Source organism: Danio rerio, chromosome 14, assembly GCF_052040795.2.
Source record: "Danio rerio strain M-AB ecotype USA chromosome 14, GRCz13ab, whole genome shotgun sequence".
Taxonomy (NCBI): domain Eukaryota; kingdom Metazoa; phylum Chordata; class Actinopteri; order Cypriniformes; family Danionidae; genus Danio; species Danio rerio.
Genome location: NC_141034.1, coordinates 6,753,446 through 6,825,534, shown reverse-complemented (window position 1 = coordinate 6,825,534; position 72,089 = coordinate 6,753,446). Strand labels below are relative to the sequence as shown.

The 72,089-nt window shown below is 38.7% G+C and overlaps 3 protein-coding genes and 2 long non-coding RNA genes across 28 annotated transcripts in view; 3 read left to right on the top strand and 2 right to left on the bottom strand.

Moving 5' to 3' along the window:
- The window catches only part of hdx (highly divergent homeobox), a 19,218-nt gene extending 14,141 nt beyond the window's left edge, over positions 1–5,077 (top strand). For 2 of the 6 annotated variants that reach the window (XR_015506941.1, XR_015506940.1), the window contains exons 6-11: positions 29–186; positions 855–1,047; positions 1,129–1,202; positions 1,289–1,378; positions 4,554–4,676; positions 4,760–5,077. Coding sequence is in view for 4 of the 6 variants with exons in the window: in NM_001202494.1 (NP_001189423.1) it covers positions 40–186; positions 855–1,047; positions 1,129–1,202; positions 1,289–1,378; positions 4,554–4,676; positions 4,760–4,906 (774 nt within the window). In the remaining 2 variants the exon portion in view is untranslated. The remainder of the gene's footprint in view (positions 1–28; positions 187–854; positions 1,048–1,128; positions 1,203–1,288; positions 1,379–4,553; positions 4,677–4,759) is intronic. The other 4 variants (XM_087280924.1, XM_087280923.1, NM_001202494.1 and 1 more) reach the window with 2 other exon arrangements.
- Positions 5,078–19,242: 14,165 nt separating this feature from the next.
- On the top strand, positions 19,243–21,421 carry LOC141377673 (uncharacterized). Of its 2 annotated transcripts, XR_015507139.1 has the most exons (3): positions 19,243–19,334; positions 19,667–19,810; positions 21,180–21,421. It is a non-coding gene; the product is annotated as an uncharacterized LOC141377673 (long non-coding RNA). The 2 variants fall into 2 exon arrangements; XR_015507138.1 differs by lacking the exon at positions 19,243–19,334 and having other exon boundaries at positions 19,645–19,810; positions 21,010–21,421.
- si:ch73-22a13.3 lies at positions 20,914–37,891 on the bottom strand. 6 transcript variants are annotated; one of them, XM_087281122.1, is made up of 9 exons: positions 37,754–37,891; positions 36,855–36,961; positions 31,330–32,188; positions 29,896–29,980; positions 29,530–29,743; positions 24,608–24,812; positions 24,411–24,512; positions 21,525–21,596; positions 20,914–21,298 (listed from the first exon to the last, which is right to left on the bottom strand). In XM_087281122.1, exons 3-9 carry the CDS (start codon positions 32,113–32,115, stop codon positions 21,065–21,067), a joined length of 1,698 nt encoding a protein of 565 aa, XP_087137248.1. In that variant the 5' UTR covers positions 32,116–32,188; positions 36,855–36,961; positions 37,754–37,891; the 3' UTR covers positions 20,914–21,064. The 6 variants fall into 6 exon arrangements, with proteins under 6 accessions (XP_087137248.1, XP_087137244.1, XP_087137249.1 ...); XM_087281118.1 differs by lacking the exon at positions 37,754–37,891 and adding an exon at positions 37,211–37,353 and having other exon boundaries at positions 31,330–32,090; XM_087281123.1 differs by lacking the exon at positions 37,754–37,891 and adding an exon at positions 37,211–37,273.
- Positions 37,892–38,902: 1,011 nt separating this feature from the next.
- bscl2l (BSCL2 lipid droplet biogenesis associated, seipin, like) lies at positions 38,903–55,732 on the bottom strand. Of its 12 annotated transcripts, none has more exons than XM_087280456.1 (9): positions 55,247–55,732; positions 52,867–52,951; positions 52,274–52,417; positions 50,200–50,334; positions 48,617–48,714; positions 45,884–46,013; positions 43,202–43,234; positions 42,024–42,108; positions 38,903–39,662 (listed from the first exon to the last, which is right to left on the bottom strand). In XM_087280456.1, exons 1-9 carry the CDS (start codon positions 55,504–55,506, stop codon positions 39,421–39,423), a joined length of 1,212 nt encoding a protein of 403 aa, XP_087136582.1. In that variant the 5' UTR covers positions 55,507–55,732; the 3' UTR covers positions 38,903–39,420.
- LOC141377674 (uncharacterized) lies at positions 55,235–63,230 on the top strand. Of its 2 annotated transcripts, XR_015507152.1 has the most exons (4): positions 55,235–55,492; positions 55,585–56,175; positions 58,374–58,438; positions 58,791–63,230. It is a non-coding gene; the product is annotated as an uncharacterized LOC141377674 (long non-coding RNA). The 2 variants fall into 2 exon arrangements; XR_015507153.1 differs by lacking the exon at positions 58,374–58,438 and having other exon boundaries at positions 55,259–55,492.
- Positions 63,231–72,089: the final 8,859 nt, after the last annotated feature.

Here is a 72,089-nt window from a genome sequence, read left to right as displayed (position 1 = left end):
TGATGATGGCCTTTAATAAAAGGTGTAGTGTTTATTAAGCTGCAGGACAGGACGCAGTTTAGCGACAGAGACTTGTACACACTGAAGCGCTACTGGGATAACGGCATGACCAGCCTGGGCTCTCTGTGCAAAGAGAAGATCGCAGCCGCAGCTATTCAACTCAATGTGGACACTGAAATCATCAAGGTCAGCTTTTATTATTTCAGTAAAAACACATGTTCAATTCTATTATCTCATCTTCAAATCTGTTAATTTTATATAAATATTATTTAGGCCAGATTTATGACAACATTTACAATCAAATTAATCCTTTCCGGGGCGTAACAGTGGTGCAGTGGGTGGCACAATCTGGCTGGGTCATTTCTGTGAGGAGTTTGCATGTTCTCCCCTTGTTGGCGTGGGTTTCCTTCGGGTGCTCTGGTTTCCCCAAAAGTCCAAAGACATGCACTATAGGTGAATTGAACAAGCTAACTTGGCTGTTGAGTATGAATGTGAATGCAAGAGTGTATGGGTGTTTTACAGTGTTGAGTTGCAGTTGGAAGGGTATTCACTGCGTAAAACATATGATGAATAAGTTGGGGGTTCATTCCACTGTGGCGACCCCTGATTAATAAAGGGACTAAGCTGAAAAGAAAATAAATGAATAAATCTTGTCCTTAGATATCTTATTTGCAGAAATATGTATCTTTATTCATTTATTTTCATTCAGCTAAGTCTCTGATTAGCTGCTGTTGCCACAGCACAGCACATATTACATGGTTTCTCAATAATGAGACATATTTTTTACTTAATTTGGTTTATAAATGCTTAATTTTATGTAGTTTTAAGACCTTTCTAAAATCTCTATTTGACAGACGTGGATTGGTAACCGCAGACGGAAGTACCGTCTCATGGGCATTGAAATTCCACCACCTAAAGGAGGACCAATCATGTTCTCAAATCAGCCAGCGCCGCATTCACCTCACATCCCTGAAGATGACTTTCAGACTGCAGATCTAGGAGAGGCCAGCGAACACAATGACGCAATGTCACTTTGTTTGTCTGACGGTGGGAGGGATTTTCAAGCTGTTGACTAATCAGATTACATTCTTTTTTATAATAAATAATAATAATAGTTTCCTTTTTAAGATGCCAGTGATTTATATCTGAAAGAAAATGACGTTAATGATGAATCGGATGGTTCCACCCCTGCTAAACATGTGGTATGAGCGCATTAACAATTTGCTTCATTGAATGGTTTAATGATAACTCAAATTTAAAGTCACTCAAACATGAAACTTTATTCTAGAAAATTGAAATCGTCGAAGATGAAGATGATGACGACGGTGACATGTTGACCACAGAGATGGAACACATGCAAAACCTCCTAGAGTTCAAGGTAAGCTGAGCTGATTGAAACAGAGGTCAGTTTTTTTGTAAGTCTCTTTAAGGCAAGTCATTTCACTTGGCAGCCATCTTTAAAATGCTTCTTTGGCAGTATGCTCGGGCATTCTGTCTGAAAGGGAAAACATCAAATTCTTCAAAACTGTTTTTCAAGCTTACAATTAAATTACATATTTGGAAGCACCAATAAAATTAAACAACAACTGTCTCATAAGTTTCATTTCTAAACATTCGAATCAAACCAAATCAGCATATTTTCAGGTTGCCCAAGCTAATGTGCATGCACACTCGAAATAAACAAGATCACAACACCAACCTCATTTATGGTTCTACAAATGATCATCCTCTGGATAATGCTTCGCGCTGCTCTTCTGAAGTAATCCACAACTTAGTCTTGATGGTGAATCTCCTCCAGAAATGACAGCGACTCTTTGTTTACAAGTTTGTGGGTGTTTGAGTAGTTGCTGTCATGTGATGTGCGTTTGACAGAATGGACTGTACCTCACATTTGTTACATACGGATTACAAAACCAATTAAAGCTGCAAGCAGAGATGATAGGGACCTCGCACCCGGGCTCACCATCGCCTGGTGCCCTCAGGATGACAGAGAACAGCGAGCAACATTTATTTAAGCCGATATATATAAATAACCTGAGAAAATCCCAGATTTATGCCAAACTTTCTCCTGCCAGCAGGTGGCGCTATAACTGTGACTCAAGATTAGCATGTAGATGCCTTCAGAAAAGGAATCTTATCAACCATGTGAATTTTCAGGCAGATCGGACATTGTTTGGCTAAGTTATAACTTCCTGTTTCATGGCGAAGTTTGCGAGGCTGCCACGGACACGCCCTTTGACGAAAACTCTAGATCTTTGCAATTTAACATCGCCAAGGTCTTTAGATGACAAAACCCAATTTTGGTGTTGATCCTATTAAATCCGTAGGAGGAGTTCGTTAAAATACAATGCCTGGAAATGGCAAAAACGCCATTTTTTTGCCACAGAAAGTTAAAAATATCCAACTTCCTGTTGGGTTTGAGATTCCGCTTCAAGAGACTTTTTTGTAGGTTTTGGCATGTTTGAGGTGTGTGCCAATTTTCGTATGCGTGCGTGATTCGCAGTTCGGGGGCTAGTCCGTCAAAAGTGCATAGGTGGTGCTGTCGAGTCATTTTGCCACGCCCACTTCCGAAACCCTTAACAAACGTAAATTTTCGCCACTTCTGAGGTGTGTGCAAAGTTTCGTGAGTTTTCGGCATGTTTAGCCCCTCAAAATCGCGATTCATTCCGGAGAGGAAGAAGAAGAAGAAAAAGAAGAAACGGAGCAATTCCAATAGGGCCTACGCACTCGGTTCCTAAAAAACTTCTGTTTTCAGGTGTAGTTGGTTCATTTAAAAGAACAGATTTCAAGCTTTATGTGGATATATTTCTTATGCCTGTGAAGCAAGTATTCACTGAGATTCCAATGTGTGTGTTAACCACCAAACTGTCGTAAAACAGTCGTCTGTTACGAGCTCCTTCTTCAGTCTATAGCAGGGATGGGCAAACTTGATCCTCGAGGGCCGGTGTCCCTGCAGAGTTTTGTTCCAACACTAGTCAAACACACCTGAAGAAGCTAATCAGTCTTCAAGATTACTAGAAACCTATAAGCAGGTGTGTTTGATTAGAGTTGGAGCTAAACTGTGTGACCCATCACTGGTCTATAGCGATCGATGATTGGCTCCTTTGCTAGTAGGCAGGGCTTCATTCGTCATATAGACCGTTACACTTGTCCCCATTCAAAACTATACGAGTGACATGTCTTGTGTATTCTAGAGTCTTTGGTTTTAGTCAGGATTGAGTGAGGTTGAAGGTCAAAAACTATAATATGCTTTCATCTGTTCATTTGTGATGTCTGGAAGATATCCGCATAGGGGAAAACTAGTAATTGATAATAGTAAACAGGTTTTGAACCACATACTAAAGTATACTGTGTACAACTCTTTGTTAATGAATGCTACCGAATACTGTAGCATAGTAAACTGATAAACTGTAATAAATAACATCAGTTTAAACTGTGGTGCTGTAATGGTGTAGAATTATAGCGTAGAAAACTGAAGCTTATTGAATAATTTGTTTATTACTACAGTTGTGCCGTACCACAGCAACAATATAAATTGTCGTAGTAATTATATTTAATTCTAGTAATTACCTATAGTATGCTTCCAAACACTAGTATTTACTATAGTACTTTTTCATGTAATCGCTTATACAGTATCTACCACCTCGATGACAGGCAAATATATGTTAGTTCAGTAGAAAACCCGGCCCTCTTCATGATATAAGGATCATGCCAAACGTGTGCTTGTTTTTTATATATCCCCTTTAAAATATGGTATAAATCGCAAAAATACGCACTTTTTGTGTTTCCCATTCAGTTTTTTACTTCCTGTCCTCCATCTGAATTTCGCGTGTCACCAGAACCACGTGATTGAAAACAACCTATAAAGGGGCTCAATGCATGAATCTAATTTTCGTTTTGGGGTTATTGCCTCATTTTTGTGACTTAAAAGTTGTGTTAGAGGGCGTCACGGTGGCGCAGTGGGTAGCACGATTGCTTCACAGACAGAAGAGCACTGGTTTGAGCCCCAGCTGGGTCAGTTGGCATTTCTGTGTGGAGTTTGCATGTTCTCCCCTTGTTCGTGTGGGTTTACTCCGGGTGATCTGGTTTCTTTCACAGTCCAAAGACATAGGTAAATTGGTTAAACAAAATTGGCGGTAGTGTATGTGTGAATGAGTTTGTATGAGTGTATTTTAGTACTAAGTTGTGGCTGAAAGGGCATCCGCTGCTTAAAACATATGCTGGATTAGTTGGCGGTTCATTGCACTGTGGCGACCCCTGATAAATAAGGGACTAAGCCGAAAGAAAATGAATGAATATCCTTAGGCTAATCCAGCTTTTTCTCCTTGCAATGAATAGACCTGTGAAAATCAATCATGACAAACCTTTGATTGGTTTCTGAGTCACCGGCTTGACAGAGGAAGAAAAGTAAAACAAAGACACATTTGAATAAATAAAATATGAAAATGCTTTTTGGTTTAATTTATCCACCGAGATTAAAATGTCCGACAGATTTATTGTCAGATGGAGAATGAGTGAAATTTTGGTTAACTATAATTGATTTGTTCCCACAGAATGAAGAAGTGCAGTTCCTTGAGAATGAGCTGCAGAACCAGAGGCAGAGGTTCTCAAAGCTGAAGAGCTTCACCAATAGCCTGCTGATTGCGGTGAAAAACAAGAACATAAAGAGACAGCAGGTGAGCAAACACAGACGGATGGAGTTTGTCGACTCGCAACAAAAGAAATCTCATTTGATCCGCGCATTTCTGTGTGTTGTCAGGAGCTGTTAGCCAGTCTACCTCAGAAAGGGAATGAGGACTGGGACCTAGGCCTGGAAAACCACAGCGAGTCTGGCGCAGGGACACCCAACATCCTGAAAGAGTCCTCTGTATCAGAGGAGGAGGACTGTGATCAGATGAGACTATAAATGCAGGGCAGCTTCAACCTTTTTCTGTTACTCACACGTGCCACATAGTGCCTGTGAAAACCAACCAATAACTGTTGGACTCTTGAAGAGTCATTTTCTACAGCATATAGCATATCAGACTGCCTTGGCCAGGTCCGGTACTATCAAATAAATGCCACTAAGTCAACACAACCTCTGTGTCTTTTCTTTTTTCTAAAAATTTTTTAAAACATTATTTTGAATGTATTAACACATTATTTTGAAACCCTTTTAGGCTTTGATCCTAATTGTGGCATTTTGGTGACTTTCACTTCAAATTTAAACGAACTACAAATGACATTGGCTGTTTCTCAATTCCAAGAGAACAGACTTGCGTTCTTGTGGAGATCGGTCTTGCCAGGTGTCCTCGGAAGAACGAACTCAGGAGACCACGAGGGCAGAGAACGCGTCCTTTGAGAAATGAGATGCTGCGTTCTTCTTAATGGTCACATGACCTTCAAGTGTTTTAAATGGTAAATTATTTAAACATTACAGCATTCATAAAAACACTGTGCATAAAAACATTATGAATATACTCTGCACAATATAAATAAAACAGATTTTAATACGAATTTCAGCAAACAAATACCCTTAATGTGTTTATTCCTTTATTAAGATGTCCATGTTAATGTTTACTCTCACCGTTTCATTTAGGGAAACTACTGAGGTAAATAAACTATATCTCTGAACTTTAATAATAAGTCTATATAAAATGCTGCGCTTCCCACCTCCAGTCGCAATGACTTCTGTGACTTCCAGAGCGAGTTCGATGCTCAAGTCTGCATCGGTGCGTCCTCGATGTCAAGATCACATCCGGGAAGTTTCACGTGTCTTCCGTACTTGCGGTCTTGGGTATTGGAACTGGACTTTGGTAGCTGATGATGACGTTGCACGAGAACACGAGGACGCAAGACCGCTGAAGAACGCATATTTAGAAACAGCTGTGTCAGCATAGTGGCAGATTTAAAAATAAGACTAACATCCTATGCTAATGATAGAGAGATTGTCACTTATGAGCGGGGCTTTTCCCCTCTAATGATGCGTGCAAAAGGTAGAATGTCTTTATGAATGTCTGTTAACGTATTTTTATGATGTGTGCTTATACAAAAATAAAATTAATAAATTTTTACCATTAGAAGCTGGGTATATTCTAGTGCTGCAACGACGAATCGATTAAAATCGATTACTAAAAGCGTTGGCAACAAATTTCATAATAGATTTGTCATGTTGCATGATGCGGATGCGTTTGATTAAAAAAAAAAAAAAAACTTTAGTTGAGCGCAGAGCAGTTTGAACACACTTTCTGCCTCTGTTGCACACTGATGCCAGCAGAGTTCAGCGCCATATAGACAGGACGGAGCAAAAAAATTGTGGAGGTAACGTTAGAGGAAAGATACATGGCAAGGAAAGAAGTAACAGCAGGGTAAATAAAAAGTGAGGAGTGTAATGTCCCTGGTGCTGGAGTTTACTTTTATCCAGCTTGACAAGCATGTAAAAAATTCGACCTGAGCTTTGGCATGTAGACTGGCGCTGAGCCAGAGAAAGACGTCTTATTATCACAATTATTCAGTGTTTTTAACCACCCAATGCTTATTTTATGTTTTATACATATAAATACACACAATTACTAGTAAACCAATAATACATTTAGAGTTTGTGAAACATACAAGAAAATATATGGAAGTTTAACAATTCATTCAAATATAATTTACCGATGTGTATTATTTATATCAGATTCATGAAGTGAAAGTAACAATAAAGTTTAATCTATTCTTCTCCCAGCTGGCCAGCCACTTCCTTGCATGCATTTTGGAAATAACTGATAAATTTACGTCCTGAATCCTGCGTGTTTTGCTTTTATGAATGAGGCAAACAAGCGGCCGCAGGTAAACATGGCGATGCCCATCTCACGTTATAGATGTCTTAATAATAGATGTTAATAATGTCTTTTAAACAACAAAAAATGTTTGTTGCTAGATCAGATATGGCTGCAGCCGGATGAGAATTAATAAGAATTATTCATATTTTTTATTACATTTCCCATTTATTGTATTTTATTAATGCCTACCCCCACTCCAACCCTAAACCCAACTGTCACAGTGACGTAAAAACAATAGTTGTGCCGAGTATTATTTATGCTATCTAATAAATTATCCAATAAATTGTATTTTTTATCGCCTACCCCCACCCCAACCCTAAACCCAACCGTCACAGTACTATCAAAATGTTAATTATTGTTATACAGTGTCATTAAAAAAAATGCAGCTTTAATTGATACATTGGTACATATTGCACTTCCCGCCGTCCGCGTATCCGATCTAGACTTTACCGTAGAACACCGTAGATTTTTAGATAAAACCTTTGTCCTCTGGTGTCCATATAATTATATCCACTAGTTGTAGGGTCCTGTCTCCATGGTAAACAAACATCGGTTGGTCAATTCACGTGTTATTTCCATTTCGGGCCCGCGAAAAACGTCATGCGACACAAAAATCTACGACAAAAACTTGAAGTATTTACTGATAAAAAGTTACAACGTCGTGGATGGCCTGACGGTAACGGTAAAATTAGATTTTCTGTGAATTATTTCTTTAATTGGGCGATGCAGTGGGTACTGTTGCCTCACAGCAAGAAGGTCGCTGGTTTGAGCCTTGGCTGAGTCAGGTGGCATTTCTGTGTGGAGTTTGCATGTTCTCCCTGCACTTAGGTGGATTTCCTTCGGTTGCTCCGGTTTCCCCCACAGTCCAAAGACATGTAGTACAGGTGAATTGGGTAGGCTAAATTGTCCGTAGGGTATGAGTGTGGATGAGTTTGTGTGGATGTTTCCCAGAGATGGGCTGCGACTGGAAGGGCATCCACTGCCTAAAAACGTGCTGGATAAGTTGCCGGTTCATTCCACTGTGGCGACTCTGGATTTATAAAAGGGACTAAGCCGAAAAGAAAATGAATGAATAAATGTATTACTTTAATTATTATGTGCACTGTCTTGAACATCTTTTTGTATAAATAAATTTAGGTACATTAATCATTTAGAATGACGATCAGTGGCGCAGTAGGTAGTGCTGTCGCCTCACAGCAAGAATTACGCTGGGTCGCTGGTTCGGACCTCGGCTCAGTTGGCGTTTCTGTGTGGAGTTTGCATGTTCTCCCTGCGTTCACGTGGATTTCCTTCGGTTGCTCCGGTTTCCCCCACAGTCCAAAGACATGAGGTACAGGTGAATTGGGTAGGCTAAATTGTCCGTAGTGTATGAGTGTGTGTGTGAATGTGTGTGTGGATGTTTCCCAGAGATGGGTTGCAGCTGGAAGGGCATCCACTGCGCAAAAACGTGCTGGATAAGTTGGCGGTTCATTCCGCTATGGCGACCCCGGATTAATAAAGGGACTAAGCCGAAAAGAAAATGAATGAATGAATCATTTAGAATTAAATAAACTTTTGGGAGAAAAAAGATGGCAAATTGTTGCTGTATGTTTGCAGATTAAATATGTTTATTTGTTGCTGATGTTAAATTATTTGTTTAAGTATTAAATAAAACAACAAGAGCATGAACTGATTTCTGGAGATTTTGATGTTCAGATGTGCTAATTCACCTAACCTAATTATTTTTACAGATATTACTAGGTCAGTTTTTTGCTGTAAAGAAACGAGCGCAGTAAACGAGTCTTTGCCGCCATCTTTTGGTTTGATATCAACTAACAGCCTCTAAAAAGTAAAGTAAAAAAAGCTAACATGATAATTTACAGATTTGTATATAGATTATAGGCATATACATATCTGTGGTGATAAATGACTCAAACCATTGCTAACGTAGCTGTTTATTTTTAAATAGACACACTGAGTCTGAGTGTTCGATCACGTCAGAAATGGAACTTGTCACTTACACAACGGACAACACAGGTGAGTCAGTGCACACCGATAACTTAACACGGTAACTTCAATATATCAAATTATTTCTTTTTCTCAACGTTAGAAAAAAATATTTTAGCGCTTTGAGATTTCAAGGACAACGAGTGGGTGTTCTAATACGTATTTTCTATGCTTTTCTATGCTATCTAACTTCATTTTGCTGAGTCACCTCGATGACAACGGGCAAGAAGGCCTGCACTTATAAGGTAAATCCAATAACCCGAATTAATAACACATAATATGAATGATACATATAAATTCTGTTTCTTTTGTATTGGCGTTATACATTTTCTTAATAATAGCTAATATTTATTTTCTGTTCATTGTTGTGCATCTGTGTTTGAGTCATCTCACCTTAATGGGCAATAGAGTTTAATGCACACCGATAATTCACCAAGGTAAAACAATTTACCCATATTTATGCTACATGCTAAATGTTACATAAATTCTGCATCTACTTAATAACTTTGTGAAGTTTTCTGTCTGAAAAGTCTCTAATACTTATTTTGTCTATTTGTGATTCTGTTTGAGTCACCTCAGAAGTAAGGTCTGTCTACATACAGATACAAATATGGTAAGTTCAGTAGCCCAAATAAATTATTTCTGAATGAAATTGAATGTTACACATTAACTCTGCATCTGAGTACACGGTTAATGTCCTTCTGGAAAATCTCTGATATGTATCTTCTCTGTTCCTTGTTGTGCATTTATGCTGCTGATTGAGCCACCTCATTGACAACAGGCAAAAAAGATCAGGTGCTTAACACGGTAAATTCAATAACTGACACTATTACTACATAATTACTACATAATAACAACTACATATATACATTTAATTGACAGTTCTTTATGTCTTTTGAAGAATTGCTAATATATATTTTCTCTGTTTCTTGTGCATCTATGCTACTGTTTGAGTCACCTCGGTGCAACAGGGAAGAAATATCACTGCACACTGGTGATTTACCAAGGTAAACTGAATAAGCCACATTTATGCTACATAATTGATCTATCTAATCTATTAAATGACTGTGAAGGTTCCCCTTCACAAATAGTCTGTATTAATATCTCTTTTTTTTGTTGTGCATCTATTCCTCTGTTTGAGTCACGTCACTGGCAACGGGCAAGAAAGGTCACTGCACACCAATACATATGGTAAATTCAGTAACATATTTATTACTGCGTAATGTAAATGTTAGTATTTATTATGTATCTGTTTAATAGACATTGTTCATGTCATTTTGGATAATCTCTGATATGTGTATTTTCTCTGTTTCTTGTTGTACATCTATGCCGCTGTTTGAGTCACCTCATTGACAATGGGCAAGAAAGGTCACTGCACACCAATAATTCACTAAGGTAAAAACACATTTATGCTACATAATGTTACAAAACATTTTTGCATCTGTTTAATAAGCATTGTGAATGTTCTGAACAGGCTCTAATACTTCTTTTGTCTATGTTTTTGTGCATCTATACCACTGTTTGAGTCATCTCAGTGACAACGAGCAAGAAAGGTTCTTCACTGCACACTGATTCATTAATAAGGTAAATTCAGTAGCCCAAATTATCACTGCATAAAGTAAATGTCACATATAAATTCTGTGTCTGTTTCTCTGCTTGTCCTGAATAATCTCTAACATGTTTCTTTTCTGTTTCTTCTTGTGCATCTGTGCTGCTGTTTGAGTCACCTCAATGACAATGAGCAGGAAAGATCAGTCACTGCACAGTTATAATTTAATAAGGTAAATGCATTTACTCACATTATTAATAATGAATGATTTGAATGTTAAATCTAAGTTATAAATCTACTTTACTCACATTGTACATGTCCTTGTAAACAATCACTAATATATATTTTCTGTTTCTTGTTTTTGTGTGTCTGTGCACCTCTGTGGCAACGTGCAGGAAAATAACAAGGTAAATTCAACAGCTTACACTATTAGTATTGCTGCATAATCTGAGTGTTTTATATACATCATTTTATTTAACAATTGTACATGTCTTTTAATGAATTGCTAATATTTTCTCTGTTTCTTGCACATCTATGCTACTGTTTGAGTCACCTCGGTGTCAACAGGCAAGAAATATCACTGCACACTGGTGATTTACCAAGGTAAACTGAATAAGCCACATTTATGCTACATAATTGAAATGTTACATTAAAAATAGCAACTATTTAATAACTGTTAAGGTTCTCTTGTCTGAACAGTCTGTATTAATATATCTGTTTGTTATTGTATATCTATTCCACTGTTTCAGTCACCTCAATGACAGGCAAAAACGTCACTGCACACCAATTCATTGAAATGGTAAGGTCAATTGCCCAAATTATCACTGCATAAAGTAAATGTTTCGTATAAATTCTGTTTCTGTTTCTCTGCTTGTCCTGAATAATCTCTAATATGTTTCTTTTCTGTTTCTTCTTGTGCATCTGTGCTGCTGTTTGAGTCACCTCAATGACAATGAGCAGGAAAGATCAGTCACTGCACTGTTATAAATTAATATGGTAAATTCATTTACTAAAATTATTAATAATAAATGATTTAAATGTTAAATCTAAGTTAAAGATCTACTTTACTCACATTGTTCATGTCCTTCTAAACAATCACTAATATTTATTTTCTGTTTCTTGTTTTTTTGTGTCTGTGCTGCGGTTTACATCCCCTCTGTGACAATGGGCAAGATTGAAAGGTCAGCCACTGCATGCTGATAATTTATCAAGGTAAAATTAATAACCCACATTTATTCTTTATAATCTAAAAGTTACATAAAAAATACATCTATTCAACAAACATTCTGAAGGATCATCTGACTGAACACTCTCTAATACTTTGTCTATCTGTTTTTGGGCTTCTGTGATGCTGTTTGAGTCACCTCTGTGGCAACGTGCAGGAAAATAACAAGGTAAATTCAACAGCTTACACTATTAGTATTGCTGCATAATCTGAGTGTTTTATATACATCATTTTATTTAACAATTGTGCATGTCTTTTAATGAATTGCTAATATTTTCTCTGTTTCTTGTGCATCTATGCTACTGTTTGAGTCACCTCGGTGTCAACAGGCAAGAAATATCACTGCACACTGGTGATTTACCAAGGTAAACTGAATAAGCCACATTTATGCTACATAATTGAAATGTTACATTAAAAATAGCATCTATATAATAAATATTATGAAGGTTCTCCTGTCTGAACAGTCTGCATTAATATCTCTGTTTGTTGTTGTGCATCTATTCCACTGTTTGAGTCACCTCAGTGACAACCGGCAAGAAACATCACTGCACACTGATACATATGGTAAATTCAGTAACATTTATTATTGCATAATGTGAATGTTAATATAAATTATGCATCTGTGTAATTGACATTGTTCATGTCCTTCTGGATAATCTCTGATATGTATATTCTTTATTCATTGTGCATATATGCTGCTGTTTGAGTCACCTCAGTGACAACGGGCAAAAAATTCAGGCACTGCACACCATTAAAATAACACGGTAAATTCAAGAACTCACACTATTACTAGATATTCTGAGTGTTTTATTTAAATCTTTTTAATTGACAGTTGTTCATTCCTTTGAAGAATTGATGATATTTTCTCTGTTTCTTGTGCATCTATGCTACTGTTTGAGTGACATCGTTGTCAACCGGCAAGAAATAATACTGCACACATTTGATTTACAAAGGTAAATTAAATAAGCCACATTTATTCTACATAAATTATCTATCTAACCAATTAAATGACTATTCTGAAGGTTCTATTCTCTAAAGTCTCTAATAATATCTCTGTTGTTGTGCATTTATGCCACTGTTTGAGTGTTCTCAGTGACAACGAGCAAGAAAGGTTCTTCACTCCACACTGATTCATTAATAAGGTAAATTCAGTAGCCCAAATTATCACTGCATAAAGTAAATGTCACATATAAATTCTGTTTCTGTTTCTCTGCTTGTCCTGAATAATCTCTAACATGTTTCTTTTCTGTTTCTTCTTGTGCATCTGTGCTGCTGTTTGAGTCACCTCAATGACAATGAGCAGGAAAGATCAGTCACTGCACAGTTATAAATTAATAAGGTAAATTCATTAATCCACATTATTAATAATGAATGATTTAAATGTTAAATCTAAGTTATACCTCTACTTCATTCACATTGTACATGTCCTTCTAAACAATCACTAATATATTTATTTTCTGTTTCTTGTTTTTGTGTGTCTGTGCTGTGGTTTACATCCCCTCTGTGACAATGGGCATTAATGAAAGGTCAGCCACTGCATGCTGATAATTTATCAAGGTAAAATTAATAACCCACATTTATTCTACACAATCTAAAAGTTACATAAAAAATACATCTATTCAATAAACATTGTGAATAATCGACTGACTGAACACTCTCTAATACTTTGTCTATTTGTTTTTGGGCTTCTGTGATGCTGTTTGAGTCACCTCTGTGGCAACGTGCAGGAAAATAACAAGGTAAATTCAACAGCTTACACTATTAGTATTGCTGCATAATCTGAGTGTTTTATATACATCATTTTATTTAACAATTGTACATGTCTTTTAATGAATTGCTAATATTTTCTTTGTTTCTTGTGCATCTATGCTACTGTTTGAGTCACCTCGGTGTCAACAGGCAAGAAATATTACTGCACACTGGTGATTTACCAAGGTAAACTGAATAAGCCACATTTATGCTACATAATTGAAATGTTACATTAAAAATAGCAACTATTTAATAACTATTGTGAAGGTTCTCCTGTCTGAACAGTCTGCATTAATATCTGTTTGTTGTTGTGTATCTATTCCACTGTTTGAGTCACCTCAGTGACAACCGGCAAGAAACATCACTGCACACTGATACATATGGTAAATTCAGTAACATTTATTATTGCGTAATGTGAATGTTAATATAAATTATGCATCTGTGTAATTGACAATGTTCATGTCCTTCTGGATAATCTCTGATATGTATCTTCTTTATTCATTGTGCATATATGCTGCTGTTTAAGTCACCTCAGTGACAACGGGCAAAAAATTCAGGCACTGCACACCATTAAAATAACACGGTAAATTCAAGAACTCACACTATTACTAGATATTCTGAGTGTTTTTTATAAATCTTTTTAATTGACAGTTGTTCATTCCTTTGAAGAATTGATGATATTTTCTCTGTTTCTTGTGCATCTATGCTACTGTTTGAGTGACATCGTTGTCAACCGGCAAGAAATAATACTGCACACATGTGATTTACAAAGGTAAATTAAATAAGCCACATTTATTCTACATAAATTATCTATCTAATCAATTAAATGACTATTCTGAAGGTTCTATTCTCTAAAGTCTTTAATAATATCTCTGTTGTTGTGCATTTATACAACTGTTTGAGTGTTCTCAGTGACAACGGGCAAGAAAGGTTCTTCACTGCACACTGATTCATTAATAAGGTAAATTCAGTAGCCCCAATTATCACTGCATAAAGTAAATGTCACATATAAATTCTGTTCCCGTTTATCTGCTTGTCCTGAATAATCTCTAATATGTTTCTTTTCTGTTTCTTCTTGTGCATCTATGCTGCTGTTTGAGTCACCTCAATGACAATGAGCAGGAAAGATCAGTCACTGCACAGTTATAAATTAATAAGGTAAATGCATTTACTCACATTATTAATAATAAATTATTTAAATGTTAAATCTAAGTTATAGATCTACTTCATTCACATTGTACATGTCCTTCTAAACAATCACTAATATTTATTTTCTGTGTCTTGTTTTTTTGTGTCTGTGCTGCGGTTTACATCCCCTCTGTGACAATGGGCAAGAATGAAAGGTCAGCCACTGCATGCTGATGATTTATCAAGGTAAAATAAATAACCCACATTTATTCTACATAATCTAAAAGTTATATAAAAAATTAATCTATTCAATAAACATTGTGAAGGATCATCTGACTGAACACTCTCTAATACTTTTTCTATTTGTGTTTGGGCTTCTGTGATGCTGTTTGAGTCACCTCTGTGGCAACGTGCAGGAAAATAACAAGGTAAATTCAACAGCTTACATTATTAGTATTGCTGCATAATCTGAGTGTTTTATATACATCATTTTATTTAACAATTGTACATGTCTTTTAATGAATTGCTAATATTTTCTCTGTTTCTTGCGCATCTATACTACCGTTTGAGTCACCTCGGTGTCAACAGGCAAGAAATATCACTGCACACTGGTGATTTACCAAGGTAAACTGAATAAGCCACATTTATGCTACATAATTGAAATGTTACATTAAAAATAGCATCTATTTAATAACTATTGTGAAGGTTCTCCTGTCTAAACAGTCTGTATTAATATCTCTGTTTGTTGTTGTGCATCTATTCCACTGTTTGAGTCACCTCAGTGACAACCGGCAAGAAACATCACTGCACATCGATATATAAGGTAAATTTAGTAACATTTATTACTGCATAAAGTAAATGTTTCATATAAATTCTGTTTCTGTTTATCTGCTTGTCCTGAATAATCTCTAATATGTTTCTTTTCTGTTTCTTCTTGTGCATCTATGCTGCTGTTTGAGTCACCTCAATGACAATGAGCAGGAAAGATCAGTCACTGCACTGTTATAAATTAATATGGTAAATTCATTAATCCACATTATTAATAATAAATGATTTAAATGTTAAATCTAAGTTATACCTCTACTTCATTCACATTGTACATGTCCTTCTAAACAATCACTAATATTTATTTTCTGTTTCTTGTTTTTGTGTGTCTGTGCTGCGGTTTACATCCCCTCTGTGACAATGGGCAAGAATGAAAGGTCAGCCACTGCATGCTGAGGATTTATCAAGGTAAAATTAATAACCCACATTTATTCTTTATAATCTAAAAGTTACATAAACAAATACATCTATTCAACAAACATTGTGAAGGATCATCTGACTGAACACTCTCTAATACTTTGTCTATTTGTTTTTGGGCTTCTGTGATGCTGTTTGAGACACCTCAGTGGCAACGTGCAGGAAAATAACAAGGTAAATTCAACAGCTTACACTGTTAGTATTGCTGCATAATCTGAGTGTTTGATATACATTATTTTATTTAACAATTGTACATGTCTTTTAATGAATTGCTAATATTTTCTTTGTTTCTTGTGCATCTATGCTACTGTTTGAGTCACCTCGGTGTCAACAGGCAAGAAATATCACTGCACACTGGTGATTTACCAAGGTAAACTGAATAAGCCACATTTATTCTACATAATTTAAATGTTACATTAAAAATAGCATCTATTTGATAACTATTGTGAAGGTTCTCCTGTCTGAACAGTCTGCATTAATATCTCTGTTTGTTGTTGTGCATCTATTCCACTGTTTGAGTCACCTCAGTGACAACCGGCAAGAAAGGTCACTGCACACCGATACATATGGTAAATTCAGTAACATTTATTACTGCATAATGTGAATGTTAATATAAATTATGCATCTGTGTAATTGACATTGTTCATGTCCTTCTGTATAATCTCTGATATGTATATTCTTTATTCATTGTGCATTTATGCTGCTGTTTAAGTCACCTCAGTGACAACTGGCAAACAGTTCAGGCACTGCACACCATTAAAATAACACGGTAAATTCAAGAACTCACACTATTACTAGATATTCTGAGTGTTTTATATGAATCTTTTTAATTGACAGTTGTTCATGCCTTTGAAGAATTGATGATATTTTCTCTGTTTCTTGTGCATCTATGCTACTGTTTGAGTGACATCGTTGTCAACTGGCAAGAAATAATACTGCACACATGTGATTTACAAAGGTAAATTAAATAAGCCACATTTATTCTATATAAATTATCTATCTAATCAATTAAATGACTATTCTGAAGGTTCTATTCTCTAAAGTCTCTAATAATATCTCTGTTGTTGTGCATTTATACCACTGTTTGAGTGTTCTCAGTGACAACGGGCAAGAAAGATTCTTCACTGCACACTGATTCCTTAATAAGGTAAATTCAGTAGCCCAAATTATCACTGCATAAAGTAAATGTTTCATATATATTCTGTTCCCGTTTATCTGCTTGTCCTGAATAATCTCTAATATGTTTCTTTTCTGTTTCTTCTTGTGCATCTATGCTGCTGTTTGAGTCACCTCAATGACAATGAGCAGGAAAGATCAGTCACTGCACAGTTATAAATTAATAAGGTAAATTCATTAATCCACATTATTAATAATAAATTATTTAAATGTTAAATCTAAGTTATAGATCTACTTCATTCACATTGTACATGTCCTTCTAAACAATCACTAATATTTATTTTCTGTGTCTTGTTTTTTTGTGTCTGTGCTGCGGTTTACATCCCCTTTGTGACAATGGGCAAGAATGAAAGGTCAGCCACTGCATGCTGATGATTTATCAAGGTAAAATTAATAACCCACATTCATTCTACATAATTTAAAAGTTATATAAAAAATTAATCTATTCAATAAACATTGTGAATAATCGACTGACTGAACACACTCTAATATTTTGTCTATTTGTTTTTGGGCTTCTGTGATGCTGTTTGAGACACCTCTGTGGCAACGTGCAGGAAAATAACAAGGTAAATTCAAAAGCTTACACTATTAGTATTGCTGCATAATCTGAGTGTTTTATATACATCGTTTTATTGAACAATTGTGCAAGCTTTTTAATAAATTGCTAATATTTTCTTTGTTTCTTGTGCATCTATGCTACTTTTTGAGTCACCTCGGTGTCAACAGGCAAGAAATATCACTGCACACTGGTGATTTACCAAGGTAAACTGAAAAAGCCACATTTATGCTACATAGTTGAAATGTTACATTAAAAATAGCATCTATTTAATAACTATTGTGAAGGTTCTCCTGTCTAAACAGTCTGCATTAATATCTTTGTTTGTTGTTGTGCATCTATTTCACAGTTTGAGTCACCTCAGTGACAACCGGCAAGAAACATCACTGCACATCGATATATATGGTAAATTCAGTAACATTTATTACTGCATAAAGTAAATGTTTCATATAAATTCTGTTTCTGTTTATCTGCTTGTCCTGAATAATCTCTAATATGTTTCTTTTCTGTTTCTTCTTGTGCATCTATGCTGCTGTTTGAGTCACCTCAATGACAATGAGCAGGAAAGATCAGTCACTGCACTGTTATAAATTAATAAGGTAAATTCATTAATCCACATTATTAATAATAAATGATTTGAATGTTAAATCTAAGTTAAAGATCTACTTTACTCACATTGAACGTGTCCTTCTAAACAATCGCTAATATTTATTTTCTGTTTCTTGTTTTTTCTGTTTTTGCTGCTGTTTAAATCACGTCTGTGACAATGATCAAGAATGAAAGGTCAGCCACTGCATGCTGATGATTTGTCAAGGTAAAATTAATAACCCACATTTATTTTACATAATCTAAAAGTTATATAAAAAATACATCTATTCAATAAACATTGTGAATAATCGACTGACTGAACACTGTCTAATATTTTGTCTATTTGTGTTTGGGCTTCTGTGATGCTGTTTGAGTCACCTCAGTGGCAACGTGCAGGAAAATAACAAGGTAAATTCAACAGCTTGCACTATTAGTATTGCTGCATAATCTGAGTGTTTTATATACATCGTTTTATTGAACAATTGTGCAAGCTTTTTAATAAATTGCTAATATTTTCTTTGTTTCTTGTGCATCTATGCTACTGTTTGAGTCACCTCGGTGTCAACAGGCAAGAAATATCACTGCACACTGGTGATTTACCAAGGTAAACTGAATAAGCCACATTTATGTTACATAATTGAAATGTTACATTAAAAATAGCATCTATTTAATAACTATTGTGAAGGTTCTGCTGTCTAAACAGTCTGCATTAATATCTCTGTTTGTTGTTGTGCATCTATTTCACTGTTTGAGTCACCTCAGTGACAACCGGCAAGAAAGGTCACTGCACACCGATACATATGGTAAATTCAGTAACATTTATTACTGCATAATGTGAATGTTAATATAAATTATGCATCTGTGTAATTGACATTGTTCATGTCCTTCTGTATAATCTCTGATATGTATCTTCTTCTCTATTCATTGTGCATTTATGCTGCTGTTTGAGTCACCTCAGTGACAACGGGCAAATATGTATAAGCAGGAAAGATCAGTCTAATAATCTCTAATATGTTTCTTTTTTTTAGTTTCTTCTTGTGCATCTATGCTGCTGTTTGAGTCACCTCAATGACAATGAGCAGGAAAGATCAGTCACTGCACTGTTATAAATTAATATGGTAAATTCATTAACTCACATTATTAATAATACATGCTTTGAATGTTAAATCTAAATTATGCATCTACTTCATTCACATGGTACATGTCCTTCTAAACAATCACTAATATTTATTTTCTGTTTCTTGTTTTTGTGTCTGTGCTGCGGTTTACATCCCCTCTGTGAAAATGGGCAAGAATGAAAGGTCAGCCACTGCATGCTGATGATTTATCAAGGTAAAATAAATAACCCACATTTATTCTACATAATCCAATCTGAAAGTTACACAAATCTTTCAATTCATTTAGTAAATATTGTTAAGGATCGTCAGACTAAAAAGTCTCTAACTTACTTTTTCTATTTGTTTTGGGGCTTCTATGATGCTGTTTGAGTGGCAATAGGCAAAAGAATACGGTAAATTTAGTAACCCAAATTAATCTGAACGTAACCATAAAAAACAGATCTGTTTATTTGAAATTGTTAATGTTCTTCTAAATAATATCTTTTATCTTCTCTGTTTTGTGTGCATCTGTGCTGCTGTTTGAGTCACCTCACTGGCATTGAGCAGGGTCTGTGGCGAATCACCCAGTACAGAATCAGCATTGCCATGGACACAGTGCATGCGTGATGATTACTACTGAGAGCGTGCCAATAAGAAACACCTTAAGCTCATCAGTGGGACTGGATAAAAGGAGCTAAAACAGAAAGTAGGGTGAGCAACATCTCTACTTCGTTCATTTAGGAGGAACTGTATCCGCTTGTTAAGTGGTGACGTATTTGTGACGTATGTAATACTGTTTCCGGGTCCAAGCCGCCATTCACTTGAGTGGGGAAGTCATTTGTTTATGATCACTTTTTATTCATATCGCACATTAAAGTTAATTTTATATAAAGTCATAGTGTACACAACAATCTCTGGGCTTGCTGCATAACAAATACCAAAATTTTAACAAATTATAAAACAATGAATCACTTTCTGGCCATTGGATATTAGGCATGGACATATATATTGCGATCGTGACTTTCGAAAGTATTAAATCGCTTTGTAAACGTTTATTATTACCATTTCATGAATCTCCCCATTCAGTTGAATAGAGCGCTTGGACCCGGAAGCCGCTCTGCGTGACGTCACACTTAACAAGCGGATTAAAAATGTATAAAGTTTTTAAGATCTGTACAGTTGTGGACAAAAATAGTATTACAACATTAGTAACTGTTGTTATTAGAAATAGTAGATGTAGTGGCTTAATAGAAAAACAACTGACCTAACTGTTGTCAGATGTGCAGCTTGTGATGAGTAATTGACTAATGAATTGAAAGCGGTATGTTCAAAACAATAGCAGTGTAGGAAAAAAATACATTAAAGCTGTCCTCCTGTTTTTGGAAGTGGGATCTTTTTACAACTCCTCTAGAGTTAAACAGATGAGTTTACTATTTCTAAATCCATTCAGCCGATCTCTGGTTCTAGTGGGAGCACATTTAGCTTAGCATAAATAATCAAAACGGATTAGACCATTAGCATCTTGCTCAAAAAAAAAGTCACTATTTATTCAACTGGACTCTACTTTAGATACATTGTGCACAAAGAATGACAGAAAATGAAAAGTTGCTATTTTCTAGGTCGATATGGTGCAATAATATTATATAGTGCTGTACCTATTTGCCTAGCTGGGGACTATTTTCAGGTGCTATGTAGTGTTATGGCTGTAGCATAAATACAGCAAAGTGAATTTAATACAAAAATGAGCAACAGATCTATTAAAATGGTCAATAACTGGTGAATCCTACAGAAAGAATTCACAAGTAGAACAACAATTGTAGTATATAAACCATTTAATGTAAAATATAAAAAAAAAACAATCATAACAACACAAGTGCTTTATTAATACTGTTAACTGTAACGCTTTATAGCCCTTATAGATGTCCACACAAAGACATCAGTCCAAGAGTTCATGCAAAGGCACTATCAAAGTGTCTGCTCTTGACTTTGCTCTCCTGCTTGTTTGATGGCTTCCCTGACCAGAGAGATAAGGGAGGTCAGTCCGATCAGGTACCCATCCTCTCGGTTTCCTTCCACCCAGGGGACATCATGGCTGAGCTGGACATCCTCTGGGACTGGTATGGTCTTTCCAAAATCGATCATCCATATGTTGGCTTTGTTGTTGCGGTCGTGGACGAAAAGTAAGGAGCTGCCTATGATCTGCGAGAAGTTGAGAAGATGTTTGGATGAAGACAACTGTTAAGTCATATGCCAAACAGGCATAAAACATCTTTGGCTGCAGATTTTATTTATTAAATAAAAATCGCCCATTCTTATAACCAATTGCACATTGCATGGCTTGTGGTTTCAAATCGAACAGCTCTGTATTGTAGAAAAACTGCGTAAAATTCAGATAACGGTGACAAGTTTAACGTTTTACACTAACCTCATGTTTGTTGAAAAAAGAAGACTGCTTTAAAGTTTCATACAGGGCCTGTAATCTGGATTCGTAGGCCTCCTAAAATAAAATAATAGAGAAATCATATAAGATAAGGCCGAGCATTTAAAACATACACATGAATTCACATTCACAACTCACTACTTTCACACTTTTCAGAGAAATAACAATCCCAGGAGGCACCGGACGTCAACATGACATCAGATTGACGTTGTACGCCAACATTGTGGAATGCTGAATTTTGTTTGGAAATGAAAATCGGGTTGACGTCCAAACCCAACGTCAGGCTAATGTCAATGTTTAACGTTAGACATACATTCGATTTCGGTTACTTTCCTATGTAACCTAAAACAACAACAAATCAACGTCAAATGATGTTACAGCTTGATGTTGCGTGGACGTTACGACTATGACATCCATCAGACTTTGGATTTTGGTTGCTATACCTGACGAATAAATGTCAATGGTTCAAGAGTTCACACTTAGCTGATTATAAAGATTGTTTGGCATGCTGTCTTAGGAGACAGCCCTGAGCTCATAAGATCCTCGAGCCCGGGGCTCCCTCTCGTTTGCAAGGCGAGAGGAGAGTCTGAGCTCAGGTACATCTCAAGAACTCCCCTGGTGTAGTAGCTAATGAACAGACAGTGATTGCTCTTAAGAGATAACTACTTACAAGAAGCATGCCTATAGTGCCGATTTAGATTAGTCAATAAACTTGCGTTGCATGTTTTTGGACGGTGGGAGGAAACCGGGGAACACGGAGGAAACCCACGTGAGCATGAGGAGAACGTGTAAACTCTGCTCAGAAACGTTGACTGGCTTGGTAAGGACCAGAACCAGTGACGTTCTTGCTGTGAGGCAACAGTGCTAACCACTGGGCCACCATACCACCTATCTAGGAAAGGAGAAGGGGTAGGGGTGGACGGATGGATTCTTCAAAACAAAGCTGGCTGTGATATGGAACTTGTGGTATTTATAATGGCTTAGGAATCGTCTGATTGGTGAATCATAAATTGGATAATGCGGGACCAGCCGCAAGAAATCATAAGCACGTGATTCCTTAGAAATTAGTTTATAAATAAGCTTCACTTGACATTAGTATGACGTTGCTTTAAGATGTTGGCGCGACGTTGGACTTTGGTCACTTTCCAACACTCTAATTCCATTTCCAACAAAAAAAATAACATCATTTCACGTCGTTGGACGTCAAAATAACATTCTTAGTGACCTAAATCTGACCTAATATTAACGTTTTATGATGTCGCCTGGGATGTGAGCAAACAAAACACAAAACTGTAGGGTTTATCTATTTGGAAGCAATTCAAGACCTTAAACACCATACAAAGTGAGGGAAACAATTTCCCAACCGCATGGTACCAATTTGAACCTGAAGCAGTGACACATTCATTATATAACATTTTATGATAATATATTAAATGACTGATGGTAATATCCAGAGATTTAAACTACTCAAATTTTCCATTTTTAACTGAAAGTTTGGTATAATTTATGTCATGCTTGTAATTCTGAAATGTGACAAGAACCATTTTGTGTTGCATTTACAGTAAGATAATTACTTCTCAACTTGAATTTCCTTCACTCTTGAATTTCTTAAAGTTGCAACTTTGTATCAACTCAATGGCCAGGTGTTTTATTTATTTGGTAAATGATTTTGTTGATGCCAGCTAGAAAGTAAATGGAACATTTTGTCTTTAAAATCCATCTTTTAGGGTGGTTTTACACCCGCCTTATTTAGTTCGATTGAATCGCACTAGAGTTCGTTTCCCCTTTTGGTATGGTTCGTTTGGGCAGGTGAGAATGCAGCAATCGTACTCGAGTGCGCATTAAAAGCAGACCAAATAAGCGTACTGAGACCTGCTTGAAGAGGTGGTCTCGGTACGCTTTCAAATGAACCCTGGAGCGGTTTGTTTGGTGAGAATATGATTTGCACTAAAACAGGTCCAACCGCAAAAAGTACTGCTCGTTTTGGACTAATTCAGCTGCCGTAGGCCGTTGCGCAGTGCACACAGCAGGTGCACCTTACCTACAGCGGTAATGCACCTAAAAGTTGTATGCCAACCGCCAATAAAACTCATGAGAAGAAGAAGAAGATGCGCTGTGCATTATGGGATATGGAGGAAACATATTTGTTGACAGCGCTTTACCAACAGAGAGAGAGGGGAAAACATCACCTGATGGATCATTGGTAATATTTCCGCAAGATGACCATGTTGCAGTTTAGCTAAATGAATTCACGGCTCCTCCTGAAGTGACGAACGATGCATTAAACACTGTTTTCCAGCCGCGGCCGTGCTTTATTTTCGTAATGTATAGTTTGTCTAAAGCAGGCATACAATGAGCCAGCGCAGTCGTCCCTCCAGAGTCAAAGGTTTTGTTTACCTGCGGGAGTTCACTGGCATTTTCCCGCACGTGAATTCTGACCAATTAATAAGCAGTTTATGAAATATGTTTAACAACATCTGGCCAATGAGAGATGTGGATTTTGTCAGATGACTGCATTTTGGTTCGTTTCAACTGGTTCGGACCAAAGCCAGCAGTGTGGTGTGAAAACGACCCAAAGACGGCAGAAGATGCAACAACGTATCATTTATTGCGCTTGGTCCGGACCAAATGAAGCAAACTACTGATGTGAAAGCACCCTTAGACAATGATACTGTTATTTTCATTTGTATTTATACTCAAGAACAATTTTTTGTTAAGTCTTGAAAATTTTGTCTGGATGCGAAACGTTTTTAGAGCATTTACACCATTTTTGTGTAAAGATAGCAAAACATATTAATCATATCTATCTTTATGTGAGTTTTGAGTTGGAAATGAGTAGAAAGCTGTAGTCATGAAATAATTTGCACTCACTAGAATATGAATCTGCCTCCTGGTGAAGGACAACAGGGTTTCTGTCACTTGAGCTTCTGTGCATGTCTTGTAGAAGTCTCGTAATACTTTACCATTCCCCACCTAGGACAAAAAGGTAAAATATAAACAGTCAAATTTTTATGTAAATGACCATGCAGCAACTTTCTTGTATAATCTTTCAGCTTCATGTTTCGTACCACTATCCCTTCTATGCGGAAGCCCAGTGATGAGGTGGAGCTGCTGTTATCCCTCCACTGAAGGTAACGCAGCTTTGTGATGCCTTTTTGTTCATGTTCTTCATCAGTGGGAGCTGCCGGATCTACTTTCACCATCTTCTGATACATGTCAGTGCGTACGCTAGGGTTGATCCTGGCCTTAATGATTTCAGCCTCTTGGTATGTCCTGCAAGTAATGGCACAGATTTAGATGGCACGGCAATATTCTTAAAATATACAGTAATGTGATTATTAGGTCAAAGAAGAGCAGAGTAGGGGAAAATGGTATCTGGAGGTGATCAGAGCTTGAGATTTACCACAATAAGTTTGTTCATTTTGTCAGAAACAATTTATTTTGTTGTATTTTTTTGCTGTTTAAAACAAATATTGTGGAGCACCAGTTATAAGAATATATGTATATACACTGATATTTAGTCTTGAGAGTGTCTCTAGGACAGGAGTTGGACATAACAAGGACACTAAAGGTCACAGCCTCGCTAATCGCTAATTGACCAAGGGAATTAAGTTTATTTGCACAGCTTTTATTAGATGCCCTCTATTAATCTTAACTTAACCTCACTCCCATCAGAATCAACCACAAGCAGGAATTAAAGCAGCATCGTCATTAGGTTGCACTAACAAGTTGTGGTGTCACTTGCCAATGCACATTGTTACCCTTTTTTCAACAAAGCAGTTTAAGCACTGGTTCGTAGCCATAGTCTAATTCCAAATCAGTTCAATAGAAGTGCCATCAAAAACACTAAAACAGTGGTGTCACCATGGCTGTGGATTAAGCGTGGAGAGCCATGGACCTCACAAGCTGCTTAGGCCGTAATCACACTATTTACATTTGCCTTGAACCAGGCCAAAGCACGCTTGTCCCCCCTCCCGTCTCTCCTGACGGCCCGCACTCACATTACAATCGGGCCTGGGCACACTTACGTTATCGATGCTGCGCTGTTCAGTAAGTGCTCTCGCTCAGCACAGTGGAGATTTCTCTGGTTATATCATTTGAGTCGTTTGATATGCAGTGACATGCAGTCAAATATTTCACCTAACAGATTCGCCACTTTTGGCGCTCATAAACAACCATGAAGTCCTCGTGTTGCAGGAATGAGGAGGTTTGCTGGAGGTGCACAGCTGTCGTGCAGTGAGGGGTTTGCGTCTTTAATAAACTACGGCAGTTTGCGTTCATTGAACAGTAAGAATGATTAATAAATCCATACGAAACAGTCCCTAAAAGTAACGTCTCGCTTTCAGTTTCCGGCTTTAGCACGTTTTGCACTCACACTACAAGTGTACCGTGCCAAAGCCCAAGTGAACCGCGCTCAGGCCCACGTCTTCCAACCGGGCCAGGGCCGGCCAAGTGAACCGTGCCTAAGCCCGATTCAGCGCACTCACACTTCTCAAAAGATCCAGGAAACAGACCTGGGCACGATTCGGATAGCATAGTGTGAGTCCGCCCTTAGACACAAGCCGGGGCCTGATCAACCCAGACTGGGTCACCTGGTCAAGAGTGATGTTGCGAGACCCGAAACCCCCTCTGATAATGTGTCTAAGGTGCACTTAAGTTTATATTCAAACTGTCTGCCCAAAGAACCAACTTTTAATCAGGAAAAGTGATTCTAAAGTAGCAGAAAAGCTTTGCTGGTATAGATGTAAGAACTGTTTTAAGTGCTATATTTTAAATGCTGAACACATTATTACTTCTAATCTCTGTCTTTTCAAAATCCAGCTTGTCGTGTGAACATGTTTTTTCCCTTGTATTCTTCGTCTATACTATTTACAGTACTCTGTATGAACACATTATCATCGCTCGTAATCTCGGTCTATGCAAACCATGCTGTGTTTCATGAGCACGTCGGATTCCCTCTGTTTGGATGCTCATGTAGGTTCACAAAGTTATTAACATTAATAGCAAGAAATTGTTCATATTATGTTTGTTTTTGGCGGTTTCGCATTTGTGTTGCTGGAAAAGATTGGACCATGGGAACCAAACTCTGTCCTGGAAGCCCAGTTGTCTGTATAGTTTAGCTCCAACATCCCTAAACATACCAGCTTGGAAGTTTGTTGTATGCTTAGAAAGAGCTTGATTTGCCGGTTCAGGTTTGTCTAATTGGGGTTGGAACTAAACTCTGCAGGACATTGGCCTTCCAGGCTAAAGTTTAGGCTTCGAGATTAGACGTATGCAGTGACATCAGACCTGACTCTTTGGTGGCTCTAGCCTGTGGAAAAGCAAAGCAGTTGTTTGAAGACTCACCAGATGAACCAGCTCCAAAATGGCAATACTATTGGCTCCAAATAAGCACCTGGTTTGTGTTACTGTAAAAGGAGTTTGTGAGACCAGAAAAGTCAGGTTTACCAGCACAGCTTCTGGCGTCCATTACATTCTATTTCCTTAAAGTTCACTCCAGCCTGGGTCACATCACTCTGAATAGAATGTGAATCTGCATCTCCAGCATGGGAATGCTAACAATGCTTAGTCACTATTGACTGCTTAGCAGGGCTTTACATTAACACCCGCCAACCTGCCAAATGTGGGTAGATTTCAGCTTTGGCGGGTAAGACAGCCGCTCCCACTAGCCACTTTGGCAGGTTGGAAATAATTTTTACAATGTAGTTTTCTTAAAGCAGGGTTCGACTCGACAATAAGGATGGCCCAATATGCGTGCAAATGTGATCTCAGAATCGAGAAACGGCAAGACTGAAAACAACTGTGTTCGCACGAGACAAAGCAGGTAAATACTGTAGAGGATGATTACTCGCGCGCGCAGGTGATGTGATGCGCATGACTTTGAAGCACGCGCGCTCCCGTTTATTTGCGCTTTTTTCCGTTCACTTGTGTTCGGTTCTCTTTGAAAAAGGCTAGACAAAAAACGATGCTCGTGTACCCACAGTCCTGCTGCTTTTAAGAGCTCAAGATTGAAAAAAAATAAAAAATAAATAAATATATATATATATATATATATATATATATATATATATATATATATATATATATATATATATATATATATATATATATATTTGTAAGCAACACCAGCAGTCACTGCTTTCGTTTTAATTATTCTCAGGCATGTGATCATCCTTTCACTATCACTCGTGGTATTTTACCTGCTTCCTTTTGCTTAGTTATTTTTGTTAATATAGTTTAATTATCATCCTTTACAATAACATTTCTTTAATATGAGATTAATCAACCATTTGTGTGTAGTAACTGCTGATCTGGGACAACACAACATCTCAATCAAGTCATTTTAGCATATCAAAGTCACATTTATTTATATAAAATATATTTTCCAAACAACAAAATTGTGGCTAGTGAAAATGGCAAGTGGCTAGTAATGTTGGAAATCTACTAGCCGCAGTGGCTGGTGATCAAAAAAGTTAATGTTAAGCCCTGCTGCTTAGTCAGGGTGATATGCCACAGCCATATCACCCTGCTGCCCAAGACCTGTTCCTCACTGAATCTAAGCAGGACTGAGCCTGGTTAGTAGTACATGAATGGGAGACCACATGGGAAAACTATGTTGCTTTTGGAAGTGGTGTTAGTGAGGCCAGCATGGAGTGCTTAACCTGTGGTCTGAGTCCTGATGATCAGGTATAATGATGGGGACGCTATCCTGCCAGTGAGCGCCATCTTTCGGATGTGACATTAAACTGAGGTCCTGACTCTCTGTGGTCAATCAAAATCCTATGGCACTTCTCGTAAGTGTAGGGGTGTAACCCTGGTGTCTTGGCCAAATTCCCTCCCTCGGCCATTACAATCATGGCCTCTTAATCATCCCCATCCACCAAATTGGCTCAATCACTGTGTCGTCACTCCACCAACAGTTGATGTGTGGTGACTGCACTGGCGCCGTTGTCCTGTGGCTGCCATTGCATCATCCAAGTGGATGCTGCATCCCTTTCATGATTTTAAAGTGCTGTCGGTATCAGGCCATACTTGACAAATACTCCATATAAATACACATTACTTACTTACTAATACACTCTTGGGGCCATGGGAGTAAATTCGACCTGTCCCAGCTCTTCATACCTTGCCTTCATTACATTCATTTAAAAATCAATCTCTTGTGGATCAGGTCACTCTAAAAGCAGGATTCAAACCAGATACTCCACCTTCTAGTTTCAATTGCCCTCTTTCATCTTCAATTCAATCTGGGTCTCACAGCTCTGAGCAGAAGTTGATTCTGCATTTCTAGAATGGGAGGTGTTTGTGCTAACAAAAGTAAAAAGTGCTCAAACTTTACTTTAAAGTCCATTTCAAGAAGAATCTGGCAGCCATCACTTGGCAGCCATCTTCATAATGCTTCTGGGCAAATCATGTAAGACCAGGTACTTAAACTTGCAATTAAATTACAGAATCAAAATCTGCAATAAAGTCTGAGGTGACCTATCCTATTTATTTTCCCGCTTAAGCTCTAATTACATTTAAATCAGATTATATCCAGTTTGCTCCAGCTACTACTCTTGTGCAAAGTTTGGCAAATATTTCACAACTCTAATCTTCTCTAAAAATTGGAGGATGACACTGGAAGGACACAATATGTGATGGGATGTGATGTGATGTCATTTCTCCAGTCAAAAGCAGGGCACAGGCATCAACAAACAGGGATTGCTGTATTAAACAAGTGAATCTGTACACAGCCCCTCCGTCAAATAAAGGTGTGGGTATTGAAATTGATGATTGGCTATTTTGGACTGGAACGTGGGATTTCTTCGCTGTGGTGGCCATCCTGAGCATTGTACTTTTCCCCATTTATAACAATGTCTTAGAAAGTCATAGAAAAGATGGTCTTAGTATCTCTACAGGCTTTTAGCTCTTTCTTGCTGTCTTCTATGAGACTCCAAAGACTAATCATTAATCAGTTTTAGTGTAAATCTGTTAGTTCGTTTCTTACCGGACACCCATTTTGCAGTCCATTATGACAGGGTTTTTGAGACCACTAAGCAGGTCCTCTAGACGAATGTATTTCTCTCCATCCTGGCTGATGTGCCCGAAATAATGAGGCACAAATTGACAGAGCGCATCAGACATGAGGGCCTGCAGACAGATGTCCTCCACCTCACAAAACCTCTTCAGCACCTCCCCGCCCTCACTCAGCCTCACATTACCTAGACAGAGCATGCAAAATGCATTGTATGTCAATGGATGTTGCAAAAACAAATGCTCAAACCAGTTTTACATCTTTAACATGATGTATTTTGATGGAAACAGTCAAGTTCTGATGAGAAGAAAATTTAATGCCTTTGGAAATGCATGATACCTTGGTGTCCAGCTAGCTGGATCCATGAGCTTTGTGTACGCTTGGACCATTGCATCATGGTCAAAAACGTTCTCCAAGATCGACACTGGGAAAAATAAAAAAAAAATTAATACACACACATATCTTAAAATACTTGATTTTTCCCCCAAAAAATTCCACATACCCCTAAAAGTGCCTTGCCAGCCACTACTCTGAAAACCGCTGATGCTGCGTTCACACCAGACGCGGCACACGCGTCAAGCGTGAGTGATTTACATGTTAAGTCAATGCAAACGCGCGAATAGACATCCTGCGGCGCGAATGACGCAAATTGCGCAAATGGCGTGGGGCGAATTGAGCGTTTTGCGAGTTTGACTCGCTTAACGAGCGTTTCGCGCAAATCTCTCAAATTAGAAAATCTGAACTTCAGCGTACATTCGCGCCGCGTTAAACAATCAGAAGCTTGCTCTTGTGGGGGGCGTGATTGTGACGTAGAACCTGTTGTCGGTATTCTGAGTGAAATCCTCCAGCCTTCACCGACAACAGTTCATCAAACTCGGCTTAGCTCAGTCAGAAGCACCGCTGAAAGCCTCCATCATCCAGGTTAAGTTTCTGGAGGAGTTTATGAGCTCACAGAGCTGGATGCACCTCTGAAAGGATGTAGAGGACTCAGATACGACCCTAAACGTATCGACGCTGTTTTTCAGTCTTCATAAAGCACATAAGCACTGTTATTTTCTTCATAAAATCCATGTTAGCTATTTAGGTATGAAGCTAGAGTCTTCGGGCAGACAGAAGCCCTGCCCATCACACGAATCCACGTCTGTTCTGAAGTGAATTTGACACGCGAATGAAGCGGGGTTTGACACGCGAATGAAGCGAGTAAACTCAAATGTTCACGCGGCCTCAAACAGCTTTGCTTTTAAATTTCTAATATTGCATGGAAAGTTTCCTTTCTGCAAAGGATCTTGATGGCGGAAATGAGAAAATTGTTCTTATAAGAACTATACCCTGAACCTTTATTTTGAACCCCCCCCCCCCAACCCCCCCCCCCCCCCCCCCCCCCCCCGATGACCCTTTCTTGAGGAACGATTAAGTGATGAAACTAGAGATTGCTCACTTGTTATCCATTTATGGATATATATTATATAATAAATGATCACATTTGAAGAATTTGTTTTGGGAATATTGCAAATGTGACAGTAGCATGCTACTATATCTCTCTTTAGGTCTACAGTGCTATGCAAATAACTTATTCAAATACACAACGTTATGGGACTCTTTCCAAGTCATGCAAATTGTTTAACACATTTCACTGCACTGGAAAAAAATAGAGAGCTATTCTGTTCATTATCCACATATCAAACTGAACATAACACCAGTTTAACTGGTCCGGATAGATACTGGGAATCCGGATAAACGTTTTGGATAAAGATTTCCTGGAATTCCACTCACTTTTTTCATGGTCTGCCTCCGGGCAACTGTATCCTCACTCTCGCTGAAGACTTCATCGCTCTCTGCTGAAGAGTTGTTGAAGGAGGAGGATGATGAAGCTGAGGAGTGAAAGAGAACCCGAGAGAGAACAGGGTGTGGAACGACTTCTTTCTCGCCATCTTTTTCCATACTTCCCACCATATAATGCTCTCCATCCCGTGAACCAAATGTTTGTGTTTTCCTCTGTTTTGAACTCCAACTCTTCTTCCTCTGTATTCGTTTGCTGCCAAAATCCCCTTCGTTACTTTCATCGATACTCTCGAAACTACCTTTCAGCCTTTCCCGCATCCCTTCCTTTGGCCTCTCCTTTGGTTCAATCTTGCTTCTCCATAAGCTTTTCCTAGTTGCTGCATTGAGCGTGACTTTGGATGCCTTTCCAACAGAAGTTCCGTCTGCCATCACCTTTTCTTGCACTCTCCACTCTTCTGCATCTTCATCTTTGGTCCCTTCTTTGGGTTTCTGTAGGGGTTCCACACATTCCTGAGCTTCTGGTTTCGCTTCCTCATAAGGATTTGTTAGCATTTCTGATGGCTCTTCTAGTTTGGATGATAGTACAGCATGAGCTGAAGCCAGTTTAGGTCTGGCTCTGAAACATGTGTTACTGACGTGATGACTTTGATTGATCGAGGATGGTGGGAAATCGAAAATCTTGTCTTCTGCAGCATCTCTTTGGCTCTCCACTTCACTTCCATTGATCTTCTCTGACAACGTGCTCATTCTTTCTGGAAGAGAATCCAAGTCTTTCATGAAGCTGCTCCTTTGTGAATTCTCAATAGTGACGGACACAACTCCTGTTTTGCTATTCTGAGCTCTAAAGAATCTTGAGTGGATAAACAAAAGTATTATTTGATCAATCATATCTTAGAAATACAAATACGTAAACAGATGACAAAACTAATAGCACAATATTCAGTGTCTTATCAGTAAAGCATTGTTAAAAGTCACATCATGTGTCGGGTTTCCCCACACACTGTCAAAAATACAGCCATCACTGACACTTTCCTATTGAAATCAATAAAAATAAGCTTTATCTGTCCAGGAAATAACCCACATATGCTAAATGGTGCAAAGTTCAAAACAATTACTTGTAGGTTGGAAAAACACCGACTCCCACGTACCTGAGTCTCCAATCTTTCATCCCTTCAGTGTGTTAAGCTGAACCCTACAGCAGTTCAATGCCAGACTCAACGCCAGCTCAAAGTCTTGCTCTCAACGTTTTCCGCCAGTGCTTTGCATAATGTGACATCATGGTTTTCCACAACATTTCTGACAATGAGCTCTTTCGGAGGTTGGGCCTTAGGCTGAACCACATGGTCTTGTGTCGGAATTCAAACACACTTTTGCAAATGCGTCATTTACTGTATGTTTCCATTTGGAAAACACTTTCCATTTGGTTTAATTAGCATGTATGTTTTCTGGTAATCTAACCCATGACCATTCTCCATGTAATTCTCAACATATTCTCTGTAATACATTAGTGGTTGTGTTGGTGCTTATGGAAGGCGGAGGGTGATGTGTGGTTTTGCGTACTTTACAGGGGCTTGTGTAGTGCACATATTGGGATTGGATGGTTCGGTAATCATATGCCACATTTATTATACAGTTGATAAATTATTAGCCCTCCTAAGTTATTAGCCCTACTAATAGATGAATTACCATGTTTGTAAACATTCAGGATGCGTGTGCAGCGAGGTTGCAGAAAAAACCAGGAGCGCTAGCATTTACAGCAAGAAAATGACATCCGCTGCGGTACAGAGTTTGTTGTTGTCTTAGAAATAAGTTATATTGATTACATATTATGTTTATTGTTTGCATAATGCTTTCAGCGTATTATAACAGCTTGTCACCCAGTGATAAGCACAGTGATTCGGCAAAATTAACGTTAAAGTGAGCAGCGTTTATCCGACAGGCCCATTTGCTATAGCACCCTCCCAATTAGTGATGGGAAGTTCGGATCATTTTACTGACTCGGATCTTTGAGTCTCGTTCATCAAGATGAACGAATCTTTTTTCGAGTCATTCCGTTCATTTGGTTCAATTTGATTGCACGACAAATAAGTCATAGACAGAATATAAGAAGGAGAAAATAATAATTCAATGTTTACCCGCTCTTTTGTCTATGTAAGCATTTTTGTCTCTTTGCTCAGGTCATCTGTACAGTCTAAGCCAATAGGAGCCATGATCGTTCGTTCATCACGTGACAGAATGACTCAAACCCATAGACTGTAAAATATAGCTCAAACCCGAGGACTCAAGAGATGAACGGTTCAATTCTTTTTCCGGCTCTAAACGCATATGATTAGCCCGTGAGGAACAAGTGACTCAGACCCGATAGAGGTCTCGAGAGTTGAGCGGATTAATTCTTTTTCCGGCTCTAAACGCATATGATTGGCTCGTGATGAACGAGTGACTCAGACCCGATAGAGGACTTAAGAGTCGAGCGGCTCAATTCTTTTTCCAGCTCTAAACGCATATGATTGGCTTCTGCCAATGTGATGAAGACTTGAAATTAACGATACTACCTGCACAAATGTGCACATGCGCGGATGAACGAAACACTCCCTAAGAGGACTCATAGTTCCCGACAGGGGTGGACTGGCCATCTGGCAATTCTGGCAAATGCCAGAAGGGCCGGACCAATTTTTAAGTGTGGGCCGGTCAGTTTTTTTTTAAAAATATGTATTGTTTTTAAGTGCAGGAAGCTTTTATCTCTTGCTAGATGTGATATTATGATGATGATAATAAAAATAATAATAATAAATGTTAAGCATTTGGCCCAATCGGCAACTGCCGCCTGGTTTCAAGATGGGCCGACCCAATCCAAGATTACCCGGACATAATCAAAATCTGGCAAGAATGTCAAATTATTTCACCCTCTTTACACCAAAATAAATAGTTAATGTGTGTGTCCGTGGGTGGGGCTGTGTCGGTGTGGTAATGTGGGCTTGTGTGGCAACAGTGCCAGGGCTGAATTTTTGTCCCTGGTTCCCGAGTCATATTGAAGATTCGTTCAAAATGAACGAATCGTTCATGAACGACCCATCACTACTCCCAATGGATATTGGATAAGATAATATAGTCAAGCTTCCCGCCCGAAATATACAATCTCATTGAAGCTCCAAGTGTTTTAACAAGAGAGAAGTTAAAGGCCTACAAGTCTTTGAATGCCTACAAATTTGTTCTGTGTGGTCATGTGCAAGAAATAATGTTCCATGATTACCAGATTCAAAACTTTGTAGTGCTGAAAACAGAGGTTCTGCCTAGACAAATACAAGAAAAGGAGACAGAACTGTACAAGGCCTGGGTAATCATCAACAAGCAAAACAACCGCATTCTGACTGTGAACTGCACCTGTACGGCAGGTTATGTGAACTTACACATAGAGGTAAAGTTGCTTTTATATTCGCACATTTGGACTTTCTCCTTCATAATTTAATTTTATAAAAAGTATTATTTGCAAACTCTAAATAGCGAAATCATATTAGCAGCCAATGAATATCAAAGTACAACATTGTTCACAGTCAAATAAACAGTGTGAATGTTGTTTTCAAGTCACACTTGTAGGTTATTTCAGACCGAATATCATAGTGCAGTGGTAAACAATATAGGGAGTGTGTCACAAGTTCTCACTGAATAAATGTGTGAATATAAAACCAACGTTCCCTTAAAACCTTACACTTTCACGTTTCATTTTTAGCATTCAGTGTCCGCAGTTTAATTAACCATTTGTAACTGTTTTTGCTGAAATCATTGCTGCAATCAAAAACGAGCAAAGTGTATGATTCAGCATAGAGTCAACTTACCCGATATGAAATGAGAACTGCAAAGTCGAGCATGTTTAATTAGGTTGTCACTTCATTCAGCTCCCTTTTAGTCAAAGACGTCTGCGGTTGGCATTAAAAGCAGTGTGGTGTACGGTAAAAGTTAAGTTTTTTATTTTTGGACTTTCGAATTGAGCATCCTACTGCACAACACGACATGTTTGCTATTGCAATCGGTCTTTTTTTGCAACTAGGAACCCATGTAACGTCATGTGTGATGTAGATTGGTAATTCGTCCATATATATGTTTTATGAAAAAAAAGAAGAGTTTTTTTTCAACACATTTCTAGTTTTGATAACTCATTTCGAATATCTGATTTCTTTATCTTTGCCGTGATGACAGTACATAATATTATACAAGACATTTTTCAAGATGCTAGTATTCAGCTTAAAGTGCATTTAAAGGCTTAACTAGGTGTGTATGTGTGTGTATATATGTATATATGCTCTTAATATCTGCCTTATGTAACTTAGCGGTCTTATTGCACCCAACCCTGTTTAAGCTGGGATCGAACCGGCTATTTTTTGTATGGGAGTCTGTTGCTTTAACAAGAAGGCTAAAGACCATAACCTCTTGCATCAGTTGCTAGAGCATCTTGGTCAGAGGAGTGAGATTTACCTGCAAAGCACTTCGCTAGCTGGCCTCTGTGACACTCCCCATGCTAAACCTCTTTCCCATCACAGATTAGCCCCCATGTGCAACCCACTGGTCCTATTACCCCCAACGCAGTATGAGCTGGATTGAACTGTCACTTCTTTGCATGGGAGTCAGTTGTTCTAACAAAGAGGCTAAAGACTATGGCCTCTAGCGTCTGTCACCAGAGCACCTTTTGAGGCCAGAGGAGTGAGGTTTACCTGCCTAGCACTTTGCTAGCTGCTCTCTGTTACACTTATATTTTAGTTTTAAATCCCGCCTGGCCCCTGATCAGTATTTCTGATCTAACTGGTATACATCAACCCGGGAGATCTATTCACTCTAAAGATCAACTATATCTGACAGTTCCATGATCACGCTTGAAATGTCAAGATGATAGAGCTTTTACCGTAGCAGCTCCAAGACTCGGAACCATCTTCCACTAATCTTAAGTATCTCCTTCTTTGGAGACATTTCAGAGGTCATTAAAAACACACTTATTTTCTTTAGCTTTTTATCATGTGTTGTAAGTTTATGTATTTAGGCTGTTTGTATATATTCTGTTTTATATACAACTCTGTGGTAGCCATTGTGGTTGTTTAAAAGTGCTTTAGTAATACAGTTCCAACTAAGGCTCATTCTGATTATGTACCACTATATACATTTCTGGAGAGTACCATATATCCCAGGAGCTACGTTTTTTGCTGTTATAGTTTTCGCGAATCTCCCAGAGGCCGCTGAGAGATTTTTTGAGATCTCAAATATCTCTCGTGAGAGTGCCATTTGCACCTGCTCTACTCATGTAAATCCACTAGAGGCCGCTATTGATTGACTGACCCACCCCCTTCCCAACCGATAGTGTTAAAAAATGCGTTAATTGACGAGTACCCCCCCACTTCCTTAAACCCAACCGACAGTGTTTTAAACGCAATCCAAAAATCCAGCTTTTTATCACATTTTCAGATTTTATCACATTTTCACTCTGTTACTTACTTGTTTGTTTTATTTTTTGGCTTTCGTTTTTGTCTTACCTGCTTTCTGTATTCGTTCTTCACCGAAGAACTCAAACCCCGTCATTGCGGTGAACTTTGCTCTGCGTCTCAAATCCTCCATCGTACAAGACGAGCCATTGGACAAACTGTTAACAGCAGAAAAGCCATCTACACAGAGGTAAGCAGTCAGCTAGTAAGCACCTAAAAGAACGGCATCATACCACCCCGTAGTGTCCGTTTTAAAGACTAAATGCAGCCATACATACTTCTGGCTACATAATTCGCCATCTCTAGAAATGTAAATATGGCTACGTTTTCAGAATGAGCCTACGTTACATAGTTCAGTTGAGTAAAATGTTCTTGAATTACGTTTTTACTTGGTAATTTTTTCTTACCCATACGTGTAAGAAGTGTCTTGATAAGTGAGGTTTGACAAACGAATTTCGAGAGGAGCACGTGATATGATTGACTGCAGCTGGTCTCTCATCTACAATCATTATTTAGCCAATCAGATTAATCCATACTCACTATAAGTAGCCTAGCAAAAAATCACTCCCATCTCTTCATTTCCCGAAGAAACCCTCCATCCACCCCTTCTTCCCCTTTCCTCCTTTACCACGGAAGCTCTCGAGAACCACCTGATCTTGTTCTCCCCTTATGCCGAGTTCAGACTGCATGATTTTCAAAGTAGTCTTGTCACAGATGTTTTCACACTGCATGACTATCTGAGCTTGCGTTTCATCGCTGCTTTGTTTACACTGCAAGATGTATCGGCGACAGGGGCTTTCACATTGCATGACTTTACCATAGGAAGAATCGCCGACAACTTCGTCCAAACTACATCTCACAGCCAAAAACACGTAGTATATATTTTGTTTTTCACTAAATAATGAGAAAGAAGCCTTTAATGGGGTAAAAAAATTTACATATTTGCTCACCTGTGTTTAAAGGGAATTAGTCATTTCTCCTCAACGTTGATAATAAACTAATTTCTTTCTGTATGAAACGTCAAACAGACACGGTTGCTCCTTAGTCCTGTCAAACCTCCACTAGTTTTTCCTCCATTTCGTGGGTCCAAATAACCCGAAAAAGAGCGCTTTTAACTTCTCCCCCAGCCTCCTGCTGGCCTGCAGCATGTATACACACACACGCACACACACAAGTGAATGCTGCTCTCTTATTGGCTGTAGGCGATCGCTGATGTTATTGTCAGTCAAAACTCAATTCACACGGCGTGATTTGAATCGCCGACAGCTCTAGATATTTAGCACGGCAAATATCTCGCAGGCATCGGCGATTCTCTCAGATCGCGTCTTTGATAGTTCATACTGTGTGATTGTCACTCAAGTGCACGAGCAGCGATTTGCCTGTGATTTCAGGCATTTGTCTGCGATTTCTAAAAAACCTGTTGGCGGGCCAAAATCGAGGCTAAAATCACGCAGTCTGAACTAGGCATTACATGCTCTATTGACCAGACGGGAGCCCTGGGCTCAATTATCTCCGAGCTCAGGGTTCTCTTCCGGGACAGCATGCCAAACCTGCAAATAGCATCAAGCAATATCTAAGTGTGAACACTTGAAATGTAACCTTTAGTCAACAAATTCTGCATAACATATACTTCTGTAAATTGACTCATACAGAAAGTTAAATATATTAACTGTTTTCAAGGCAAGTATATTATAAGTATTGCTAATTAAATGACCTAAAAAATGTAAACTAATTCCTTACTTTTTCAGCAGAAAGGTCATTTAATTGCAGTACCTACTTACTTCATATCTGATTACAACCAACACTGTTTGTATCTAAAATCAATATACATTTAAATTTAACATTTAATAGACACTTTATCCAAAGCTACTATCTATGTACACACACCCAGAGCAGTGGCCTGCCTGGGGAGCAATTGAGCGTTCAGTTGCTCAGTGAAATCACCTCAGTCATGTTATTGGAAGTGGAAGGTTTTTAAATGTCCCCAGCTACAATCCCTGTGCCGGGACTTAAGTGTCAGGACTTAAACCTGAGTCCAACTCTTTGACCATTAGGCCATAGCTGCCCTTCATATAAATATAACGACAGTACAGCCAATCATCAGTCATCATCTTTTTTTTATTTTTTTTTTATCAATAATTCCTAATGTGCCACATTAAAACAGTCATACCCTCAGCTCGTTCTCCACACACAACCAGTGGATATTTCTCTGGTTATCTGTGTTTCGACAGGAATATATGTAAATCAATGCAAATTATTAATGCTATTTTCCAGACATACGCCATAAGCAAATGTCATTCCTCCCCTTGGGCTATTTATTTGCACATTCTCGTTTTTTCTTTTGGGGTTGTAGTTGTTGTTGATGATATTATTATGTAATATTCCACAACAAAGGATACTTCTGGAAAGGTTCGTTTTGAATATATTGGTTATATACAGAACAATACATGATTATAATAGTGCAATCTACTAATGCTTGGTTTGATTAATGTTGAAATAAGCATACAAGTCATTCTCCCAGACTAGCATAAAGTTCAAATTTTTTTAAACAATTGAATTGTTACCAAATCTATCAACGGGACCTTTGGTTTTCATAACCTTTCTCCTCATTCCCTCTTTAGGAGCTTGAACAGACACCAACACGATAGTAGTTTTTATCCGTGGTCTCTGTTAACACTTGAGGTGCCTGTAAGCTGTCCTGCGATAAATGTCTGCGCCTCAGAATTGTTTCTTCATTCCCATCCTCACAGATGGGCTCATCCTTGGTTAGTTCTCTGGAGTCGTCACTATCCTCCCCTGTCACATCTGGAATGGATTCTTCCATATCTGCTGAATTGGAATCCATGGTGTCAACATTTTCTGTAGCGATAGGGGACAAGTATATTTGACTTGCTTTTAACCATGTAACCATACATGCATTCATACCATAAATTATAACCACGATGTACGCATATGTGAAAACACTGAAGTAAACACGTGCAGAGTAAAATTTGAAAATTCTACTCATTTATATATATATATATATATATATATATATATATATATATATATATATATATATATATATATATATATATACACACAGTATACACTCACCGGCCATTTTATTAGGTACACCTTCATAGTACCGTGTTGGATCCCGTTTTGCCTTCAGAACTGCCTTAATCCTTCATGGCATAGATTCAAGAAGGTACTAGACATATTCCTCAGAGATTTTGGTTCATATTGATATGACAGCATCACGCAGTTGCTGCAGATTTGTAAGCTGCACATCCATGATGCGAATCTCCCATTCCACCACATCCCCAAGGTGCTCTATTGGATTGAGAGATGGTGACTGTGGAGGCCATTTGAGTACAGTGAACTCATTGTCATGTTCAAGAAGCCAGTCTGAGATGATTCACGCCTAATGACATGACGCGTTATCCTGCTGGAAGTAGCCATCAGAAGATGGGTACACTGTGGTCATAAAGGGATGGACACGGTCAGCAACAATACTCAGGTAGGCTGTGGTGTTGATACCATGCTCAATTGGTACTAATGGGCTCAAAGGGAGCCAAGAAAATATCCCCCACACCATTAAACCACCACCAGCAGCCTGAACCATTGATACAAGGCAGGATGGATCCATGCTGTCATGGTGTTGATGCCAAATTCTGACCCTACTATCCAAATGTCACAGCAAAAATTGAGACTCATCAGAGCAGGCAACGTTTAACCAATCTTGTCCAATTTTGTTGAGCTTGTGTGAATTTTAGCTTCAGTTTCCTGTTCTTAGCTGACAGAAATGTTACCTGGTGTGGTAACGAGTGGATATTTGAGTTACTGTTGTCTTCCTATCAGCTCGAACCAGTCTGGCCATTCTTCTCTGACCTCTGGCATCAACAAGGCATTTGCACGCACAGAACTGCCGTTCACTGGATAGTTTTTCCTATTCAGACCATTCTCTGTAAACCCTAGAGATGGTTGTGCGTGAAAATCCCAGTAGATCAGCAGTTTCTGAACTACTCACACCAGCCCGTCTGACACCAACAAACATGCCACGTTCAAAGTCACTGAAATCACCTGTCTTCCCCATTCTGATGCTTCATTTTCAGCAGATCATCTTGACCATGTCTGCATGCATAAATGCATTGAGTTGCTGCCATGTGATTGGCTGACTAGACATTTGCGTCAACGAGCACTTGTACCAGTGTACCTAATAAAGTGGCCGGTGAGTGTATATGTTCATTTTTACAAATCAATGAACACATATAACTTCACTACACATTATAAGCACACCTCCCATCAAATGATAGCAAAAAGCTTTGTGTTTTACTCAAAACCTAAAATTGGATCAGTTTAAAAGACAATTAATGCTTTGATACAATTGTGTTGTGACACAATTGATTATGTTTAGCTTCCCTTGAAAACATACCGAACCATTATTTTTGTGTAATGTTTTAAGGTAGTGGCTGCATGCAGAAATATGATCACTGCACATTACTAAATTGCAAGATTAGCCAGTAGTTCAAGAAAAAAACTAAATGTATGGGGTGGGTAGCCATATCTTGCTTGTTTTTTACCGAGCTATGTTTGAGAGTCTTATTCGCTATGGAATCACAGTCTGGTTTGGAAACCTGTCTGTTCAGTTGAAAAATAAATTGGTTCATATGCAAAAAATAAAAAATATAAAATTATAGGGATAAAACAATATGAGCCCATCCAGACTCTATACGAACAGGCGGCTATGAAAAGAGCAATACGTATTAGCGCTGATTCTAAACATCCCCTTTTCAGTGAATATCATCTGTTACCATCAGGAAAAAGACTGAGAATGCCAATGTGTAAAACTAATAGACTGAAGCTTTCGTTTGTTCCTACCTCCATAAAACTGTTGAACTCTACCAATAACACTGCTCCTGTAGTACGCTAGCACTTGACTGGGTTCTGTGTTTTATATATTTATACTTATATACGGTCTTATTCTGTAAACAATGTATGTTCTTAACTGTTTGTTCTTCATTGTTTTGTTTTATTTATTTTTACTGTCTGTTCAGACAATGTTGTAGCACCTTTTATGCCCAAGACCAATTTCCTCTCGGGGAAAAATAAAGTTTAACCTAACCTAACCTAATTTATTCACCTATTTTGAAATGATCTTTTTGAAAAATGATTGTGATTCCAGGGGTCAGACTAATGAATTTTTATGTTCTGCAAAAGTAATATATCACATCTGACCTGGTATAATTCCTCTATCATGGGGTTCAGACGGATCATCAAACAGGTCGTCAATTTCATCCATTTCCTCTTGTTGCATACGAGCCTGAACCAAAGAAAACACATTTAAAAAAATATGATTAACAAAGAGAAAAAAGCGCACAGCCTAATCTACTATGCAAGTAACATGTTGTGTGCAATTAATTATGAGAGCATGCTATTATCAGTGTTTTAATTATGTGCTAAAACACTGTTTTCTTTTTAAGATTAACTTCTTTTATGGCAAATCATTTTCAGCATATTTAAGTTTTAAAGAGGTTTAAAGGTGCCATAGATTGGAAAATTATGTGTTATATATTTGAATATCATGAAATCATTACATAAAAATGACATACATCATTGTTTTTTTCCTTATGTAAATCTAGTTTGAGCAAACTCCAACTATGATTTTAGAGTCAGCTTCATTAATATGTTAAAATCCCTTTAAGAGTGTGTTATAGGGCTCTATTTTAATGGTCCAGGCGCAAAGTCTAAAGCTCATGGCGCAAAAGCATTACGGGCCTGTCTGTATCCACTTTTGCTAATTTAAGGATGGAAAAATATGGTCTGCGCCACAGCGCATGGTCTAACAGAGTTGTGCTTATTCCCTTAATGAGTTATGAGTGTGTTTTAAGCATAACATGCATTATATCAATCAGAGTCTCATCCCCCAATCCCCTTTAAGACTCAGTTGCATCGTGCCATGGTGCATATGCTATTTACATGGCGTACTTTGTAAGTGGAAAAACTGAATGCCCCACTGACGAGAAAATAGTTAAACAGACCACCTGAAGAACAAGCCACCTCCATTCGGCATCTTTACTTTCTCTTTACTTTTCTCCTTTACTTTCGTGGATAAGAAACAGTGTAGTATGTGTTGGAATATCTAGCCAATTCCATGCGTGTTCAATAAGAAAAGGTCTGGAGAGGGTTTTCTTTAATGCCAAAAATATCAGTAATTTATTAGATACAAATGAATAATTTGATGACAGAGCTCTGGGTTATGTTACCCCAATGCAATACAAAAATAACATTCAAGAGGTTCGCAACAACCTTCTTTTTCCGACTTCTTCAACTTATATAGGAAGCTGATATTAAAAGGTGGAGTTTAACGAAATTCATCATTTGTCAGTCATTGTTCAGTCCTCCATTGGCCGCACCTTAGACATACTTCCTCTTTTTCTACGAATTCTCTGCAAAACAAAAAAACATAGAACTTTCTGTGCTCTGTGTTCAATTTTAACACCTCTCTTCAGACAGGAAGTTTCTGCAGAGCTGAATTTCATTCTGGACCCGCCTCAATCTACTTCTGCAAAAATGCTAATTAGTATGCTCAGCACTCACACACAACAGTAGAAGTTCAGTTAATATATGACCCTTACATGACCAATACAAATAATTGTTTGATTAAAAGAAAAAGAGACACAAATATTAATAAAATGACTCCTATTTTCCAACATATGCACTCCACTGAAGACATCCATTAACCTACATGTTTAATTTCGTATGTTAAGCGCAAAGATTTCTTTCAAAACAAATGAAATCAAATCTAAATTCAGTTCTAATTTCTAATTAAAAACAAATCTAAATTCCGTTCTGATTTCCAGCAAACTAATAAATGAGCGATAATAGCGAAGTGTGGTCAAAAAGTTATATCCAAACACACGTCCTACTCTTAACACACCACTATTTTAGAACAGCTTATGAATCCACAAAGTTGCGCAAACGGATTTGCTATTTAAACAACGTGGTGCAAAACAGGAAAATTAGGGTTGCGCAGGTCTAAAAATAGCAACAAATAACACCAAACAACTTATTATGGTAGGGCCCATAGTCTTTGACTACATCCTTAACAGTATTTGATTCTGAAGAAAGGAGCAATAACCCGCCACCACAAGCAGTAATTTAAATTTTATCCACTTCTCTCCTGTTTCAACTAACCATTTAAATTGAACGTTGAAAAACAACATTAACAATAATTTACCCTGTGTGAGATTGAATGCAAAATGCTGCAACAGCAATGCTAACTCTGCCTAACTATATTTAGCATAGAACTACATATTATGATGACCTATTTATGTGGAAGTTAAGGGTTCGTGTCATGTGCTGCAGTTTTCTGTTGTTATCAATAGAAACACCGCATTTTTAAAAAAGCAGCAGTGTACACAGGAGTTGAGCGTGTGTTTGGGCTCATTCACTGGATGTGACACAGCACTCAGGAATGGTTTGAAGAAATACACAACCACTGAGTGTCTGTAAACAGGAACTTGAAACGATTGCCCTGCCTCTGAGTTTTATTGATCGGCCCATGCTTTGGAACTGACAGTGATGTGCAGCACTGCATGTTAAAGTTATAATTTAAAAAAAAAAACTGAGCACGATGTCTAAAAAATGTGCCGCTTTTGTCTTCGATTCTTCTAAAAATTCGACCATCATGGTCATGCGCGTCTGTCAAGCGCATGTTTACATTTAAAAACAATGCAAAAGTGACAAATTATGGATCAAGTCATCACGGATATGGTTTAGTTTCCTGTGGTGGTGCTGAAAACGGAGCACGACATCTAAAATGTGGCGATCGTGTTCAACACTTCTAAAGATGTGAGATGCGACCATAATGGTCATGCATGTCTGTCAATGCAAAAGTTACGGATTACGAATCAAGTCATCGTCATAGGGATCATCTGCAAATTACATCGACAGAATCAAAACGCACAGTAACACTAAGAAGAAAAAAATATTTCTAGAAGATTCCAGTAAATGGTTACAGGCTTGACTGATACATACAGTATACAGCATACAGTACACATCAGCTAAAGCACTTAAATGATATTTTTCCTCACATTTATGTATACATCACATAAATATATAGGACAAAATATTTACAGCTTCTCAATCTAAAGTGTGCTCACACTCCTAGGGATTAAACTGACTCACTACAGGTGAGATTTTACCCATATTTTCAATCATATTTGTGAAGTAAGCAAATCATTTTCAAAAATATTTACAGTAAATTACCCTGTTGTAATTTTGTGATTTTAAAGAACGCAGGAAATTCACAGAAGCAAGACTGTCTTACTACAGGTGAGATTTTACCCATATTTTTTTTCAAAATTGTACAGTACACAAATAATTTAGAAAAATCTTTACAGTAAATCACCCAACTGTAATTTTATGATTTTAAATGATGTAGTACATTCACAGAAGCAAGACTGACTTACTACAGGTGAGAATTTATCCATATTTTCATTCATATTTGTACAATACACAATTATTGAAGGATAATATTTACAGTAAATTACCCTGTTGTAATTTTGTGATTTTAAAGAACGTAGTAAATTCACAGAAGCAAGACTGACTCACTAGACTGACTTACTACAGGTGAGATTTTACTCATATTTTCATTCATATTTTTACAGTAAACCAATCATTTTTAAAAATGTTTACAGTAATTCACCCTACTGTAATTTTATGATTTTAAAGGATGTAGTACATTCACAGAAGCCAAACTGACTGACTACAGGTGAGAATTTATCCATATTTCCAGTCATATGTGTACAGTAAACAAATATTTTTCTAAAATATTTACAGTAATTCACCCTACTGTATTTTTTATGATTTTAAAGTGTGTAGTACATTCGCATAGGCCAGACTGACTTACTACAGATGAGATTTTACCCATATTTTCATTCATTTTTGTACAATACACAAATATTGAAGAAAAATATTTACAGTAAATTGCCATATTGTAATGTTGTGATTTTAAAGAACGTAGTAAATTCACAGAAGCAACACTGACTCACTAGACTTACTCACTACAGGTATATTAAAAAATGAAAGCGCACCTTTCTGCGAAACTGGCGACCATTGAGGTTAAACTGCAGGAAGCTGAGAACGATGATCAAACTGAGGAAAGTGAAGTTAGTCATCACCCCCATCAGGGCTGAAATCAGTGGGAACTGATACAGCAGATACCTGTGCAGATCAGAGAGACAGTCATGGATGTAAAGGCCTTAAATTTTGTTATTACACAGTCACAATTTTTCTCAAATATATTTCTAAAGGTGCTGTTGACTTGAAATTATCACCAGAATTCAATAAGGTAACGTAAAAAAATTATGTGTAATAAAATGAAATGACAGAAGTAAAAGGCAGGCATGGAAAGCCCAGACAGCAGCTAAAATCTCTAAGAAGTTATTCAGCAACCCTGACCCTCATCAGTGTTTACAAATATTTGATTCCTTAGTCTTAAGGGCGTACTCACACTATGTACAGTTGCCCTGAACCAGGCCGAAGCATGCTTGTACCCCCTCCCGTCTCCCCCGACGACCGGCACTCACATTGCATTCGGGCCTGAGCATGCATACGTCATTGATTATGCACTGTTCAGTTTAAGAAGCTCTCTCGCTCTGCACAGTGGAGATCTCTTTACATCGTTTTAGCAGTTTGGGATGCAGTGACACGCAGTCAAATATTTTGCCGAACAGATCAGCCACTTTTGACACTCATAAACTATCATAAAAGTCCTAGTCCTGCAGGTATTAGAGGGTTTGCTAAAGATTCAGCTGTGGTGCAATGAGGGCTTTGCGTCTTTAATAAACTATGACAGCTTGTGTTCATTAATCAGTAAGAATGATTAATAAATCCATATGAAACAGTCCCTTAAAAGTCACATCTCGTCTTTAGTTTCGGGCACAGGCATGCTTTGCACTCACACTACAACCAAAGTAAACTGCGCTCACCTCCTCCAACCAGGCCAGGGCTGACCAACTGAACCGCGACCTGAGCCCGATTCAGAGCACTCACACTTCTCAAACGATCCAGGAAATGTGCCTAGGCACGATTCAGATAGCATAGTGTGAGTGTGCCCTAACACCTACATGAAGCTGAAACCAGGTGAACATTTCAGCAAGACAATGATATCAAACACAGCCAATGAAACCCTCAACTGGTTTTTAGAGAAAAAAAATTAAGCTGTAGAATGGCTAAGACAATCACCTGACCTAAATCCAATAGAAAAAAAGAAGTGTGGTTTATTTAAAAACTAATTTCGAGAGGATCACGTGCTTATGATCAACACGACTGGCACCATATTAGCTCCGTATTCTGCCCTATCAGATGATAACCAGAGCTTTTCGCTCGTTATCTTTGTTCTGAAGTTCGCCCCTTCCACCCCGAATTTCCCCCTTTTTTTCCAATAGGGTGACACGGTGGCCCAGTGGCTAGCACTGTTGCCTCACAGGAAGAACCAACCCAGGCTCATTGTGGAAACGTAGCCCCGCGGACGTTTCCGGAGACTGCGAAATATGTCCCCGGAGATACGTATTCATTGTTTTCGCGAATCCACGAGAGGCAGCTGTATGCGTTTTTTTTTCGCGTCTCGAACGCCTCTCGGGAGTGCGCGCCTTTCGAGCCCACGCTGTTCTCACGTGAGAAGCCGCCGGAGGCCGTCTGTCCGACTGAATGACCGAACGATTTTGATCGCACTTTCGGATCTCACCACATTCTCGCCCTGTCGCAAACTCGTTTGCTTTTATTTTTTTGGATTCTGTTTTTCATCTTACCTGATTTCTGGAACCGCTCTTCCCCGGACTCGATCCCGGTCGTCGCCGCGGCTAGCTCCTCCTCTTCCTCAGGGCCTCTGCTCCGCCGGCGTAACGCCGCGAGCTAAGCTGACAAACTGGTTGCAGCGGGAAAGACCTCCACACGGAGGCAAGCCATCAGGCCAGTTGGCGAGCGCGAAGAAGAGGAGCGGCGTCACACACACCGCCCCATAGTGTTCGCTCGAAAAAAACAAAATGTGGCCATACGTACCTCCGGCCACGTAAATCTCCAGAAATGTCTGAGGGGCTACGTTTCCAGAATGAGCTTGGGTTGGCAAGAACACTGCTGGTCCAACCTCCTATTGGGCTGGTCGGCATTTGCATGTTTTTCCCGTGTTTGCTTGGGTTCCCCGGGTTCCTCCCACCGTCCAAAGACATACACCATAGCCAATCGATTAATCCAAATTATCACCTAAAATAACTTTAGTTTACACTTCTCACTAGACGACAAGCAGGGGAGTTCTCGAGACCTACCTGAGCTTGAACTCCCCTCTCGCCCTTCTAACGGGAGGGAGCCCTGGGCTCAGGGATATTACGAGCTCAGGGCTCTGTCCCAAGACAGCATGCCAATTACGCTTTATTGATCATCAGCTAAGTGTGAACTCTTGAATAAAGATCAGAGATCAAGACAAGCCCCACAGAACCATCAACATTTTTACATCCTATTGAAGTCTGGGGGAAAAGTCACACCTGAGCAATGCATGCGGACTCCATTTTCCATACAATAGACATGTTGAAACTGTCATCACCAAATAAAAAAAAACCTTTATATAAAGTATTAAATATGTTTCTCTCTCTCTCTCTTTGTGTCATTCCATTGTTATAATACATAACTATTTTTTTCTGAATTTGTTTGGTTTATTTGCATGATTGTTTAAGTTAATCTTGGTCAGTTTCATGTCAACAGCTCCGTTAGAATGTCGAGGCCTGTTCAACCAGCCCAGAAAACAGACTACAGAGTACACAAATACAAACCTGATGCCTGTAAAGTGAGCAAAGATGTAGAGGTTTGCCTTGTAGATCTGAATATTTGGAGCGTGTATCTCAAGCATAGCGCCAACAGTGGGTTTGTACTGAATAGAGAGAAAATAAAAAAACTGAAAATTAGGGATGTAACAATATTGTAAATACCGTCATACCGCAATAGTAATTTTTTTCAATATTACCGTAGGCGCATAACTCAATAAAACTATATTTCTGAGAAAAGTTTGCTCAGGCGAATGAAGCGAACGGGAGGTAGCGGGAACTACAATTCCCATCAGCCTAGGCGTGGCCATCATCCTTTGCGGTCTGTTGTCACTACAGATCCAGTAATGCGGAAATGGAGTGTGTTGCTAGTAGCAGGGAAGAAAAAGAGCTGGAAATTATCGAACCTATAGCGGGTTTTAAATCGCATGTGTGAAAGAATTTCGGTTTCTTTCTAAAAAGATAAGAAAAAGGAGAAAAGGTGACAGACAAAACAAAAAAACAGTATGCAGGCACTGCCAGACTGTGGTGAAAAATAAGTCGGGGAATACGACTAAAAACAGTCATGGAGACTGCAGAACACAGCACACTTGTTAGATTGATGCAGACATTGGCTTGTACTGCAAAGAGACCTCTATCTCACTCATGGCATGTCCTCTCAAGTGGTGGAAAGACAATGCACATCGTTACCCACTGCGGTCAACCTTGGCTTAATCATATCTCTCTGTCCCAGAAACCTCAGTCCCAAATGAGAGAGTTTTTTTCCGTTGCAGGGGACATTGTAAATGCCCAGAGATCCCAGCTTTTACCAGATTATAATTATATATGATAATTTTCCTTAAAAAAACTCATCTCTATCTAAGTGAGTGAGTGATTAAATGTTGAATGTGATGAGTTTTCAAGAATACTAAATTGAAACTTTATTTTTTTTATATGGTTTTATAGTTTTTTGTTGTTAAAAATTGAAAAATTAAAGTTCCTGTTTCGAAACTTACAGATAGATGGCTAATTTGTATGTCATTAATATGTTCATTGCTAAGGTACATAAGTACTTTTGGCACTTTTTTCCGAGTATTTTCATTAGTTTTGTTTTCCTGTAAATTACTCAATAAATACCGTACTGTGCCATTCATACCGAGGTATTAACGTACCGTGAAATTCTGATACCGTTACATCCCTACTGAAAATATTTCGTTCCTCCTCTTACATATTTTAGGCCAGAGGTGCCCAAAGCTGGTCCTGGAGGGCTGATCGTTGGCACATTTAGTTCCAATCCTAATAAGACACACCTAAACCAGCTAACTAAGCTCTTTCTAGGTATACTAGATTCTACCAGAGTTTGGACACCCCTGCTTTAGTTGGACCATTTTGTGTGGAAAATGTGTAACGCGCCATTTCTGTTTGTAGTGAACATCCATACTGAATATGCATGCTTTTCATTGTGTTTCATAAAAATAATCCCTGTTTGCACTTAACAACTTAAAACAAGTGATTTATGAAGTAGTTTCAGCAGTTGCTTTGCAGTTGTTGAGCTGTTATGAGATTTACCAAGCTGCCATGTTGTTGCTAGGTCGTTCAGATTCATCACTTACAGAATCATCTTTGAATTCAGAGAACAGCTCCACTGTGACTGACTGCTTCTGCTCTGACATTCCCGATAAAAACATGGGGGAGAAAACCAGTGTGCCCAGAGTCTGAAGAAGAGAGGAGCGGTAATGGAGCATTGCCTGAGAGAGAGAGAGAGAGAGACAGAAGTTAATCTGAGAAGATAGACAGAAACATAAAACATTTTCTGAATGGGTTCAGAAAAATCTTGCGGCTTGCCTTAGCAAACCTAAATTTTAAAAACAGTACTGTATGCAAGCCGAGTAGTATGTCTGTATTCATAGTATTTGAAAAACAGTATGTGAGAACTACCCAAATGACCGACTACTTCTGGTGAGATTCTAAAGTGTGCATCTGATGGACGCTACACTATCCCATGATGCCTTGCAAGAGAATTTATTAATAGGAGGGAATCGACGCAACTGACGTGTGTAGATCGTGTTACAATGACAAATGGCTGATGTAGTATGTCTGGGTTTCATTAATACTACTTACTATATAGAACATACGTTTACAACAGTCTTGTAGTAAATTTTCAACTAGTAGGCAATTTCGGAAGCAGCCCATGGTTGTTTCTCAATTCTAAGAACGCAGAGAACGGACTTGCCAGATGTCCTCGGAAGAACGAACTCGGGAGACCACAAGAACAGAAAACGCTCTTCTGATGCTCTTCTCATAAAATGCTGCGCTTCCGACCTCCAGTCGCATTGACTTCTGGGACTTCTAGAGCGAGTTCGGTGCTCAAGTCTGCATCAATGCGTCCTCGATATCAAGAACTAAAGTTTCTTAGAACTAAAGATACGGAAAGTTTCACGCGTCCTTCGTTCTTGTGGTCTTAAGTTTTGAAACTGAATTTTGGCAGTTGATGATGACGTTACACGAGAACACCCTGCTGAAAAAAAACTGTTTAAACCAGCCTTGGTCTAAGCTGGGCAGGCTGGAAAATGACCAGCTAAATGCAGCTAAAACCAGCTTGACCAGCCTGGTTTAGGGCTAGATAAGCTGGTTTTGGCTGGGCCCCCAGCCTGGCTAGGCTGGTCAAGCTGGTTTTTGCTGGTCATCTTTCAGCCTGACCAGCGAAGACCAGGCTGGAAATGGCTGGAAACCAACCTAGACATGGCCAAAACCCCTCTAAAACCAGGCTGGTCAACCAGGTAAAACTAGCCAACCAGTCTAGTCTGGTTTAAGCAGTTTTTTTCAGTAGGGCAAGAGGATGCAAAATTGCTGAAGAAGGCATATTGAGAAACAGCCCATGTCTCCTTAACCAAACACACCTGATTCAGAGCTCATTAGCAGAGAGTGAAAGACCTGTAATGGGTGTGATAGCCAAAGCAGACATCCAAAACATGCGGTGTTGGTGGTCTTCCAGGAACGTAGTTGAGAAACAGTTCATCAGAAAATAAAATTGTGCCCGATAGGGCCCTTCATGTCAACTTTTAACATAACATCTCCAGGTTGGAGGAGAGTCCTTACCCAGGTGGTGGAGCTCTAGTATTTTGTTCGCTAAGGACGTAACATGAGATTAACAGGCGAATCGGTTTGTTGTAGTAAAGACGGAGCTGAGCCAAAAGGCAAAGCTCTAGGTTTACCGGTCAATCTACATTCCTAGTCTTACCTATGAACTTTGAGTCATGACCAAAAGAACAAGACCTTGTAAACAAGCTGCCAAAATGAGATTCCTTTGCAGGGTGGCAGGGGCATCCTCAGAGATAGGGTGAGGAGCTCTAGAGGAACGCGGAGTAAAGCCGCTGCTCCTTCACATCGAGAGATGCCAGTTGAGGTGGCTCAGGCATCTGTTTTGGATGCTACTAAGATGTCTACCTAGGGAGGTGTTCTGGGCTTGTCCCACCGGGAGGAGGCCCAGAGGAAGACCCTAGACATGCTGAAGGGACTATGTCTCTCAGCTTGTCTGGGAATAGCTCAGGATCCCGCCGAAGGCGCTGGAAGAAGTGGGTGAGGAGAGGGAAGTCTGGGGTTCTCTCCTGAGACTGCTGTGACCCAGCCCCGGATAAGTGGCAGATAATGAATAATGAATGAATGTCTCCACATTTGTGTACTTACAGAACGTGATGAAACACCAATTATCTGTCCAGCTTTAGAATAAGGAGTAATTGTCACTAGAAACATTCCCAGCTGCTGATTGGTCGGAGACTCTGGCATTTCCAACTTAAGCGTGATCTGATAGGGCTGGCCGTATGTCATTACCTGTAGGAAACAGGGAAGAGAAAAGCAAAATAGAGTGTTAAATTATGGAGTATGTCCAGGGGATACATTATGCATATATTGTTATGCATTGAATCCGTTGACTAGTTCATGTAAAAAAAATTTCAAGTACGCAAAGACATTTAGATGCAATATACATTTTATTTACACCACCTATGCCTTTTCTCCACTGAGTGGTACATTTCGATTCAGTACAGTATTATGATTCGGCACAGGTTTAGATTCACACACTCATAAGCGACGGCCAATTTAGCTTATTCAATTCACCTAGCGCATGTCTTTGGACTGTGGGGGGAAACCGGAGCACACAGCGAAAACCCATGCAAAAAATAATTTTTTTCTAATAATCATCAAAAAAGTTTGAAAAAACAATAAAATAAAGCTCAGTTAAAATCATAAAAAGAAGTACAGATTAAATCAAGAATGGTCACCTGATGTTTTCCATTTTTCAGTAAAGAGACATTGGCCATGGGGAAAGAACACATAGGGTGATGAGGAGATGGACAATCAGTTCTGCTGATCAGAAACACATCACACATTTTGAAAATTACCACAGATAAACCTCCGAAGAATCTTAGATGTCTGTGCACATATATTACAATCTGTTACCATCTGACAAGGTAGTATCAACTTTGTCAGTATATAAACTGAACACTCAGAAATCATCACATAAACACGCTCCATTTCTGTTCATAATAGCAACAATGTAGTGATACTTACATTGCTATAACAATTAACAATACTACATAGTTTAGCGAAAAACTGTGACACACAAAATGAAGAGTATGCTTTAAATGCTCAAAGTTCTATATATATATATATATATATATATATATATATATATATATATATATATATATATATATATATATATATACACACATACAGGACTTTAAGCATTTAAAGCATACTCTTCATTTTGTGTGTCACAGTTTTTCGCTAAACTATGTGTTGTATTTATGTAAGCATTTAAAGCATACATAAGTGTGTGTGTGTGTGTGTGTGTGTGTGTGTGTAAAAGAGAGAGAATAGGAAATTATTTACTGTATATACTGTACTAACAATAAAATACTGACAATAAAAAATATATTCTTTAGTCGTATAAATACAGCAGCTGCACAAAACCAAGGTGTTTTTTTTTCCATAGAAGCAATTAAAAGACTGACAAATCATAGAAACATCTGACTATTATTTTCTATGAAGGCTTTGCATATAAGATTAAAAAAATGCATTTATTAAAAAAAAAACTCTTTGGTGAGGAACGTCTCTTGATTTTACTTGCAGTCTTTGCTGTCTTAACAAATCTGTCTCATCTGAAACTCAGATATGTCAAATTAATAAAGCTTTTTTTTTGGTTATTTTACTTTTTTCATTTAAAAGTGACCCTAAAAAGAAGAACTTAAACTTAACAATCAATTATAGTTCACCCAAAAATATGACAATTCTGTCATCATTTACTCAACCTTTACTTGTTTCAAATATTTATGAGTTTCTTTCCACTGTTAACCACAAAAGAAGATATTTAGAAAAAAATATTGTATAATTATTGACTTCCATAGTATTTGTTTTTCCTACAATGGAAGCCAGTAAAGGTTTTCAGATTTCTCTAAAACATCTTCTTTAGTGTTCAACAAAAGAAAGAAACTCATAAATGTTTATAATCACTTAATGAAGAGTACATAGTAAGTAAATGTTCATCTTTGGGCCAACTAGCCCTTTAAGATGAAGAAAATGGGTTTTCTTTTTTAGAAGATCTAAAAGGATGATTAAAAAAAAAGCTCTTTACAAGTAAACTTATATATTTTAAGTATCTTTGTATGAGTCTAAAACAAAGATGCAAAGCTGATTTAGTTTAAAGTGGCTAAATAAACATCTCACCTGTAGAAAATGGTGACAGGTTAACTTATTTTGACTTATAAGTTCAGCGAAGCTGATTAAGTTTAAAATGTTCACTTCTGGCTAACTAAACATCTCACATATAGAAAAAAAGTTGACAGTTAAACTTATGTATCTTGGTTTAAGAACAATTTTTAAGTAAAAAAAAAAAAAAGATGAGAAGCTGATTAAGTTTAAAGTGTTAATTTATGCCTAACTAAACATCTCAACTGTGGAAAACGTTAACAGGTAAACTTATTTTGTTTTAAAAAATCTTTTCTTTTAAGTTAAAAAAGCAAGATGCGAAGCTGATTAAGTTTAAAATGTTAACTTCTGGCTAACTAAACATCTCACATATTGAAAAGGTTGACAGTTAAACTTACATATCTTGTTTTAAGAAACAATTTTAAGTAAAAACAAAAACAAGACAAGAAGCTGATTAAGTTTAAAATGTTAACTTCTGGCTAACTAAACATCTCACATATTGAAAAGGTTGACAGTTAAACTTACATATCTTGTTTTAAGAAACAATTTTAAGTAAAAACAAAAACAAGACAAGAAGCTGATTAAGTTTAAAGTGTTCACTTCTGGCTAACTAAACATCTCAACTGGAAAACGGTGACAGGTAAACTTATATTGTTTTAAGAATCTTTGTATAAGACTAAAAAAAAAATGAGAAGCTGAATGAGTTAAAAATGTTAACTTCTGGCTAACTAAACCTCTCACGTATAGAAAAAGTTGACAGGTAAACTTACGTCGTTTTAATAAACTAAGTAAAAAAAAAAAAACAAGACGCGAAGCTGATTAAATTTAAAGCGTTCACTTCTGGCTAACTAAACATCTCACATATAGAAAAGGTTGACGGGTAAACTTATTTTGTTTAAGAAAATTAGTTTACATTGAGTGTTAACTTTTGTTTAACAGTAAACATCTCACCTGTGGAAAAAGTTGACAGGTGCAACAAAATTGGCCGTGGGCATAAAGGAATAATAAAAACTTCCATAGAGGAATAAAGCCACCCAGAACACCAGCAGAATCACGCAGATAATAATAACCATCTCCACAGCCTTCCATCTCATCCACACCAGCAGATCAGACATCGTCTCTAGGATCTCCACCACCAGCCCTCTGATCTGAGGTCCCACGTCCTGAACACCAGAATCCTCTGAATTCAACTCCTCGGTACTGGACTGCATGTTTACCGAGATTTATTTCCTCCAAAAAAAGCTGCGTTTTTATCTTGCAAATGTCTTTCACAACCTCTTCTCTTTCAGTTTTGGCTGTCTTTGGTGTCTTGCTCCTAATGTTGGACAATCTACGCAACAACCTCCCTCATATTCTCTCAGAAACACTACTCAGTTTTCAACCACCACCTCATGCTCCTGTTTTTGGGCTTCTTTGAGTCTGTCCTTGAAGCTGTGTGACTTTGATTCATCTACAATACTCTTTTCAAGAAGCGTTTCCGCAATAATGAACTGTGACACTCCTGGAAAAAAGGTTTTCCTGGTTCCTGGAAAAAAAAGCAAAAAAACAAAACAAATGGACTGTCCGAAGAACAGCTGGACTCCATTGGGACGACGCTGGGACTCATGACCAGCATGTGAGGCAAGAGGACAAGGACGCCTGTTAGGAAACACAAGTATGAAATGTCCAAGGCGAATTCTTCTATGTGTAAATATGTGTGTCTGAATGAGCTTCAAGAAAATGCAGAGGGATTGGTGACGGCTGCCATTTTGGCAGAAACCCACACGTCATGCAACTGCTTTGGAAACAAAAGTCGCTTTAAGTTCAGCATTCAACCACAAATCCATTGGACGCACTAAAGACACATGCAACTTCGAAAGGAGTCGAGCACATTAGCTCAGGTCAGTAAGAAGCTTTGATAAATGCACAAATTACAGGCAATTAGCTGTCTGTGGACATGTAATGCGCACTGTTTAATTATGAGCTTGAAGTTTATGGCTGAGTTGAGCGCAATCTCATAATTGCACATGTTAGACTAATATATAAACTTGACAATTTTGCACCCACACACAAATATACCCAGATAGTAGAGAATTCTGGCCCAGATATGGCATTAATCTGGCACAGCAGGCATTCATTGCACTGGCAGACAGCATGTGGGCCAAACACGGCCCTGGTTTGGCAGTGGTGGCACCGTCTTTAAGGCGGCACACAATACTCGGGCCAAATGTAAAATGTAGTATTTGGTCCAGATGTTATTAATTTATATGTGGGCCATGTAGTTCGGTCTATCTTAGCCCACTTTTTAAAAATATACCAATCAGGTCGCTTCAAGAAAAAGCACGCCCATAGCACGCCTAAAGACCAATGATTCATGGGTTTATCAAATTCATTCCAGTCGTAACACACCAACATATCTGGCCCAGTTCAGGCTCAGTTGTGCGTTATTAACTTGGCTGAGACTTGGCCCAGATATGGTCTTTGTCTGGATACCAGACTTGGTCTAGTCATGTACCGTAATCCACTGTGGCATGTGGGCCAAGCAAAAGCTGATTGTGTGGGCCAGAGGTGAGCCAGAGATATTTTGCCATGTGCATAGTTTTTGACTTGCTTTTTAATACAACTTGTACGTTTCTGACTGCGTCAACATGAATTTTTAGGTTCCTGGATTAACATCTACACTTTTTAAGGTACACCTCTCCAACTGCTTGTTAACTCAAATTTCTAATCCACCAATCACATGGCAGCAACTCAATACATTTGGGCAGGTAGACATGGTCAAAAAAATCTGCTGCTGTTCAAAGCAAGTATCAGAATGGGGAAGAAAGATGATTTCAGGGATTTTAAAAGTGGCATGGTTGTTGGTGCCAGACAGGCTGGTCTAAGTATTCCAGAAACTGCTAATCTACTGACATTTTCACGCACAACCATCTCTAGGCTTTACAGAGAAAATATCCAGTGAGCGACTGTTCTGTGGGCACAAATGCCTTGTTGATGCCAGAGGTCAGAGGAGAATGGCCTGACTAGTTCCAGTTGATAGAAAGGCAACAGTAACTCAAGTAACCACTCGTTACAACTTAGGTATGCAGAAGAGCCTCTCTGAATGCACAACACATGCAACCTTGAGGCGGATGGGCTACAGCAGCAGAAGACCACACCGGGTGCCAATGCTGTCAGCTAAGAACAGGAAACTGAGGCTACAGTTCTGAGGTGTTGAGTGGTTAGTGAAATGAACCCGAATTGGCGGGCACATCCGCTATGCCACCTGTGGTGATGTAATGGTGTGGGGGATATTTTCTTGGCACACTCTGGGCCAATTAGTACTGAGCATCGTGTCAACGCCACAGACTACCACACTATTGTTGCTTACCAGTCAATCCCTTTATGACCACAGTGTACCCATCTTCTGATGGCTACTTTCAGTAGGATAAAGCATCATGTCATAAAGCGCGAATCATCTCAGACTGGTTTCTTGAACATGACAATGAGTTCACTGTACTCAAATGGCCTCCACAGTCACCAGAACTCAATCTAATAGAGCACATTTGGGATGTGGTGGAATGGGAGATTCCCATCATGGATGTGCAGCCGACAAATCAGCAGCAACTGTGTGATGCTATCATGTCAATATGGACTAAAATCTCTGAGGAATATTTCCAGTTCTTTGTTAAATCTTTGCCACAAAGGATTGAAGGATTAAGGCAGTTCTGAGGGCAAAAGGGGGTCCAATCCAGTACTAGTAAGGTGTATCTAATAAAGTGGCCGTTGAGTGTATGTCGATCCTGGTACAACATTCCAATCAGCTATTCAGAATTAAGGAATACGTTTACCGATTATGTAAAGTTTAGGCTAACAATTGAGTTTATGCACTTCTACATTATTGTTATCCAACTATTATTCCCCTCAGATTTTGGGGATAATTTACAGTTATAGTTGGGCTTGGGGGTAGGGAATTGGTATGAATTACATTTTGAAATATGATGTTACAGGATCAACAAAGATGTTAATCTAGGATCGCGTCGTACTTGGCAAAATCATGACGTGCTTTCAGACTGTTTTCCACATGAATGTTTTTGTAATGTGACTCTCTTTCCACTAGATGACGCCAAACACCCTCAGAAAAATTTTCATTACAGTAAACTGCTTTCATCAAGGAATTATTAGGTAATAATCATTACTATTTAATGCAATATGTGCAATTTTATTGTACATTATCATTTATGATTAGCTTTGTTTTGGTATTAGATTAAATTCTGTTGATATTGCACATGCAATAATTTGTGATTTGCTTTTCAAGGGATTATTGAGATCTAAAACGGGCTCTTTTGACTAGGGAACCGTAAATAACTACCTAGCAACAATGCAAAACACCTTAGCAACCACAAAATGAGGCCCTAGTAACCTCTTAAAGCGTTGTGGTTGTGCGTTTTGAATAAGCAAACACTTACATATTCTGATATATAATCTTCAAAAAACATAACATGTCTGAATTTATTATTATTCCTTGTTTCCACAGAAGTGTTTGCTCCGTTTGAAAAGCTGCCATGCTCGGATTGATTTTTCACATGCCAAAGAAAGAGCGGGAGATGATAGGGATTCGGCGGATGATTTCAAGTGGCCTGCCAAAGACAGACTGCTGGCCTACATACATATTTAAAAAAGGATCTCGCAGGTGAATCAAATTGTTCCAGCCGCGTGGAAGAGTGCTTTTGTTCTGATGGAATGATAAAGGGAGATAAAGTGAAAAATTTTAAGCATGACTCCCTTAAACTTAAATGGAGGCTGAATCGAATTTGTAAGAACGGAGAGAGGAAGCAGAAGTGGACTGTAGATGAGTCTTCTTCATCCTCTCCTCCTCATCCTCTTCCTCTTTTGCTGGCGTGACTCATTTGCAAATCGTGTTCAGTGCTAGTATGGTATGTAAAGCCATAGTTAACAGGTTAAAGGGGTATTTATATAGATGCGAAATCCTTATTTGTACCGTGGTGGTGTTGAAATGCTGTATACCTTTCTATCTTTTGAATGAGAAATGTCTAATATACGATATTTTGGTTAATGATGTGATACTTTTGCATCTTTTTAAAGCTGAAGCAAGAGATCGTACACATTCCTATTTTCGTGGAAGGGGAAGAAAAGTAGAACATACAGCAATGAACAACTCCAGGGCAAATAAATAATGACTCAGTGTTCATTTCTGGATGAGTTAATTAATAAATTGTCTATATTAACACTATAGAAGTTGTATGTGGTGGCACGGTGGCTCGGGGGTTAGCACTGTCACCTCACAGTAATAAGGTGGCTGGTTCGAGTACTGGCTGATGTTCTTACCGTGTTGGTGTATGTTTCCTTCGGGTGCTCTGGTTTCCCCCACAGTCCAAACACATGTGCTATAGGTAAATTGGATTAACTAAATTGCCCGTAGTGTATAAGTGTGTGTGGGAATGAGTGTGTATGGGTGTTTCTCAGTACTGGGTTGCAGCTGAAAGGGCATCCGCTGTGTAAAACGTCACCATTTTCTAATCCTTTACTTGTTTTAAACTCATTTGAGTTTCTTTTGTTGAACACAAAAGCATGTATTCTGAAGAAAGCTGCGGTAACCAATTGACTTACATATTATTTATTTTTTCAACTATGGATTGTAGAATTTCAGAAGACATTAGTTAGTCTCTTCGGAGCATAATTCAAGATGAAAGGCTGTTTTTTAATGATCTAGGGACAAAGCCTAAAGTGCATGGAGGAAAAGCACTAAGAGCATGTCTGAATCCACTATTTTAAGGATGGAAAAATACGCTATGCGGCCCTGGTGCATGGTTTAACAGGGTTGTGCTTATTCTCTTAATGAATTATAAGTGTGTTTGAGCATAACATGCATTAAACCAACAAGAGTCTCCCATTCCCTTTTAGGAGTGAGTTGTTTTATGCTGTGTTCACACCAGACGCCGAACGCACGTCAAGCGCGAGTGATTAACATGTTAAGTCAATGCAAACGCGCGAATAGACATCCTGCAGCGCAATACGCATGAATGGTGTGGCACGAATGACTCGAATTGCACAAATGGCGCGGCGCGAATTGATCGTTTTGCGGGTTTGACACACATTTCGCGCGAATTGCTTGAGTTCAAAAGTCTGAACTTCAGCGGACATTCGCGCCGCGTTAACCAATCAGTAGCTTGTCTTGTGGGGGCGTGATTGTGACGTACACCTGTTTTTGGAATCCTCTAGCCGACAAACAAAAAGTTCATCAAACTGGGCTGGGCTCAGTCAGAAGCATCGCTGAAAGCCTCCATCATCCAGGTTCAGTTTCTGGAGGAGTTTATGAGCTCACAGAGCTGGATGCATGTCTAAAAGAATCTAGTGGACTCAGACACGGCCCTAAACATTTCGATGCTGTTTTTCAGTCTTCATAAAGCACATAAACACTGTTGTTTTCTCAATAAAATCCATGTTAGCCATTTAGCTATGAAGCTAGAGTCACCGGGCAGACAGAAGCCCTGCCCATCACGCGAATCCGCGTCTGTTTTGAAGTGAATTTGATGCGCGAATGAAGCAGCGTTTGACGCGCGAATGAAGCGAGTAAACTCAACTGTCCACGTGGCTATTTACGCGCGAATTGCACTATTTATCCACGATTTATCCACGCGTTCCGCGTCTGGTGTGAATGCAGCATTACACGCTGGCGCATGGCGGACTTTGGTAAGTGGAAAAACTGAATGCTTCACTAGCGAGAAAACAGCCAAACCATTTGCAGCACGAGGATAAAGAACAAGCCTCCTCCATTCAGCCTCTTTACTTACTTCTTACTTTACTTTTTACACCTTTACTTTGGTGGATAAGGAAATGTTGTCATACGCACTCCACTGAAGACATCAATTTGCCTACATAATTAATTTTGTTTGTTAAACACAAAGATTGCTTTCAAAACTATTTCTAAATTCAGTTCCAATTTCCAGCAAACGAATAAATGAACAATAATAAAGAAGTGTGGTCAAAAAACTGAGTTATATCCACACACACATCTTGTTCTTACAGTATGCGCCATAAGGTGATGCAGACATCTTCAAAACCCAACAGGGTTTCAAAACCCTAAACTAATTTTTATTAAAACAAATAAAAATATGCATATAATAATAACATTATACAAATGCAAACTGTCATGAATGAACTGAGAAAAGCATGGAGGCAGTGTTTTTCTATTTATGTAGAAAAGAATAATTTTTGTAACATTTTAATCCTTTATTTGTTTTCATTTGTAAAGACATTCGTGTGTTTCTGTACATCCTGTATGTATTAAACAATGTGTAAGCATTTGGAAAAACATAAGTGTATAACTAATACACTCTGGACTTTAGACCTGCTTTTAGTTGGTCAACGACGTGGTCTATTTCAGTTCCTCAAAATAGCAACGTGCTAACAATGCGCCTTAACACACCTCCTTTATAGACCAGCAAACCCATGAGTCCACAAAGGGGTGCAAATGGATTTGCTATTTAAACAACAGGGTGCAAAATGTGAAAATTAGGGTTGCGCTTTTCTGAAAACAGCAACAAATCTTGCCATACACGCCTTGCGATAGGGCCCGAATACTCAGCTCTCTCATATTTTCATACGTGGATTGTAAAAAAAGCAATAAAAAATTGTAGATTCAACAAAACTGTACAATATTATTCAACCATAAAGGCAAAGTTTCTTGTGTGGAACACAAAAGAAGATATTTTGCAGAAAGCTGCGGTAAACGATTGACTTGCATAGTATTTGTTTTTTCTACGATGGATGCCAATGGTTACTGGTTTTCAGCCTTCTTCAAAATATCTTCTGTTTTCAGAATCTGTATAACAAAATCTGTGTTCAACTGAAGAAAGAAACTCATAAAGGTTTAAAAAGATTGACTCATAAAAGTCCATTGTCCATTTTTAACCCACACGCAATTTATTCATGTCAGGTCTAGGTACCATATTAAATCTGCTTCAGGTCATGTAGAAACACCACCAAACATCACCAGTTTCCCCCATCAGTCAACATCACTATCATAAAAACACATCAGCACTGTGGAAATAAAGGTCTTGGAGGTCAGCTAGGTTTTCAAATGTCAAAGCAACCGTAAAATGTCAAAAACCTTCAGACAGACTCATGAATGAAGGAATCTCGCAGAGAAATGTTCTCGGCATCACATGATAGCACAGGCTCTCAAAGGACGAAAGAATTAGTGACATCTTCATAGGCAGCATTTTGAGGGATCATAAACACACCACAGATGCAAAGGCTGTACCAGAAACCATTTGATAATTTGCTGAAGTCAAAATTATTAGCCATACTGAATTATTAGATGTTATAAATTATAAATGTTTTGATTATTGTTAGTTAATACATTAACTAATACGACCTCATCGTAAAATTTTACAGATCAATCTGTGTGTGGGCTGCAAGATCAAATTCCAGGCATTTTGTTGTAATATTTTAGTCCTAACTGCCTACCATGCTAATGCTGTATTCCATTTATCTCAGTAGTCTTTTTTTTCAGCCAGAAACGATGTCAAACCCTTTGACTGTGTTCCAGTACATTGAAAACCAAGATGGACTTATCCAATGCTTGTAAAACCAGTCAATAAAACATGTTAAAAGCACCAAAGTATCATGTCCACAGAGGACCGATATCACAGTGTGTGAACTGCTGGCTTTTCTGAGATACAGACCAGCAGAAATGATAATAAACAATATTACTACACAAATAATCCATATACACATGGGGAAAGCTGAGTGAGAGGTTTGTGTTTGGCTTTGTGCTGCATTTTGATCTATTATATATCAAATAAATGTTATGCGTGGTATTTTAATGTTACAGTACACAAGCATGTCTGATTTGTGGCTCTTTTGAGTTCGTTGTCTTATGTTCCTCCAGATTATTTTCTCTTGGTATTCCTTACACTATGGCAATATTCAATATACAATGTGAAAAGTTTTGAGTGTTTGAGTTTTATTTACATCTTACTACTACCAGTTTGCCTTCAGAACTGCCTTAATGTGCTCTATTAGATTGAGTTCTGGTGACTGTGGAGGCCATTTGAGTACAATGAACTCATTGTCATGTTCAAGAAACCAAATTGTGCAAATTGTAGCCTCAGTTTGCTGTTCTTAGCTGACAGAAGTGGCACTCAGTATGGTCTTCTGCTGCTGTAGCCCACCTGGCTCAAGGTTTAACATGTTATGCGTTCAGAGATGCTCTTCTGCATACCTCAGTAGTATCGAGTGGTTATTTGAGTTACTGTTGCCTTTTTATTAGCTCCAACCAGTCTGGCCATTCTCCTCTGACCTCTGGCATCAACAAGGCATTTGTGGCCACAGAACTGCCGCTCACTGAATAGAATGACCATTCTGTGTAGACCCTAGAGACGGTTGTGTGTGAAAATCCCAGTAGATCAGCAGGTTATGAAATACTCAGACCAACAACCATGCCACATTAAAAGCCACTTAAATCAACTTTCTTCCCCATTCTGATGCTCGGTTTGAACTGCAGCAGATCATCTTGACCATATCTACATGCTTAAATTCATTGAGTTGCTGCCATGTGATTGGCTGATTAGAAATGTGCGTTAATAAGCAGTTGGACAGATGTACCTAATAAACTGGCCAGTGAGTGTGTATGTATTTATGTATGCATGTATGTATATATATATATATATATATATATATATATATATATATATATACACACACACAAACACACATTTTAAGGATCATTTACACACAAATAAATAGAAATGCTGGTATTCGTAATTTAAAATATCATTCTAATCACCTGTGAAGTTCTTCTTTAAAACATAAATGAAGATGAGAGTCTGTCATATATACAAGAACAGCAATGGATCAGAGTTGTTTAAAGTCTAGAAAAGTAACCAAAAGCATTCTCCTTTGAAGCACAAATGAAGATAGTTTAGATATAATCCAGGAGCTCTCAACCTCTATAGACGGAAATGATTCAGAGACATTCAAAGTCTAAAAAAAGGAAGCAAAAACATTGTCAAAAACACACCATGTGTCTTCAGTGGTTCAACTGTAAACATACGAAGCTAAAAGAACAAGTCTTCCTTATCAGCTCGTCAGGTTCAACACAAAGGTGAATAATTAATTAACAGAATTTGTATTTTTGGATGAACTAATCCTATTACAGATTGCTTTGTTTAAAAGTGAACTCATGACATTACCAAAGAGCATAGAATCACCAAGAGGTGACACTCTAGTTCGATTTGGGAAACAGCCAGTAGATGCTGCTAGTGTCACACGGCGGCCATTTTGGAATGAAAATTCCAATAGAACAACAGCATTTTATAAATCTGTAAAATAAACTATTAAAAGATCTGATGATTGTGATAGTAAGTATTGTATTGTCGTCTTTCAGGTTGTATCTCAGCTTTAATGGGCTTTTTAAATAAATAAATAAAAAACAAAGCAGCTGCTTGCCATCGCGACAGCAATAAGATCGATTTCACTCCAAAATGGCGGACTCGCGGGGCTGTTGCTGGGCGCTGCAATGGAACAATGGAATGTTCTTTTGAGTGTCGCCTCTTGGTGATTCTAAGCTCGTTGACATTACCCTGATATTTTTTGTTGATTAAAAATGTATTTTTCTCAAATTTTAATTTTTTCATCATACTTTACTGTACTTACCAATATATCAGCAGTTGACAAAAAGGCAGTAAAAAGTTTAGTTTAAATATCTTGTACATATATCTTGTATAAATTATGTCATCATAAAGCAACAGGTTTGTGTCATTCAAGACAGTGGCTACTCATACTATATTGCTGTCGGTCTGCTGAAACTGCCCTCAAGTTGTTTGGAGAAAATTACCATGATTAACGAACCTTAAATTGAGTTAAATTAACTGTCCACAAACGTGAACACCATGCATGAAAGGGTTAATAGAGATCAAGGACAGAGGAGAGAGACAGATTATGAGGCATGGTAGAGAGACTAGAGGTCACTGATGGCTTTATTACTGTGGTGTAATAAGAAATCACCCGGATGGAAAGAGGACACCTGCCATAGTCGGGTATACAAGCTTTACACACGTTCCCAAAACTCAATGCTGGAAAAGCTTTAGCTCATCAAGGTCCAATATAATAGAACTTTTGGACAGATTACTTCCTCTTTAGTTTAATAGGTCTGTGAAATCGGAGTTTTGTAGCTTTTAGAGTGTGTTAGCACTAAGGGCATACTATAGTAGCTAGCTGCTAACAAATGACCAATTTAGCTTTCAATTCTGTATTAAATGTGTTCCCGATCCACGTTATAGATCTTATTTGAGTGATTAATCTGTGTGTATGTATATATATTTACAAACCACCCTAGTAGTAAAGAATTCTGGCCCAGATTTGGCAAAAAGCTGGCACAGCAGGCATTCATCCGGCACTGGCATACAGCATGTGGGCCAAACATGGCCCGGGTTTGGCAGAGGTGGCACCGTTTTTAAGGCGGCACACAAGATTTGGGCCAGATGAAAAACTTAGTATTTGGCCCAGATTTAAAAATTTGATAAGTGGGCCATGTGAGTTTGGCCAGTCTTGACCCACATTTAAAATACACTAAAATCATTTTTGAGTAAAGAAAAAAAAATTCTACCAATCAGGTCACTTTGATAAAAAGCGTGCCCATAGTGTGCCTAAAGCGCATCACTCCATGGGTTTATCAATTTCATTGCAATCGTGACACACTAACCTATCTGGCCCAGTTCATGCCCAGTTATGAGTTATTAACTTGGCTAAAACTTGGCCCAGATATGGTCTGTGTTTGGCCCTTGTCTGGAAGCCAGATTTGGTCCAGTCATGTACCGTAATTCACTGCGGCATGTGGGCCAAGCCAAACCTGATTGTGTGGGCCAGAGCTGGGCCAGAGAAATTTTGCTATGTGGGCACTTTATTAGGTACACCTTACTAGTACCGGGTTGGACCCCCTTTTGCCTTCAGAACTGCCTTATCCTTAGTGACATAGACAAGGTCCTGGAAATATTCCTCAGAGATTTTGCTCCATATTGACTTGTTAGCATCACGCAGTTGCTGCAGATTTGTCGACTCTACATCCATGATGGGAATCTCTCATTCCACCACATCCCAAAGGTGCTCTATTAGATTGAGTTCTGGTGATTGTGGAGGCCATTTGAGTACAGTGAACTCTATGTCATGTTCAAGAAACAAGTCTGAGATGATTCACCCTTTTTAACAGTGCATTATCCTGCTAGAAGTAGCCATCAGAAGATTCGTACACTGTGGTCATAAAGGGATGGACATGGTCAGCAACAATACTCGGGTAGGCTGTGGCGTTGACACCAGGGCCGGAGTGGGACTCTTTTTCAGCCCTGGAGTTTCAAGCCTCAGACCGGCCCACCTCAGTTCACAACTGACTATATTAAAATAAGGTCATTTCAAATTCAGTTTCTAATTACACTATCACAACTTTTTTATGAGAAAATAGCTGCTTTAGAACTTTAAATGTTCAACAACCCTAACAGTATTATATGTCTTAACAATAAAAATGAAAAAAATTAATTACTCAGATGAGGATCAAACCCGGGTGGGTGATGTCGTAACCTAACATGCTAACCGATGTGCCCACGAGGCTGCGAGAAAATAAATAAAAAGAGCAGAGCTGCGGTAAAATAATGAATAAGAAGAGTGTGGTCAAGTAAATAAATTAATTAATTTAAAAAGTGTGACTGCTGAGAGCAACAGATTCTGGAGCTAGGGACACTGGCCCTCATGGCCAAAAAAAGGACCGGCCCACCGGGAATTCTCCCAATCCTCCCGATTAGCCAATCCAGGCCTGGTTGACACGATGCTCAATTGGTACTTATGAGCCCAAAGTGCACCAAGAGAATATCCCCTTTACCATTACACCACCACCACCAGTCTGAACCACTGATACAAGGCAGGATACATTCATGTTGTTGACGCCAATTTCTGACTCTACCATCCGAATGTTGCAGCAGAAATGGAGACTCATCAGGCCAGGCAACATTTTTCCAAACTTCTATTGTCCAATTTTGGTGAGCCTGTGTGAATTGTAGCCTCACTTTCCTGTTCTTAGCTGATAGAAGAGGAACCCGGTGTGGTCTTCTGGTTTTGTAGCCCATCCGCCTTAAGGTTGGACATGTTGTGTGTTCAGAGATGCTCTTCTGCATAACCCGGTCGTAACAAGTGGTTTTTTGAGCTACTGTTGCCTTTCTATCAGTCTGGATATTCTCCTTTGATCTCTGGCATCAGCAAGGCTTTTGTGCCCACAGAACTGCCAAAAGAAGGTTGTGCGTGAACATTCCAATATATCAGCAGTTTCTGAAATACTCAGACCAGCCCGTCTGGCACCAACAACATTCAAAGTCACTTAAACCATCATTCTTCCCCATTCTGATACTCGGATTGAACTGCAGCAGATCGCCTTGACCATGTCTACATGCCTAAATGCGTTGTGTTGCTGTCATGTGTTTGGCTGATTAGAAATTTGTGTTAACGAGCAGTTGGACAGGTGTACCTAATAAAGTGGCCGGTGAGTGTGTTCTGCTTATGCGTAAAAGGTGTTTCTAATGATTTTTTTTTCTTTTCTATCTGCCATTATAGTCTCACACAATTTGTTTTTGTTTTTTTAAATGTCATGAAAACACTATCGTGCAGTTGTTCGGTTATTATTTGAGCAAAAAGGGACAAGCGGTGCTCGCTGCAGAGCCAATTGAGGAGAGCTGAGCTCCAGCGAGGGGGAGCTTAAGATTGAGCTCCACCTTTTTTGCACTTCTTCTACGAGTGATGTCACTGGGGGTAGGGTTAGGGGTGGGGTTGGTGTACGCATTAAAACAGCTTACAGGAGGAGGAGTGACAGCTCATGCTCCACCTCGCTGGAGCTCAGCTCTCCTCAAATGGCTCTGCAGCGAGCACCCTCTCAAAAGGGATGCAAAAAAAATAAATTTTTTGTGCTACTCTCCACTCACTTCGCTTTGTTTATTCAAATATGTCAACTTCTGCTGCTGAGAAACTTAGAGTAGTGAAAAGGGTCTATTATTAAGCTAATTATTATTCGCTTTCTATTTATTTGTGGCTTTGAATGACTACAGAAGCAACTGCTGTTGTCCAATTTACTTACCTAATGAACCTAATTAAGCTTTTAAATTTATCTTGCAAAATAACTATTATACATGTATATATGTGCTGTCATTAGCCCCTTTCACACATACAGACCTTTGGTTGTATGTGTGAACAGGTCCCTTTTGAAAATACCGGTAAATTCGTTCTGGCTATTTTCCGGAAAGAGAAGTTGTAACATTACCGGCAATTTGCCGGAATGCTGCGCTGTTTGAATGCAGAAGGAAGATTCCCGTAATAAGCGCGTACACGTCTAGAACGTGCTGACGTGAGACGTCTGTTTTAGCCAATCACAACAGTCAGACGCATTTACGTCTGCGCAGTTTGTGAGAATAAAAGCCTTTGAATATTTTTCCAGACACATTTATATGTTATATGATAACGTTTATATGTTCTTCTTAATGCCAACTGTGTAAATAATCATTGATGAGATGCTTATGATAAGCCGTTGTTTGTTTACCTTCAAGCTTTGCGTGTGCCTGTGAAACAGCCTGTGAGCGCCTGCACACGCACATATTATGAACATCTCGACATGAGAAAGTGATCCTGCGAAAGTTGTTCAATATATTGATCATCCACAGAGTTTGTAATTTAGTCAAATGTTTACAAATACAAGCGCAGCCGTTTAAAGCTCATTTGTGGTGAATGATGTCAGAATTTACCGGTATTTTGAAATGGATGTGTGAATGCTCTTTTCCGGAAAATTTCCGTAACGTCCTCGCCTGTGTGAACAGCGCTTTTTTGAATATACCGTTAAAGTCGTTCCGGAAATTTTCCAGATATTTACCGGTATCACTGTGTGAAAGGGGCTAATGTGTCAGATATGGTCAGATATTTCTTATCATCAATGTTGTAAACAGTTGTGCTGCTTAAAATATTTGTGAAACATTTTTTTTTAGGATTTATACTCTTTATTTACTATTATTCCACTGTGGAAAATAATGACCCCTACAGGTCAAAGGAAGTAACAACACATCAGCTTTGTTTTCATGACTTTCAAACAGACAGATGGTTATTTTTAACATCTGACTGCATCAACGGGGAGATCAAACAGAAGGCACGCTTTGGGGTCAAGAGCGTTGGTTGGCTACGACTGAAAACAGTGTGAACACCTGTCAATCACAGGTTCAGGTCCACATGTTTGAGAACACCTGCAGCCACTACCCTTCAGTTCACCTGTGACTGCAGCAGCCGGAGCACAACTGTGGCTAAGCTCCAAATCCTACTGAGCCGTCTTGTTGTATAATACGTAAGCAGGCACTCTATAAGGCAGGCAACATCCTAATTGCTGTGCAAACTGGACAATGTTAAACATTGTAGACAGAAATAAAAAAGAAAAAACCTTGGAATTTGGAAAACAGAATTTTATAGAACTTAAAATTGATTTCAATCATATAATCCTATCAGAATAGCGAAGCAAAAAATAAAAAAATCTAGAGCATGTTAAAGGTTCTAGACACCCTGAAGAATTTTTTTTTTATATTAACAGATTTGGGTGTGTTGAGCATCAGTTAAGACAATGTTAGCACCTGTCACCTTTAATCATTGGGAAAACTGAATAATTTTGAGCTTTTGTCAGCTAATTTCAGCTTCCGGGTTTAAAATTATTTTTGGGGCGGGATTAAAATCGGCGACGTAGCCAGGGCCGGAGCAAGCTGAACTGCCGCTCTAGGCAGAGGATGATCACGCCGCCCTCAACCCCAATGTGAAAACAAAAGTGACCGTCTATGAAAATGAAGTGAGGTGTCGCGGACTTCTATTCTGCCACCCTATGCGCGGATATAACTGAGGACACGCGGCTGCTGAGGGAGGGAGGTGTCGCGGATGCCACCCTCTCTATTCTGCCGCCCTTTGCGCGGATATAACTGAGGACGCGCGGGTGTAGCGGACCTTTATTCTGCCGCCCTTTGCGCAGATATAACTGAGGACGCGCGGGTGTGGCGGACCTTTATTCTGCCGCCCTTTGCGCGGATATAACTGAGGACATGCTGTTGCTGATGGAGGTGTCGCATATGCGCGAATATATATGAGGACACGGGTAGTAAGTGAGGTGTCGCGGACATAACTGAGGACGCGGGTGGTAAGGGAGGTGTCGCGGATGCCGCCCTCTCTATACTGCCGCCTAGGTCGCCTCTATGGATGCGCCGGCCCTGGACGTAGCGCAGTACTGCAAGTGCAATATTGACGGGTCGGTTTCTCATTATTATTCAAAGCGAAGTTTTCTTATCCTATGAGAAGAGCCGGCTGCTTAATTATTCCTGAGAGCACGTGCTTTCCAAAGGCAAGGCATGTTTTTTCCCCGCGATCTTGTCAGGGCCGATCATACAGCAAAGCTGTGTGTGTGCTGCAAGCATTTTTGTCGGGAGAGCAGTGCGAGAATTGAAGAATGGCGGACGTTGACTTTTTTCAGGAGTTCGTTCACATTCAGACACATCGCCGTGCTGCTGTGTTTGCCTAAATCCTCTATATTACCAGCAGGGCTAATGGTTAAAATAGACAGGTCAGGAGACCTGCTGCACTGAGTCTGCATTCAGATCTATAATTTAGACCCGGGGATCGAGGGAGAATCCTCATTTATAGTGTTTACATGAACACACTTATCTTTATAATGATATAAATTGTGGCTATGTGTATATGAAATTACGAATAATATGTAGCAGGGCATTAAATTACTGTTTATTTCTTAGCATTTTAACTTTGTGAACTATAAACTCATGCGTCTCCTCATGGTTTGTGTCTAATTTTGTGAGCTAACTGTCACCAACAGTTGTTCGCTCCCTTTCTCCCCTGCTGGCCACGCCCACTCCTGCCCTATGCTCGCGGAGCTCCACGCCCATTAATCAAGCATCTTTTGAAAAATTCTGAAGTAGACTTTAACCGAAAGTGGGGGGCGTCATGGCCCTTTAATTCAGGCTTGAACGAGTCAACCTGCCCATGACTAACAGAATCTAATAAATGAGTTGTATTGCCATTATATTCCCTCACATTTCATAATTCAAGATCCCAGTATCATTTCTGCACTTGAAGTCCTCTGACAAAAGACTTTTTGAAGACAGCTTTGCTAACTTTAACTTGCAGAACAACACGACTTCACCTGAAAGAGAAAAATGGCTGTTTGCTTTGCTAGCACCCTCTGAAGCTATATGCTGTGAATGCAACATGTACTTGTGTTGCATTATAAACTGCGTCCTGACACATTTCAGAGCTCAACGGCGCATGAAATTGAGCTTGCATAGCTAGAAGCGTTCATGTACTTGCATAGAGGTAATTTTGCCATTTCTGATCATTCTGAATCAAGGTGGCAATTTCCTGCTATAGGTCATTTGCATAAGACCTTTACCTAGGGTTTACGACACCTTCAACTGCTCTTGTTAGTAAAGAACTGCAAAGTTCAACGTCTGATACATGCTTGTGCCATGAGAAGAACTAAAACAATGATCAAACAGGTTTCCCTAAACACTCCCTCCAGTTTGCTATTGGTCAGCTAAAAAGATGGTCCCACCCCAAACTTACACTATTGACCTTATTCTAAAATGCGGAAGTGCGCCTATTTTCGCGATTGTTTTAGAACTTCAGATTCAGTTGTTATGTGTTTGTGTTATTAGTGCTCTGTTGCTCTGTTTTTCCCCCTCTCAGTGGCGCCCCCAAGGGGTGGCCACGGCCACTCTTGTGTAGCCTCTGGCCACCTCTGTGGCCA

Coding starts and splice junctions, on each gene's coding strand:
- si:ch73-22a13.3 (XM_087281118.1), bottom strand. CDS start 37,302: ATGAGAGACCAGCTGCAGTCAATCATATCACGTGCTCCTCTCGAAATT. Junction 24,513..24,607: donor TCCGCATAGAAGGGATAGTG/GTACGAAACATG, acceptor TTTTTGTCCTAG/GTGGGGAATGGTAAAGTATT. Junction 21,299..21,524: donor CTTTTTTCAACAAACATGAG/GTTAGTGTAAAA, acceptor AACTTCTCGCAG/ATCATAGGCAGCTCCTTACT.
- bscl2l (XM_087280456.1), bottom strand. CDS start 55,506: ATGCAGTCCAGTACCGAGGAGTTGAATTCAGAGGATTCTGGTGTTCAG. Junction 52,418..52,866: donor TGAAAAATGGAAAACATCAG/GTGACCATTCTT, acceptor TGTTTCCTACAG/GTAATGACATACGGCCAGCC. Junction 48,715..50,199: donor CTGAATTCAAAGATGATTCT/GTAAGTGATGAA, acceptor CTCTCTATTCAG/TACAAACCCACTGTTGGCGC.